The sequence below is a fragment of the Thermobia domestica genome, chromosome 2 (assembly GCF_964235325.1).
Source record: "Thermobia domestica chromosome 2, izTheDome1.hap1.1, whole genome shotgun sequence".
Classification (NCBI taxonomy): Eukaryota; Metazoa; Arthropoda; class Insecta; order Zygentoma; family Lepismatidae; genus Thermobia; species Thermobia domestica.
This window is the reverse complement of record NC_137455.1, coordinates 250,510,754-250,582,842: the sequence shown is the minus strand read 5'-3', so window position 1 is coordinate 250,582,842 and position 72,089 is coordinate 250,510,754. Positions and strand designations below refer to the sequence as shown.

General features: G+C 35.8%; 1 protein-coding gene across 1 annotated transcript; it reads right to left on the bottom strand.

Moving 5' to 3' along the window:
* Positions 1-25,120: 25,120 nt before the first annotated feature.
* LOC145678444 (uncharacterized) lies at positions 25,121-51,659 on the bottom strand. The gene is made up of 2 exons (XM_081748575.1): positions 51,423-51,659; positions 25,121-27,815 (listed from the first exon to the last, which is right to left on the bottom strand). Exons 1-2 carry the CDS (start codon positions 51,607-51,609, stop codon positions 25,267-25,269), a joined length of 2,736 nt encoding a protein of 911 aa, XP_081604701.1. The 5' UTR covers positions 51,610-51,659; the 3' UTR covers positions 25,121-25,266.
* Positions 51,660-72,089: the final 20,430 nt, after the last annotated feature.

Here is a 72,089-nt window from a genome sequence, read left to right as displayed (position 1 = left end):
TGTTTTGAGGTTGGCATTATATGTTTGTATACACTTTCTTTTTGGTGAAATCTTAATTGAGATCACTTCTTCACTCTCCACCCAGTATGACAAAGTTGGTTCTGAGTCCAACTCCCTTTAAGCCTCAGTATTGAAACATCTTTGGCCTACTGGTTCGAAGATGATGAGAAAGTGCACTATAAGTCTCAATAATGGGGGGAGACTCGTATTTCAGTGGTAAAGCTTGTACTGGAAATCGAAACCCAGGTAACATATGAAGACTGTGAGCTGAATCTAGATAGGGAGGGATAGCTTGACTAAATTAAAGAGACCAATCCATTTTACATTTTATTTATAAGAATAGAAAAAAATAAAAATGAGAATACAGATGAATTTTACAAATCGGTTACTTGGAATTACAACTTGAAATTCTTACTACATCACGTTTTATGGGCACAACCCTTTCGTAACCAAATGGATGCTAGAAGGTTTTTATGCTAAACCGCGATTTATTGAAAATAGTGAAATTGAAACTTCGTACATCGCAACTTGCATTGGCCCAAAGGGAAAAGTGTTAATTCTCGAAGAGGGAATTTGGTCTCGAGTTGAAAATAACTTCATATTTGTAACTAAACATTCTCAAGGTGCTCATCCCGAGTTGAGGGGGGGGAACTTAGAAAAAATAATCACATACCTGATTTGACGGCGAGCGGCCGTAACAAGGAGAGACACACTCTCGTAAACGGCAGGCTGGAGAATCACCCGAGTCGGCGAACAGACCTCGCTTATATAGGCGCTTCGTCCCACGCATTTCTGCCAGTTCTGACGTCGCTCAAAGCTACGTCACGAGCCTCGACGAACTTGGAGAAACTTCTTCACGCGCATGCTCAATAGTGGCTAAGACGTCTAGTTTTTTCTATGATTTTTCCCCATCACGCCGGGGTTGAAATATCTATTTTACATTTACTTTTACATTTTTATTTCACGCATAGCTCCAAATACATAATGTTTTTCATGTACTTATCGCTTGCGTGGTATTAACTAAATTGGCATCCGGGACCCGGCGCTGTGATCTGAGTAAATCAAAGCCAGAGTCATACCACTATTACATGCGTGTGGGTTGGTGTCAATGAGGCATCAGGTTGCTAATACAATCAGAGCCTCAACTGACTCCGTTCTCCCTTTCTCTCTTTTCCTTGCTGCACACACAATTTGAAAAGCGCGGGCGTCTCGCCCCATAATTTGAGTCCGGCTTAGGACTTCGAGGCATAACTGTGTAACAGTTATCCGCCGACATCGGTAAAAAAAAAATTTAAAAAATGTTGAAAGTTATCTTCCTGATATTTATATCCAAATACAGAAACGGTTGTCCAAGGCAAGTTGCTGGGATTTAAAGGGTTAATATAGAACGGGCTTTACGTAAGGCGCTAAGAAACTAAAAACAAAACTTTCTTGAGAATTCTGGAGAGTATGAACGAATAACCTACAAGAGAGCGGGATTGTAAGATTTCATGTGTTTTAACTATAGTACGTTTAACTATAGTACACAATTCCACTACAAAATAGGAGATTAAAGAACCATGTTTCGTACGAAGCTATATGACTTGAAACTTGTAGAATGAAACCTTACAATCATCGTATCCTTCTAGCTTATAATTATCAAGAGGTTTCGTGTGAACTCACAATAGTAGATTTTTTTTAACCAATTCCTAACCATAGTATTAAGCATGACTTTGAACCGATTATGAGTACAACTTCTGGTATCATAAAGAAAATTAGGAGGTTGTGAGTTTACTGATTTGCCAAGTACCATTATATTTACTGTACTGAGTACAATTATAGTCATACGTGTTAAATGTGATTGTCTTAGGCTACTAATATAATTCAGCTAAAAATTAAAAAGATCAACATTAAATACACTCAAAGAAAAAATAGCGTGAAACGCTTTTAAATTTGACTGAGATGAACGATAAAATTACAAGAGCAGTTTTCCTTGTTTATAGTATAAACCAAATGAGAAACATGCAATGATATAGAGAAGTACACTCGATTGTGTTTCCTTAATTCTTAAAATATTGCGGGGTTGTGCCTTACAATTTGTGAACAAAGTTCATTAGGTTGTTTCAATATACCATTTATAATTCATAAAGCATAGGCGATACTCTACTTTCCTAGAAATCCAGAATCAAGTAAATATTGAATAATTATGGCATATAAGGAAAAATATAACTTGGATAGTATTTGATTACCATGTTACATATCCTGTAATATAATTCTTGTAATACAGAAGCGATTGCATACCAAATGCTTAAATCGCGTGTATAATGCAACTTGAATAATGAGCGACTAACGATTAATACACAATGCTTAATAAGTATTTTCAAGTGCGTCTATAAACATTTGATATTAAGACTAATCCTAACTTTTGGCTAAGAATATAACAAACAGTATTAGTTATTACTATCAACATTGGTAGTAGTAAGGGTAATATATTACAATCTTAGTGATCAAAGTATATATTTGTTTTTATGCAATTCTACTCAGTTGGTTTGCTGTTGCGACTTTGATTTGGTTTTTTCTCATCCTGTGTGGTATGCATCATGCCACACACGTTGACATTTACGTATACTGGCAATATACAGACATTACAACTGATTAGCGCATTTTAGTGCACCTAGGGATTACCTACAACAACTCTAGATTTCTTTTCCATGAGTGGTTCCGTCAGTAAGAGGGAGACTGAATAGTCAAAGAGTTGACCCTATGGTTAGTGTGTTAGTTTATGCCCTAATGGCCTATGGTAGTAACGGATACAAATTATACTATTCAGGGATGCAGTTACATTTACCATACTATAGTACATGTTTTAGAGGGGACTGTATAAAGTTTCTCTATAATTAGGGGGGATGTTTGGGGGTCTATAGGTTAGTATTGTTAGTATTCCTATTCTTATTATTATTAAAAGGAGTTTTGGTCTTAGCATTCGTATTTTATGTCTCTTTTTTAAATACAAAACGAAATCGAGAGGGATTTCTTTGTGGTTACAAAGGAAATTTACGAAGTAAAGTTACATTATGTTCCATCATGTTGGTGGTTCTTGTTGTTTTATAGGATAGATTTGAAACAGAAAAGTTAACCACAACATAAGCTATGGTTGAGCTAGAGAAATTTTAAAAAAAATCACCGGAAGTATGTTCCGTTCTTTTTTTTAATTCAACTAACCTTGACTGATAACAACCATAGGTTTCCGTTGGTGGTGAACTTTCCTGTTTTTAAATCTTAAACACATAGTGTAAGTGATTTAGTTATTCAGAGAATAAGTCTACATAGAGACGACATACATGGTGACATGTATGTATCCTGTTATTGAGCAACAGTTGAATGCGGATATGATTAAATTCAATGTGCAATGGATAATTTAATAAAGTACTTCCTTGTTCTTTCTCGCTTCGGTGTTTGCCAAAAGATAGACATACAGAGGTTCCAAAAATTACGGTCTTTAACATAGTGGAATGAGAATGTGGGGAGTCGATTTCCATACTCACATATAGGCTTCTTCAATTGTCTGAAAACAAATTTGTGCTTTTACTTGACCAATCAATAGGAATTTAATTTCTATATTCCGACAATAACTTTCCATGGCTTTTGGTACATTAGATTGAGGTTATTACAATGAAATTGAGTTATTTCATATGTTGAGAAAGTTTTAAAGTCTCTTGACGTTGCTTACAATCTTCTTATGATTTGTCACAACGCTGATTTGAAAGAGTTTTTATTCCTTTTACTTTGAGTCTTATCACTTGTCCAAATTTTGTGTTTGTACTGGTACGAGAAGAGTTTTCCACCTGTAAGCAATGAACTGATGTAGGTAAATGGGAGTTTGTCCGCAAATAAAGAGATTTCCTTGTCACTGCCGAAGTTTATAAATTTGTGGCACAGAGAAAGTTCTGTATCCAGATGTAAGTTCAGATTTTAGACCACTGTTGTCCACCATCAAACAGTGATGGATCGAACAATAACAATAATCGATTACCATATCGTCCCTCTGGATCAGCCCAGGATGGGGCCGACAGGCTGTGATCTGGATCCTTGGGTACCTCCAGATACCAGGACTGTGGGGGGGCCTTACTCTAGACATCACACTGGGAAGGCAATGGATAGAGATCTGCAATCAAAGAGACTATTAGCTTACATTATCATTAATGCGCTACATAATAACCTTGGCTTATGCAGAGTACTTGTTTATATAGGAAGTCCACTGAATCCTTCTTGTATTTGTTCATTATATATATATATATATATATATTTAACGGGGCTGACCACACATCAATTTTAGGAAGGGTATAGTGATTGATGGAACCTGCGAAGGTTACCAATAATGAACTATCTGAAAGTGAGAATCGAATAAGACAAATGTTTCTCATTCAGCTATCCTGAGTGTGCTGACCACAGATCGTCAGAGTCTAGACAGATACCTGTTTAAATAATGTATGTGATTGTATTAATATCACTATGAGATTAAGAATCAATTTTGTACCATGAACAAATTAGATCAGAGGTCTGGAAATAAGTGTATGTGTGCTGACCACACATTACTATTAGGATGCCTCTTGTGTTTGAGCGGTGATGATGCGAAGATAAAGATAACATTATGGTAGAACAAGTTCTTCACAAGATGATTGATTTACCAAACTTGGTTTGTTTCTTCGTTAGGGTAATAATAATGATGGAGGAAAGTGGATTATTAAGATATACTTTTCATTTACTGCAATGATTAATGGGTGATGAATCATCTGGTGAGTAAATCCAAAGTACTTTACAAGATGGGCAATACCTTGTTTGTTATTAAAACGTTGGGACATACATGGCCCTATTGACATTCATTTGCCGTATATTTTGTTTTCAGATGTAGTCAGGTTGAGGAATAGAGTGTTAAGAGGAAGTTTGAATTGAGCCAGCGTGGCGGAAGTTAGCTAATTATACAGCTTGGTATAATGATATGTGGCTTGTAAATTATCAGCTCAGCTGACGAATGTTCGTAGAGAGAGGAGAAAAAGGGGGGTTTTTGCATCGTAACTGAGAGAACACATCTAGTATACTGTCGCAGATGCCGGCTTCAGACCAGGGACATCTTAGCATTGTCAGATAAATATATTTGTATTTATTTCTAATTTAAAGGATAAGAGTGGTCAGTCGTTCAAGTGGCTATGCATAAGTATAAAAAGTATGTTGTATACAGTCTTTTATACCTTGAAATGTTAACATTATCTACCTCTTTTTTTTAAATTGAATTTTAACATAGATAAAACTTAACAAGTTGATGCAATGCTTTTAAAAAACTCAGTTAAATAATCATAGGACTATTAAGCAGAATTCAGATTCAACAAGATTTAATTAGCTTTCTTTATACCTTTGCAAGTATGCTAGTTAGGAGAATTAGTTCCGAAGCATCTCAAAATTTATGTTAATTGATTGAACTAAAAATTTAAAATATCTCAAGCAAACTGATATAAATTTTAGACATGTAAAATTTCATAATTGAAATTCATCTCTAGTTGTACACATTTATTACACCTTGTGTACCCATAGTGTTCAAGATAAGACGTATCTCACAATAGGTCATAACAAGCATTGAGAAATTCTCAGTTAACGTGCATATCTTATTCACAATTGTATGCTGATTTTCTCTCTTTTTTTAAATACGATATCTCGATTACTATTAATTTCTTGGATTAATATCGTAGGGTTTTGAGCTTTGGTGCAGCCCTATAAGGTTAATTATTGACAAATGAGGCCCTCAGAGGAGGCAGTCTTATCTTGGGCACATTATGATTTGTTCATTATATTGCATCCTTTTGTAGGTAGCTTAGTAAGAAATACAAAGGAGAATGTCCAATTCCTTTTTTGAAGTAAATTGATATTCAAGTGATTAAAAAAATATTAACTTTAACCTATAACAAAACATAAGAAAGGAAAATGAATAGTCAGTTATCTCCAAGTAAATTGATAATCAAATGATTAAAAATTAATAACTTTTAACAAAAATATAAAAAGGAACATGAATACTCAGTTATTTCCAATGCGCAGGTCCTTTCACTTCTCTCACCTGGGCAGGTTCTGCTGTTAGGCTTCTGAAAGGAAAGGTCTGAAACGAAAAATTCTCACACACAAAAATAGTATTATATTATAGATTGAATCCGGGGACTTGAATATGTTCGTAGCGTCCCGTCTACTTATTAGTTGAAATTTAAAGAACTTGGTAGTTAAAACTTTACTGGATTTAAATAATAGTTACATTGTATCTGATTATTAGGTATAGTAACAAAGGAGTTTAAATAAGTTCTTAACTTTGTGGTTCATATTTTTCAGCTTGTTGGGGTATACGTATCATCCTTTGCTCGAAGAACGCACAGGAAAGAGAAGGGAAGACTTTATGTTTCCAGAGACAATGAAGGGAGGTCTTCTGTTACGGGGTAAGTACTATCTCCCTGAAGTGTTAGTGTTTTATTCTTAAGCATGCGTTTTCAATTTCTTCACGTCAAGTTACCAATTCGTTTTACAAGCGAGTGTTAATATAGTTTAGTGCTGAACTCGAGTGCAACGAAATCGCAGTTCGTATTCTGGGAGTATCCCATACCGATTTGCTATTATCACTGAATTTAGTGAAAGCCACAATGTAAGATAGTGACCGAAGTTGCAGTTGAACAGTGATTATAAGGATTGCGGTTTGCATTACCTGTAAAATTAGTAAGTGGTTCCCTAAGGAAAAACAAAAGATGTTACTATAGTTTGGAGTGTGTTACGCCTACAGAAAGCGCGTGAGTCGGGTTTCGATCTCAGACTTATCTGTTTCCGTTCAAAGTTGGATACAATTGCGTAAATGCCAATAATCACCGGTAATTGAGATCATTTTGGCAACGATATTACTTTACAATGGTATTCCGGGTCTCGAACTCGGGACCCCTAGTGTAGAGGGTGATGATATGTGGTAAACTAAGTGTCTATTGAAAGTATTTGATTCTAACCTACTTTCACATAACCAATTCGAATATAAACTTGCGCTCGTGTGGAGCGATAATTAAGATATCGAATAAAAGAAATCATCCATCGGGGGATCGAACCAGGGATCGTTAAGAACCAATTGCTCAACTGCTACTACGGTGTCTCCCAATCGTGATAATCTGTCTTGTAACATTCATATTATTTGTTTTGTTGCAATTTTGTTCCCCTGTTTTTAATTGTTTCTATATTTTCTCGTTGTAAATGTTGGTGTGTTCTTCGCTGTTGACGCTTCGCGCAACCATCATCCTGAGTCCTTGTTAACAGCTGGATTCATTTCCGTCACCTGATAAGAGGTGATTTCCTTTTCATTTTAACACTGAATGAGAGGCGGGTTTTGAGGAAGTATCCGCGAACATTGTAAGAATTTGCATCAACCAAATGATATTCGATTAACTTTTAAGTTTGAAAGAGTACTACTTTTGTTTGTTTATTTTGACAATTTATTTCACTTAAAATGATAATTACCGTCACGTTCTTATATTTATATCTTAAAGTTCGTGTGCGCCGTGCGCTGTTGTTATGCAGTGTTTTCCACCTATTAACCAGGGCCGCTTATGGAGGGGGCAACAAATTTTGAAAGTCTCATGACTTGTGGTTTTTTAAAACTTTTGTTGGATATAATCATAAGTTTTATTCTGACTCAAATTAAGTTACTTTATACCAGCTTCATTAAAAAAAATTGACAGAGCTCGAGTATTCTTAATATGTGTCCTGTAATTTATGAAAGATTCTATTATTCGATTATTGAACCTCATTACAACATGTTATACACGTAATGATTCTCTTCCAATGTTTTATTATTATTATTATTATTATTATTATTATTAGTAGTAGTAGTAGTAGTAGTAGTAGTAGTAGTAGTAGTAGTAGTAGTATTTCAATGTACAAGTGATAGCGCGATTTAATACCACTCTGCGTTGTATTATCAGCGTTATGTGCCTTTTAATCATACCAAGCTAAGAGTTTAACTTGTATCAAGGCAGGTACACCAGGGTGATTGAAAAACACGAGTATAGTGGTGTAGTGGTAGGACAACATCTGGGAAATTACTATAGCTCACAACGATGTTATTTTTGTAACCGTTACGTTACATAACATGTCGATAGTAATATAATCAAGTTAGTATTATAATAAGCGGGTTCTAGCCCATTACCCAATGATGGGAAGACAAAAAAATAGGGGGGCTCGATCAACACCCCATGTCTTTACCAAATACATATAGTAATCTTAACACTAACCTAAGTTTAGCTTGCCACTATGAACAAGAAATAGTGATATAATATGATACTATCAATTAATTCGATAAATATTATTAATGCCCTTAGAATTGAAAACATTATTCTAGAATGAGCATCAGCTTTAATAAGCTTAACTGTTAATACTTGATCATATTTCAACATGAACTGAACATAACTAAAGGTAATGTAATCTTACTGACTAAATGTAGCGAAGTATAGTACTCAGGTAGCTATTTACATTCTTTAAAAACCAATGAATGGCCGATACATATATAATTGTAAATGCATTATGTACAATATGCGCAGTATGCTAGTACATTGCCGTAGTTTGCCAATAGATTGGTCCTTGCTAAGAGATTGGCCATTTTTAAGCAGCATAAGGTCACTTGCGTTCACCCAGAAGGGGTCGCAGGAAAATTTCACGTATATATATGGATACAAAGTCCACAGCAGCAGCAGAGAGCACATGTCAGAGACTAAGGCGTACTTCTCCTTATTTTGTTTTTATTTTATTTTATTTTATTTTATTATTTTATTTTTTTTAAAATTAACCAATATGCTTCCCGCCCGAACTACGCGGAAAAAAATAAAATAAAAAAATACTAACAGCTCAAGGAAAAACAAACGGGGTAGGCATTGTGTAGAGTAGCCTATGTAAATATCTGGTGGGGGGAATTACGCTCCTTTTTTCACAGGTAGATAACCCGGGTCAAAAGAAAGCGACACGTAAACAACGCGTTTATCATAAGTAGGCATAAGTTTGTAACGGAGCAACCCAGAACAGGCAATATTGACTTTGCTTTATTTTCCAGGTTAATGCTTTCCTAGATACGAAGAGGAAGAGCGGCGAGTTTCTTGAGAGAAAGAAGTAAAATAATCCGGCGTCGGCAACGGATGGATTCCTATAATGTGAATGAGGAGTTTGCAGCTGCAACGTTGTATACTGAAAGTCGGAGTTGAGTATAATAGAAGGTACACTTGGACATATAAATGTGTGGAATTACTGATCCTAATTTCTCTTTTCAGCTATGTCAACACATGTCAACATACGTTTTCCTTATATATTTTTCCGTATTTGTCAGCATATTGGGAGTCTTATAGGAGAAGAAGAAGGGTAACTCATTCGTGGCCGGCCACATTCACACAAAGACCAAAAAAATATTCATCCCAATATATTGGCAAAACATTTATTTTGGTATCAACTCGACATAACTTTTTCTGTGACGCGTCTAACTTTTCCTTGGTATGGTAGTTATGGTAGGTTTGGTAGGGCCCCAATTCTAAAAATGACTTTTTTGCTTTTCAGATCAATTTTAGCGCCGCCGACTAAGATAAATGCCTATTACCTATAGTAGGCCATGGGTATCTAATTCCTTTTACAGCATCGAAGGGAGAGGGGGAATGGATCCCAGGAAGTAACTTTTTTTTGTTTCTAACTGTTGAAGAGTATACGAAATAGTTATTGTTGTTCACAATTTCACAACGTATACCTTTAGGCTTTATCTATAGCCCTGTATTCACGCGTTCCGGTATGCCAGAGGTCATGTTTGACTACGTGTACTCCACTTTTTTTAGGTCTATACGATATATGAAACATTCGACACACTCACTAATTAATATACTTCAAGTTTTTTTTAATTTGTCTAAATTGAGGCGACTAGATCTCATGAGCGACCTATATGTTACGCTTAACATTCCTCGTCCTCACTATCGCTAGAAACTTCCGGCTCGCGTGAGTTATCTCGGGGGAAATACTTCTTTAACCTTTCAATGGTTACAATCTGAGTGTGGTTAGGGTTTGCTACTAATTCAATTTTACAAGCATTTGTGGGAGAAATACTCCTTAAGTAATACGGTCCCATAAACTTGGGTGTCAACTTAGGAGAAATATCCTTCTTAGGTAGATAATCTCTACACAATACTAAGTCACCAACTTTTAGCTTAATAGGTTGTCTAGTGCGATCAACGCGTAATTTAGTCTGCTGCTGTGCATGTGTCATAGCCTGCTGGGCTAACTTACGGATTAACTTTAGTTGTTTCTGATGTTCCTGTATTTTCGTGAATTGATACTGGGTGTCCAACTGAGTGGGAAATCGTGCCTTTTGACCAAAGACAATCTCGTATGGGGAGTATTTTCTAATAGGTGAGGTTGATATATTGTAAGCATATGCACACAATCGGACATATTCCGCCCACTTAGTAGGCTGTTTAGCCGTGTACTTCGTTAGAAAATTTGCAATGACAGAGTTAAATTGCTCACACAGTCCGTTTGTTGACGGTTTGAATGCTGCAGTTCGAACATGTTTAATGTCAAATAAGTCATTGAGTTCGGCCATTATCGCTGAGAGAAAATTCGTTCCTCTATCCGTCAATATCTCTTTAGGGGGGCCAAAACGCGTGATTAACTCGTCTAACATGGCTCTAGCCACTGTCGGAGCTTTCATATTTCGTAGGGGTACTAATATTGCGAAATGGCTAAGATATTCTATCATAACCAGGATATAACTGTAGCCTGCGCTACTATGTAGCGGGCCAAAAATGTCTAAACTCCAACGGGAAAATAATTCCTCTTTTACAAGTAAAGGGTGAAGAAAACCTTGTTTCTTTTCTCTAGAGATGTTCACCCTCTGACATTCGTCACACGAGCGCACGTATTCCTTAACTATTTTCCCCATGTTAGGAAAGTAATAACGTTCGTTCACTTTAGAGTAAGTGCGAGAAAATCCCGTATGGCCTCCACACAGCAGAGACGAATGGGCCTCTTGTAAGATGTCAGGGATAGCCTTTTCCGGTATCACTAGTTTCTTATCTTTGTTCATGACTCGATATAAAACATCGTCAACTACAACATAGGGTTTTAGAGCACGATCAGTGGGGTTATCTTTTTTCTTTTGTATTAGTTCTCTAATTTTATCGTCCTCTTTCTGCATTGTTTTGATATCTATTTTGGGACAACACTAGGTTGCACACGTCTGCAAAATCTTCCTCTTGACCAAATTTTGAGGGTAACTCATCCTTTAACGGACACCTTGACAAAAAATCTGCGGTCACATTATTGCGGCCTTTGACGTGTTCAATCGTAAATTGGTAGGGTTGCAAACGGATGGCCCAACGCATGAAACGAGAATTTAGCATCTTATTATTTCTTAGGTAACATATGCCGTGAGCATCAGTCCGAACAATAAAGGGACGATCTGCCAATAGAAAATGGAAATGCAAAATTGTCTTAGTAACTCCTAGCGCTTCAAGCTCAACCGTGGAGTAGTTGAGCTCCGCTGGGGACAAAGATTTCGAAAAATAGGCTATTGGGTGTTCTTTGTTATCTTCTTTAATTTGTGCGACATATCCACCTATTCCGTCTCGACAGGCATCCGAATAGACTATGGCGTCCTGATTTGGGTCAAAGTGGGCAAGGACGGGAGCAGATATAAGACAAGATTTCAAGGTCTCCCATGCTTGTTTCTCGGTTTCTCCAAATTCGAATTTGGCGTTCTTTTTAGTCAATGAAATGAGTGGTTTTGCAATAGAAGAAAATCCTTGAACAAAAGCTCTGTAAAATGAACAAAGTCCAATAAAACTACGTATTTCTTTGACTGTAGTGGGGTATGGTACCTTTGATATAGCTTCCGTTTTTGCGGGATCTACACAAATTCCTCGTCTACCGACGATGTGACCAAGTACAGAGGCTTCTTCGTAACCAAAGTAACATTTCTTAGGGTTGAGTTTTAAGTTGGCCTCCCGGAGTCGAGATAAAATAATTCGCGTTCTTTCTATTAAATCTGGGAAGGAAGGACTAGGACAAACCAAATCGTCTAAATAACAGATTACATACTTCCACATAATGTCACCTAATATAACATTCATCATATTTTGAAAAAGGGCCGGGGCCGTGCTTAGGCCGAATGGTAGTCTCAAAAATTCGAATTTTCCCCGGCTGCAGATGAATGCAGTCTTCTCTATATCGCACGGACGGATAAGCATTTGATGGTATCCATTTTGCATGTCCAAAGTATTTATGAATTTGGTCCCGTTTAAGAACGCTAGTATCTCATCTATGCGCGGCACTGGCGTATAATTGGGCCTTAATATCGAATTTAGCCTTCTAAAGTCGATACATATACGCGGGGAGCCATCTTTTTTAGGTACTATCACAATTGGTGCCGAATATGGGCTCTGACTTTCCCGGATAATATTGCCTTCTAACATTTTCTGGATCTCTTCTGCGACTATCTCTCTTTGTTTTGGTGTTTCTCTATATGGAGGGTGAGAAACAGGAATATCGGTGATGACCTCTAAGGGGCACATAAATTTATCGGTAGCCGCAGTCAGACGAGACTTGTCCCAGGCTACAACATCCCTAAATTCCATCAATAAGTCCAGTAATTGGTTTCTTTCTTCTGGGTTTAAGTTTGGGCCGATATTTAGTACTTGAGCTAATTCTTCCTATGTTTGGGGGACTTTCTGGGGTTGTCCAGGGACTTCCACGTCGTCTGATTCATCTTTGTTAGTAAGGTGTATGATCTGATTAACGGCCTGTACGTCATTGTCCGTCTCGTCATGTAAGGACTCGACCTGGGGAACAAGTTTCCCTAAATAAAGGTTTTTAGACAAAGATCTGGTTCGATCTGAACTATTAAAAATAGTCAGAGTAATATTTCCATTGTCAGTAAAAACAGGACCTCTGGGGATCAAACAGGAGTGCCAATATCGAATTCCTTTGGACGGTAAGAATTCCCAAATATGCACGTTCCCGGTTGGTGCAGTAATTTCTATGTCATACGAAGCCTTGGACGGCACGCGGACATTTGCTGGAAGGTGTACTTTGTAGGTAGTGTCCGGATAGATATCAAAAAGTTCGTCGCCTAACCCCAAGGGGTTTGGCACGACCTCTTTCTTACCATGATCCTGAGCAGAACTCTCTAGGTCAGGGAGAGTTGCTGGATCATTTACACTTCCTTGCGTTATCAAGTGTTTTTCTAATGTTTCTAACTGTCCTCTATTTGACTGGTCCTCTACAGGCTCATATGGCGCCTGTGAGGCCAGGGGTGGCTTTACAGAGTGTTGGTTCTTTTTGCTATATTTTGTTGCATAGAACGCTTTCTTTTTCTTTCTGGGAATAATCTCTGTACCCGAACTTTCTGTAGAACTAGCTACCAAAGTTCCACTAGGGCCTGGTTGAGGGTCAAGACTGCATAGATTCTTTTCCTCTTTTTCTAAGTCAGGCGAATTGGTAAGTTCCAGCTCAGGAGCACTGGAAGACACCTTGCTTTTCTTAGTTCGTTTACGTCTTGCCTTTTTACGTCTATTGACTTTTCCATTCGTTTTATTCGTAGGCTCCGAGGGAAATTTTGTAGTTTCCCTGGAACACACAAATACTCGAGAGGTAATTTCTTCAGTATGGAGTTTTTGTCTCTTATCAGGTACACTAACAATGGGATTTATGTGATTTCCGGTGACCAACCTTAGAGACGGATCCTTACTCCTAAGTGGGAGGTTCCGTTTCCTATAAGTTGGTTTGTTTCTATGAGGGGGGATAGAGAAAGCCGTTTGTCTAGCATTATCGTTCTGTATTGATTGGGAATCGTTAAACGATCTTTTTCCTACTGATGGTGGGTATCGTTCAACATGTGTTAAGTCTAAGGTATGAATCACACCTTGACGATGCCCATATGTACTTTTTGGGATTGTAAACCATAGGTCTTCAACATGATTCCCGTCTTTATCTGCTAGCTCCAAGTATTTGGAATGAATTGTTGTGACATACTTGTGCAGGAAATCTATCCCTAAAATGACATCATAGGCGCAAAACTGTGGGTCAACTATAGCTACGTCTAGAAATCTTCGTTTGGTTGTTTTCAAGTGATCCTTGAAACAACACGCTATTCTCACCACAGGAATGTAATCTGTGGGCTGGGCACCTACGCCACGAAGCTTTACATAACCCTTCAGTCTTTCAGTTAGTGGAAATCTTGGGGGTAAGAGGGTTTTCGAAGCCAGCGAAATTTCCGAGCCTGTGTCTATAAGACCTTGCGCCCAGCGGTCTCCTATTTTTATCTTGACTGTACAAAGCTGCGCCTGCCCATGGCCAAGGCCATACGTATTTTGGTGATTGTTCCTATACATTTTGTAACCCGGTTCTGCTACTACTTCGTCTGAGTAACAAGAGCTAATCTATACAAATCCAGGTTGGTGATGTTCTTTAATGCTTGACCAGTCCAAGCGGTCATTTTCCCATATTACGTCATGGCTAATTCTCTGACTAACTAATCTTTGTGCTGTGTGAAATTTTCTAAGATATTGCAGGCACTGTTCGAGATTATCACAATCATCCACTTCAAGCATCAGCTTATTTAGGATGTCTGGTAACAAACTCATTCTAAGCTTACTCATCAATTCACTTTTATTAACCCATCCTCGTAAGAATTTCAAATCCTTTATTAACTTGTAAATGAACGCTAAAGTACTCTCATTGGGTTGTTGTTTTCTTGTATCAATGTCGTATTCTAATCTTGCAGTATACTCAATACTAGGAAAAGCCTTTTTTAAGTTTTTCCTTCATCTCGTTATAGTTTAAAGGTGACAGGTTTGCTAGGTCTACTAAATAGAAGGAGAAGGCTTCCCCTTTCAGACAGTAAGGGAGGTAATTTACTATTTCTGGGGTTGACCATTCGTATATGCTAGCCACTAGTTCATATTCTTGCAGGAAAAGTTCCACACACTCATGTCTATTGCCAGAGAAGGAGGGGATTTCAACATTTGGATAAATCTTAAAGGCTTGTGGTTTAGCACTAATAGTAGAATTTTGATTGTCTCCCTCGGGAGGAGGGTTGTTAACTTTGCCTGTTACTACTGTATCTGTAAATTTAGGTTTCTCAAAACTATATGGTATAGATGGTTCGGTAACCGGCCTAGTTTTAATTTCTTGCTCAGATTTTAAATTTATATGAGGCTTATCCTCAGGATCTAATTTTAAAAAGGGCGAAAAATTTGATTTTTGCTTGTCAGAGGTCTTATCTTCACTTGATGAATGTGAAACGGGCTCATCTTTCAGATCTAAGGACCTGTCTAAAGAAGCCGAGGTGTTGAAATTTTCAGAAACGGACCTATAGTCGGTATCAGTTACGCTTCTATTTTCTAACTCGGAGGTTTGTTCTGAACTATATTCTGATGTATAGGATCTATCTTGTTCGCTAAGTACTGATTTTTCTGTCTTTTCCCCTTCGCTAAACTCTAATTTCTCCACTGGGGTCGTGGGGGTAACTACGCTACTAGGTGGCGAAACAAACACTATCTGTAAGGGATCTAACTTTTCCTCTTGTTGGTACTTTTTCATTTCCTTGGTCGCAGGTGATTCACCAGTTTCGTTATAGGAACTAAATTTAGAACTAGCACTAGCTGAAGGTTGTAAACCAATATCTTTAACACTATCAGTTTGTTTGTTAGATTCACTTTGGGTTGGCGAGGTTGAGGGATCGTCTCTATTTTCTACCTCATCTAAACAAATTACTGACGCACCAAATTTCGCGTAATCAAAGATTTTACCAACGTTTTCGTTTATTCTACTCTCAGACCAGGAATCGTTGTCTTCTTCTTCTTTTTTAATTTGCTTCTGGTGGTCGGAGCAAACTGAGGGAAAAGCATCATCACTTTTCTTCTCTTCGTCTAACCTCCTCTCAACTGGAGCAGGGGCGACGAGGTCATTTCTCTGGTCAGCGTCCTCTGTGGGAGGGTCTTGGTTCGCTGCTCGGGGAGTAGAAACCGTGGGAGGATCCCAATGGTCATATCGGAGTTCTTCTTCGGAGTTCCATGAAGGTTTTGACTTATCCTCCAGGGATGACGCAGGAGAAGACTCCGGGTTGTCTTCTTGAAATTGAGCTATTTCTTCGTTTTGTAATTTCTGTAGTTCGTATCCTAACCAATCGTCTTTCAACGATTCACCCCCATCTGAATCGGCACTACTAATATCTCCGTTTGACCACCTAACTTTACTAACTACACTGAGTATGTTATCTATACTGTCCAAATATTGCAGTTTCTCTTGGAGGGTAAGGCTATCTTCAAACATGACAGGGTTGGTTTGAGTAGCGGTTGTCCTAATAACCTTAAGTTCACGATCTGTGTCAATCCGGATCATTTTAGGAAACTTATATTCGGTCTGAACGCTCACATCTTTCTTTTGGAAAACGTCGGTCTGTATTTCCATATCAAAATTTCCAACTACATTTTCCTCAGGTAATAAATCTTCAAAGGGGGCTGAGGGGTCAGCTTGAAATAAAATACCTAATTTCTCTTCGTCGTCATCTTGGCGACGAACAACTGTGACCTGTATTTTCTTGTTCCGTAGTTGCTTAGTTAAAGGTCGAATTAAGTTTCCTACTGCCGGGGACAGTTCTGTTTGTAATGAATGCCTAATCTGGTCTATTAACGCTTCATGGTTAGGTTGTGTCAGAGAGCGCAATTTATTTTCATTATTCTCGTCAGGGCTCTCAATTTTCGTTTCCCTTGGTTCGGTTCCTATATTTGCATAAATTGGCTCTTTATTCGTGAAAGCCTTGGGTTCGAGACCAATATTTTCGTAAATTGGCTCTTTACTCATTGATATTCGTGATTCAGTATTTAAGTTAGCATACATAGTTCTAGGACCGATCTCAGCATAAACTGTTTCATCACTATTACCAGCATAAAAGGATTGAAAGGTCGGTCTTTGCATTTCTAACGGCGTAGGATCTGACAATTCGTATTTAATAGGAAAATATAGCGCCACTGGGTAGTGATGTGAGGTGGAAAATTTTCCGCGGAAAATTTTCCGGAAAATTTTCCGCTATATTTTTCCGAAAAATTTTCCGTTCTAAAAAATATCAGTAATCAAGTAACAATTCCTCAGCAATCATAAAATTGATTGAATTCGTGTACAGAAATGTAAAAATGTGAAAGATCGTTTAAAGAATCTGAAAATTTTCATCGCTCTCACAATTTTCAGTACTATGTAGGAACAAGTTAAACGATTTTTCATGAAATATTTTCTGTCTTATATGGAAAAATTGAAGAACTTTTTATGAGTCGGAAAATTTTCATCATTTTGAAGCAAAAAGTAAAACAACTTTTTGTGCATCGGAAAGTTTTATTGCTCTGTAGAAACAAATGAAAGAAATTTTCATAGATCGGAAAATTTTCATCACGATGTAAAAACAAGTGCGAAAATTTTGAATATTATGTATAGTTATGTTAGGTGGAAAATTTTCCACTACATTTAACTGCACATTCAGCTACAAAATTGAATTTCTGTAGAGGAAAGTTAGTCAACAACAAATTATAATTTTCCAATTAGCTTTCGAGAACGGAAAATTTTCTAATATTTCAAGTTGGGAAGTAAATTTTACACAATGTTTCTCTCTCTCTTCATCTGCGAGCTCCTTCGTTCCTAAGCAGTTAGCATACGTGCCTTTGGCATGGAAGACCTGGCTTTGATTCCCAGCGGGAGCTCATGTAGTTCGGATTTCACCCGTCTTATATCCGGGTCATATGATTCCGTCTTATATAGTCTCACTGCTGAAAGGGACGTTAAACTCAAAATCAACTCAATTCAACTCCTCTCTCTCTCTCTCTCTCTCTCTCTCTCTCTCTCTCTCTCTCTGTGTGTGTGTGTGTGTGTGTGTGTATGCAAAGTGCAGAGAACATGAGTTCGTAAAGTACAAATATCCAATTCTATTATTTAAAATTTCAATTTATTAAAAGTAATGAATGTTTTCCGATTCACAAAAACATACTCCACTTATTCCTACATCGTTGTGTAGCCCTAAAATTTATTAGTAATAAATATTACCTTAAAAAGTTTCATGAAGTGAAAATCTAACAATTCTTCATTTCAAGAGTGTTTCAAAAACTTCAATGCGTTCTTCCCTCAGAATCTACCTTTGATCTTACAATATTAGATTTAGTCAGTTTAATACGCATAAGACGGTTTTTTCATAGCTTTACTACTTTTATAGATTTACATTCTGCAACATTTATAAATAAGTAGATATAATAGAGAGAGAAAAAAAAACACTATGTAAATTTTTTCTTCCCAACTTGAAATATTAGAAAATTTTCTGGTTCCCAAAATCTAATTGGAAATTTATAATTTGTTGGTGTATAATTTTCCACTATAGGAATTGTATATCTCAATGTGCAGTTAAATATAGTGGGAAATTTTCCACCTAACATCACTATACATAATATCCAAAACTGTCCGGATTATGAAAAGCGTTTTCACTTGTTTCTACATCGTGATGAAAATTTTCCGATTCATGAAAATTCCTTACATTTGTTTCTACAGAGAAATAAAACTTTCCGATTCACAAAAAGTTGTTTTACTTTTTGCTTCAAAATGATGAAAATTTTCCGACTCATAAAAAGTTCTTCAATTTTTCCATACAAGACACAAAATATTTCGATTTATGAAACATTGTTTCACTTGTTCCTACATAGTACTGAAAATTGTGAGCCATGAAAATTTTCAGATTCTTTAAATGATCTTTCACTTTTTAACATTTATATATATATGATTTCAATCAATTTAATGAATACTGAGGAACTGGTACTTGATCACTGATATTTGTTAAGAAAGGAAAATTTTCCGGAAAAATATAGAAGAAAATTTTCCACCTCACATCACGGCTAAACAACGATATAGGAATACGTGTAGTATGTTTTTATGAATCGGAAAATTTTCCGTTTCAAAATTTTCCGGAAAATTTTCTTTGCTGTACAGGACAGACAATTCTTCGATTCATGAAAAATTGTTTCACTTGTTCCTACATAGTACTGAAAATTGTCTGACCCATGAAAGTTTTCAGATTCTTTAAACAATCTTACAATTTTTAACATTTCTATACATGAACTTAATCAATTTATGAATACTGAGGAATTGTTACTTGATCACTGATACAGTATTTGTTAATAACGGAAAATTTTCCGGAAAATATAGAAGAAAATTTTCCACCTCACATCACGGCTATACAACGATGTAGGAATAAGTGGAGTATGTTTTTATCAATCGGAAAATTTTCCGGAAAATTTTCTGGAAAATTTTCCAGAAAATTTTCCGTTTCAAAATTTTCCGGAAAATTTTCATCACTGCTACTGGGTTATCTGGTTCTTTTGATACACCAATATCTTTATTCCCTGAACTTAACACTAAGTTACTTAATCTATTTTTCTTATCAGCTAACTTATTATCTAAGGGTCTTTGGTTCGAGGGGACATCAGGTATTACACCTGCTGTTGTTTCTATCTCAATTGTTGCTTGAGGGCATTCCTGACCTGCAGTTATTAGCTCTGCTATTTCTAGTTCATCTTTTAAATTTACTTCATTCACTAGAGTTTTTGGATCTACCCTCGGTGGGGTCTCGTCAGTATCTGAATTTACATATATCGTCCTCGGAGCTGGCGTTGGTTTTTCACTTGAACCAGCACTTTGTATTTCTATATCATTTCTAGTCGGGATAGGGCTAGACGCGGCAAGCGGCGTTAGATCGTAGCCACTCGCCGGAGCGTCAGGAGTTTGCGGGCTAGCGGTCGTTGGTTCAAGATATCTGGGCTGGCTCCACGTATCCAAGTATCTCGGTAATGGATTCTTTTTCCAACGGCCAAATTGAGGAGGAGAATGCCCATGAACTTTTATTTTATTGCATTCAATACAATAATAATTATTCCACCGATCCAAAATAAAACGGTGCTTGCCCGTGGGCGTCTTAGGACAATGGGATTGCCCTAAATCTAATAGCTTTTCTTTTATTTTCTGTGCGAAACTCATTTTTGATGAATAAATCTGTTTTTCAAGTCAGTGGCCTCTTAAACCAGGGCAGTGGGTAATCAACCTATTTCCTCTGATATAGTAAGAATTTAACCACTGATAGCTACTTCCCTCGGAAATGCTACGTCAAATTTTTACGTATTAAGATACTTATTATTATTTCAATATCTTCATTTAACTTCCTTTGGACTTGAAATACTCAACTTTCCTTTCTTTATAGATTTTGCTTTACTCTTTAGAACGGGAAACGGAAAGTGACTAAACAGCTGTTTATAACAGAAAATGTTTATTTGTTCACTTATGATGAGTTTACTTTTTACTTCTATTCTTTAACTTGTTTTTTTTAAACTTCATTTTTTTAACTATTTTTTTTTAAATTCACACAGGGGGGATTACGAACATCCAACCATTGGATCATGTACCTGCATTTTGATTTTTGGTGTTGCATTTGCATAAAGGAGAGTTTTAGGCAGTTATTCCCAGGCAACCGTCGGGCGTGCACCCCTAGTGCAAGGGGGCCCTGTTGAACCAAGAGAATAAGATACCTGCGACCCCCAAGCTTTGCATGGGAAAGGATTTTAGACACTTATCGCCAGACAGACCGTCGAACTTTCATCCCGTGAAACGGGCGGTTCTGCTGTCTAGAGATAAACTGCCTGTGATCCTCCCCAAATAAGTGGTAAGGATATTAGCCACTCATCGCCGGACAAACGAGTCGAACTTTCATCCCGTAAAACGGGAGGTTCTGTTGCCCAGAGATAAAACTGACTGTGACCCCTACCATAGCTAGCATAAGCATAAGCAGATTTAGGGTTTTGCAAGTACATGAGACAAAAGCTGAATTCTGTCTTAACACTCGCGTCCCGATTTTACATTTCCATCACTACACAAGAAAACGTCGTGAGGTAAACTGAGTCTTGCTCTGCGGAACCTAGCAACTCTTCCGCTGACTTATAACAACTTAAAGCGAGAGAAGTTGAGAATAGAAAAGTTTCGTCGCTACTTCACTCCTTGTAAAACGCATTATTTAGAGCAGAAAAATTATACTTGTATATCAGAGTCATAAGCTGAACACCGCCTAGTCCAAGTACGCCACTGAACTGTACCGACTTTACATATTACAGATACACCACTTGACTAGTCAAAAGAAAAACTTCGCGTACACTTTACACTTTTATATATTGAAAACTCTTCGATAATAAAAAAATCACTCGCGATTTGCCCTGAAGCGCAACTGAGATTTTTGGTTCCCCGGTAAAGTGAACGAGCACCAGAGTTTTGTTTAGAGATTCAAGAACACACAGTTCGTTACCCCGCGAACACCGAACACCATAAAACTGTTATGTTGTTTTCTGTTTTGAGGTTGGCATTATATGTTTGTATACACTTTCTTTTTGGTGAAATCGTAATTGAGATCACTCCTTCACTCTCCACCCAGTATGACAAAGTTGGTTCTGAGTCCAACTTCCTTTAAGCCTCAGTATTGAAACATCTTTGGCCTACTGGTTCGAAGATGATGAGAAAGTGCACTATAAGTCTCAATAATGGGGGGAGACTCGTATTTCAGTGGTAGAGCTTGTACTGGAAATCGAAACCCAGGTAACATATGAAGACTGTGAGCTGAATCTAGATAGGGAGGGATAGCTTGACTAAATTAAAGAGACCAATCCATTTTACATTTTATTTATAAGAATAGAAAAAAATAAAAATGAGAATACAGATGAATTTTACAAATCGGTTACTTGGAATTACAACTTGAAATTCTTACTACATCACGTTTTATGGGCACAACCCTTTCGTAACCAAATGGATGCTAGAAGGTTTTTATGCTAAACCGCGATTTATTGAAAATAGTGAAATTGAAACTTCGTACATCGCAACTTGCATTGGCCCAAAGGGAAAAGTGTTAATTCTCGAAGAGGGAATTTGGTCTCGAGTTGAAAATAACTTCATATTTGTAACTAAACATTCTCAAGGTGCTCATCCCGAGTTGAGGGGGGGGGGAACTTAGAAAAAATAATCACATACCTGATTTGACGACGAGCGGCCGTAACAAGGAGAGACACACTCTCGTAGACGGCAGGCTGGAGAATCACCCGAGCCGGCGAACAGACCTCGCTTATATAGGCGCTTCGTCCCACGCATTTCTGCCAGTTCTGACGTCGCTCAAAGCTACGTCACGAGCCTCGACGAACTTGGAGAAACTTCTTCACGCGCATGCTCAATAGTGGCTAAGACGTCTAGTTTTTTCTATGATTTTTCCCCATCACGCCGGGGTTGAAATATCTATTTTACATTTACTTTTACATTTTTATTTCACGCATAGCTCCAAATACATAATGTTTTTCATATACTTATCGCTTGCGTGATATTAACTAAATTGGCATCCGGGACCCGGCGCTGTGATCTGAGTAAATCAAAGCCAGGGTCATATCACTATTACATGCGTGTGGGTTGGTGTCAATGAGGCATCAGGTTGCTAATACAATCAGAGCCTCAACTGACTCCGTTCTCCCCTTCTCTCTTTTCCTTGCTGCACACACAATTTGAAAAGCGCGGGCGTCTCGCCCCATAATTTGAGTCCGGCTTAGGACTTCGAGGCATAACTGTGTAACAAAATATATATATATATATATATATATATATATATATATATATATATATATATATATATATATATATAGATAGATAGATAGATAGATAGACTGAATCTCCGCTCTTATCTTTTTGAAGATCCCGAAGCACAAGTTTTGGTTTCAATTTTTATCTTCTTACGCCAGAAAGGATAATAAGTAAGGATATATATATTTACCTATTTCTGCCCCAAGGAGATATGAATTGAAACCGAAAGTTGTGTTTCGGGATTTTCAGAACGATAGAAGTTATACCTGCGATACTGAATTCATATAGAAAATCCGCCTCTCATTACGCATTACCGTTTTTAATTTATGATGATAAATATTAAACTAGAAATAGTAGATTTCTATCACTTTCATTTTGAATAGACGAATAGGTGTGAAGATGAAACTTATCTTTGGAATGCTGAATCCATATAAAAAATTCACTATCCGTTGCCATTTCTATTCTATGGAAATCAATATTAAATTAATCACAGATTTGTATACAACTTCGATTTTGAACTGATTTGCAGTTTAGCGTCTCCTTTCAGCAGCGAGTTTATATGAGACACAGAGTTACGGCTTAACATAGACTTTAAAACACATGAGTTTTCACGAAAGTTTCACCGAGAAGCGAATTCGGATCTTCTATGCGTAAGTCTTTGGTTTTAATAGAGAAATAGGGAGTGAAAATGGAAACTATTCTTGGGCCACTGAATCTTATTTTAAAAATGCTGCATCTTGCTATCTATTACTGTTTTTGTTCTTCATGATCAACATTGAAGCTCAAAATGATTTATTTCTGGCCCTTCTCATTTGAATAGAATATTTAAAAAAATATGTGACTATTCTTGGACACTGAGCCCGTATCAGAAAGCCATTTCTACCTATCTTTTACAATTTTTTGTTTTGATACATGTCGACAACTGACAGACATGGCCGTTCTATGACACTTCTAATACTTACGCATAGCGCAGTTTGCAAATCTAAATATATAAATCTACAAAAATATATAAGCTTTACTTGTTATTTCATATGGTATTGATTTGAGGAGAAGACAAGTCAGTAGGGGAGCTTTTTGGGGTTGGACCATGAGCGAATGGGCACCCATAGTGACTACTTGTTCTATGGGTGTTAGAAAGTAATTGAGGTTAGCATCGATGATTTGCAACCTTGATTTTATGGATTGAAATGTGACAGTTACTTCTTCAAACTTTTAATCCATTATTATATCAATTGTCTTTTGTAGGGATCAAGATTTTTCCAGCGGGAGAACGAGAAGCTCGTAGGGAAGTTTTTAAAACAGATAAACTGTATCTAAACCAGTGTTTGGGAATATTTTGTTTATGTAAATTCAAGAGAAATTTTTATTCCCTTTTTTGTTTGTGTCGTGTTTGAAGCTTTCGAAAATCCATTTCCTGTTTTTTGTTGATTATTCTTCTACTTTCTTCGTTTTTTTTCTATAACGCTCTCTGTTTCCTTCTACTGTATTTCCTTTAATCTGTGCCAAATATGTATTCTTGCTAGTCTGTAAATTTGTAGCTAACGTACAATGTATCATGAATTTTCCCTCCATTTTCTCTCAGTCTCTTACACTCTGTGTTTGTCTGTTTTTTTCTCTCTAAGTATATTTGTTTGTTAATATGTAATATATACGATGGCCATGTTTTTGTCTGAATAGTACTATAAATAGAGATGCTAGGTAGTTGTTTCCGAAGTTAATATTTTCAATATATATATCATGGGCACCCGAAGAAAATTTTCTAGGGAAGCCCATTGCTATATTACGTATATGATGATAAGGTGAAATTTCGTCACTTCTGTTTCTTGTTTCTCCTTCGTTCAATCTTTACAGTCGGTTTCTCTAACATATACTTAAGCAAATAATATGTTAGTGTTATTGAACAGAAAGAGAAATACATTTCACTTTTATTGTAAAAGTTACAGGAATCGAAAGACTTCTAGATAATTCTTTAGTCACGTTACAGATTGTTCTTTTCATTTCTTCACTCTCAAATTCCTGTTTCCTTAATTCAGTACGATATGCATATACAGAAGAGCTTTGTTTTAGGTTTGAATGTCGAGACCTTTACAGAATGTATTACAGCTGAAGCGTAAAAGAAATACTGCAAATATATAAAACTTACTGCAAAATTTACGATAATAAATACTTTTGTAACTATATGACTAGTTTTTACCTGCTTTCGTTTTCTGCTGCAGTAATTTATGATACAACAGGTACAGATATGGCATTATTTTCCATATCCTGCCTGGCGAAAGCCGAAAAATGCAGGCATTATGCATAATGAACAACAAGTATATTCTTATTTGTTGTAACGTCAAAAAATGGAGATGTTTTAAGGAAGACATTAAACTTATGTTTTAAAACTACTTTTAAGCCAAGCCTTATATTGCATAGACATATGAATATTTATAAATTTTTATTTCGTATGCATACAATACATTGTACAGCAAATGTGCAAGTAATTTAAATTACCAAAAAAAGACACAACACACGAAACTATTTCCTTTTACTTATGTACTGTAAATGAGTTTCCATGCACTTAACTATTCATTGTTTCCCTTTTAATGGACGATTAGACTTATGTCTTAACAAGTTACTTAATTGTCTATCTAAAGGAGATTGAGATGTTTGTTTCCAATTTTTATTGATGATCTGTGTTCTATCTTGGCTACCTTCCACTAACCTTTTATCCACTGTAGTACGAGGTTTATTTCTCTTTGATATCATTGACTTAGATTTCTTGGTTGTTTCTAGTACTTCAACACAAAGTTTGTGCAACGAATCTGATTCTTCTAATGGTGATTCTGTTAATTTTGTATTAGCAGGATAGTTAACTTGTAAATTGTTTGTTCTTCGCTTACGTGGGACATCTTGTGATTTATCGTCATTTTTAGATATTGCTTCAGTTTCATTATCATTTCCTTCCGAAACAGTTTGGAATATTTCAAATCCACATAAATGCATTGATTCTTCTTTGAAAATATCATTTTGAATTTCATTTCCACATAACATAGTTTCACTGGCTTGTATCATTCTCTGCTTTTGTTCTGGGATGTCGCTAATAAATAATTCAATAGGAGTATTTTCAATAGTAATTGCATTTACTGGATGAAGATTCTTACTAGCATTTACACTTGAAAGAGTTGAAGATACAATGTCGGTACCGCACAAATAAGTTTCATTTAAATATTTCAAATTGCACTGCTCGTTGGGATTAATCGAATTTGAGTTGCTAGTTTTTTTAATTCCTTTAGATAATGGAACTTTTGATGCTATTCCGTCATTCAACTCGACATTGAAATCACATTCACTAGTAAGACCAACTTTTGTGTTTAGTTCCTCAAATAGATCTTCTGGAGATGAAAATTGTTTCATAGAAAAACGTGTCTTATTCTGAATGCCAAACTCTGGGGTTTCTGTAGGAAGCAATTTGAGGCATTTCCTTTTCCTTTCTTCTTCTATATTTTTAATATCATTCTGAAACTTTTGAACTACACCACAAGCTTCTGTTTTATGCATATTAGAGGTTTCGTTTTCATGATCTCTTAAAAATTTGTGATCATTGCTTAAGTCGTTTGCAATTTCTTTTATTGGTGAGTGAATAAAATTTGATATCAAAATTTCATCAACATTACTTAAAGTATGCTGTTTATTAGATTCATTTTGTTGAAAAGAATTTTTCAATTCACCATTAAACTGTACAATTTGCTTCATTAATGTTTGGTTTTCGGAAACACAATCATCAAGATTTACTTGAATGTCTTTGAAAGTTTTAATAAGATTTTCGTCTTCTTTATCTTCACTGTGTGTTTCATGAAGCAGGGTCTCTAAGTGTCTCATAACCATTTGCCTTTCATTCCAGAATGCATTAAAATACCTTTCTAGCTGGTTAAAATTTTCTTGAACATCCACAACTTCATCTTTTGATCTTGTATTTTCTACTGATAGCGATTTCATTTCATCATACATTAAACGTAAAGTCTCTTCTATTGATTGCAATTGGAAGTTCACTTTATCACATTCGGTTTGTAGTTCACAGTTTCTACTTTTTATCTTAACAATATCTGTGAGGCTTTCTTCCATCTGCATTTCAAAGTTTAAAGTATATTGTTTGTTTTCTTTATATTGTCTTTCAAGATCTTCCTTCTCCTTATTAAGTAACTTTATTTCCTCTAGAAGAACATTCTTTTCCACGAGACTTTCTTGAAACTTCATGTTTAGATCTTCAAATATTTTCTGTTGCTCAGCGATTTTCGTTTCTGAAAGCTCACTTCTAGTTTGCAAGGCAGCTTGAAGTCTCTTCTCAGTTTCATCTAGTTTCTTCTCTAGCTCACGAACTTTCTCCTGAAAATTTAAGGCTTCTTTCTGAAGTTGGTCAGCATGTTCCAGTAATACGTCTTTCGAAAACAATTCCTTCTGCAGTCTACTTTCCAAAGCACGATTAAGATCTTCTTCTGACTTTAATTTAGACAGAGTGCTTTCAAGAGAATCAGACAACTTGCGTTCTTTATCATTTTTCTCATTAAGAGACTTTCTAAGATCAATAACCATATCCTCCAATTTCTTTCTCTCGTCTTCTTTAACTTGTAATGCACTTTTACTATCATTTAAGGAAACTTTTAATTGGTCTCTGACTGCTTCTTGAGCTTTCAAACAATGCTGAGCATTTTCAAGTTCTTTTCTTAATTTGTCGGCTTGCCTAACAGTTTCCTTCATTTGCTCTTCAGCTGTACTAAGACTAGCTTCTTGAGCTGATAATTTTTTTTCCATGTCACGTATTTGTTCCCCTATAATATATTCAGCTGCCTTGTGATCCTCAAATTTGCTGCGGAGAACTTTAAATTTCTCATATATTTCTCTCTCTTTAAATCTTTTATGGTAATACACGCTAGCAAGAAGGCTCAGGAAGACACAAATAACAAAAGTCATGGTGAAGTTGCTGAGTTGAGAAATAGAAGATCCATTTTTAGATTGCTTTGCTCGACATGAAGACAAATTAAGAGCATTTAATGTTACTTGCTTTTGTTCTTGAAACAATCCGGGTTTCGTAGGTAGGTTTGCATAAGACAACATTCTTTCTCCATCTGACATGTTCTCTGCAAATAGTAAATCACTAATTTGAGACAGACTTTTGAATAGTAAAGTTGGCAGGCAACTGCACCAAATCAATGAAAAATATTAAAGAAGTTTCAAATCATGTTAGCCAATTATTCAGAAGTCAATTTCACTTATAGACATATGGTTCTTTGAAAAACTGTTTAAGACACAAAGACGCAGTGGCGGCTTTAGGGGGCAGCCACGGGCCTACCCAAATTTTTTGAAAAATATATAGACGGTAAAAGATACATTAAAGAGTAAATATATTTTCCATTATTTATATTAATGGTAGATAATTATTTAACAAATAGCATCAACCACTACAGTGAAAGTAATTTCCTCCTGTCATTAATCAATCAGATGTGTATCAGATGTGTACCCATAAGCGAGGGAGCAGGCCTACCCAAAATCAAAATCATAAAGCCACCTCTGCAATAACGTCCACAGTACAATGTTTCAGTGAGTGGATTACCCAATCATGTGTTCGCAACCGTCACGACGCGTCGTCCCCACAGACGATTGACTAATGAAAGGGACAAATGGTAATCCAGCGGAGTCGTTTGAGAAATGGGAAGGTTGAATAATGCTGTCACATGTAGTGATGTCATTTAAATCATTTAACAACCAATTATGTGATTAATATTTAACAATTGATTCTTTGATTAATATAATACGTTGACTTAGTCTTAATATTAAATTATCACTTGATTGTATTATTATATACCTGCATATTACTATTATTATTTATTCCAGTGATATTAGTAACAGTGATTAGAATTAAGTCATACTGCATGACTAACACTTTATATGCTTATTCTCAATAATAGTAATAGAAAACACATTTTTCCTTGTAAACATTTGATCCAAAGGTATAGAAACAACTTTAACAACTAGTTCGGGGTACCTGAAAAATTTTAACAAGCGGTTGGGCGAACCGGCTGAATGACACCACTAGTCACAAGCAACTTCAGGCAAATTAATTTTTGCGTTCAGGGCCGGATCCAGGATTCTCTGAGGGGGGTGCACCAATAACTGCCAGTACATTTGAATTAAATTTGAGTTTTTTAAATGCCTTTAGGCATCTATGATGTGAATGAGGAATTCCTTTGGAAATGCTAAGTGTCTGCTCTCAATGAATTCTTTTCCTCCAACCTTCAGAAAATTGACTTAAACTATAAATTTTGCAAAACTCACTGCTAGCTTCTCACTTTAGGTAGTGTATATTTACAACGCAAGGGGGGTGCATGTGCACCTTTACATCCCCCCTAAATCCGTCCCTGTTTGCGTTGTTCTAAAGCAGAATAACACATCTGCAATTCACAAATAGTTGCTTCTATTTTTTTCCTGCACACCACACAAAAGTTGTGAATGTACAGCTGCATTGATCGTCTGCTCATGTATTAGAAGTTTGCCAGGCACTATACTGTGATCAGTCCACCAAGCACTGATCATGAATGTTTGTGCAGTGGTGGTTTTGGCTATTTGGGAATTTCATGTAGTACTAACCAATGATTTTGACGCTGTGAAGTAGCATTTAGAAAACAACTTTCATCGCATGTGAACACTCCACAGCGCACTATTTCCTTCATGAGACAAGAACGTAATAAAGGCACTTGTTCGTATCGCTTTCTGAGCCGCAGTCAACTCATATGGAACCCACCATCCCACTCCATACTTCTCCCAGGCTAGTGGAAGTGTAATGCTGTTTGTGAACGGTCAAACAAAGCTTGAACAAGAACATTCAATACTTTAAATTTACACATCCAAAGGAATATCATTCAAGAGACTTGAACAAAAGTCACGAATGAAATTGAAACAATTTTTCCAAGATCATAGAAGTATCCCAGACAACACGTACGTGTACGACACATGTGCATTATCCATGCATAAGCCGTACATGTGCGCATGTGCATTTGTGTGGATGATGAACACATACATAACCCGTGCATAAGCCGTACACGTGAATTTACGTGGATGAAGCACACATACATAACCGGTGTATGTGCACATGTGCATTTGCGTGGGTTATGCACACTTACATAACCAGTGACTAAGTCGTGCATGTGCACATGTGCATTTGCATGGATAAAGCAAATTTATATAACCCGTGCTTAAGCCGTTACGTGCACATGTGCATTTGCGTGGATAAATCACACGTACGTAACCCGTGATTAAGCCATTATGTGCACATGTGCATTTGCATGGATGAAGCACACATTTATATAACCCGTGCTTAAGCCGTTATATACACATGTGCATTTGAGTGGATGCAGCGCACGTACGTAACCCGTGCTTAAGCCGTTATGTACAAATGTGCATTTGCGTGATGCAGCGCACGTACAGAACCCGTACTTAAGCCGTTATGTGCACATGTGAATTTGCATGGATGAAGCACACATTTATATAACCCGTGCTTAGGCCGTTATGTACATATGTCCATTTGCATGGATGCAGCGCACGTACATAATCCGTGCTTAAGCCGTTATGTGCACATGTGCATTTGCATGGATGAAGCACACATTTATATAACCCGTGCTTAAGCCATTATGTACATATGTGCATTTGCATGGATGCAGCGCAGGTACGTAACCGATGCTTGAGCCGGATATGTGCACATATGCATTTGCGTGGGTGAAACACATTTAAATTACCGGTGCTTAAGCTGTTGTGTGCACATGTGCATTTGCACGGGTACTGCACGTGTGTATGAAACGTCTATAATACCGTGCAAGTGTATACTTTTACTTTCATTCTTTTACTCTCATTCTCGTCAACAATATAAAGTAATCTCCATTTTTGGTAGGTGTCGTTTTTCCTCCAGGCGGTGTTATAGAGACTTTTCGACGAATAACAGCTGAATGATTGTAAAAACTCTATAACGTCAGCTGAGCTAGGGGACAAGATCAACAGGTGGCAGCACTGTACTGTCAGACAGTTCATAGGTTTACAAAATTATTTTCGTGACCGATTACAGCAGAATATGTTGCGTTATTTGTTACTTGGCAAACATGTCAGAGATACTACCTGAAGCTTTGCTCGTTGCAAATAATAAACTCCAAAAGTAAAAATCTCACTGAGAATTGAGTTATATGTGATATACTTTAAAGTTGATATCTTTGGTGTTATAGATGGTGTTGCTGCGTAAGGCACCAAATATATAAACTCTTTTCTTTCGTTGCATCTCGAATATGCTCTGTACCTCTCACCTCTGCACTATGAGGAAATCACATGTGTCCTACATGTGAGTCATCTCATTACTGCGTGTAAATAATCTCTTTCCTGCATGTAAATCACCTGGGCACTGCATGTATATTACCTATGTGCTACGTGTAAATCACCTCTGTCGTACATGTAAATCACCTATGTGCTACGTGTAAATAACCTCTTTCCTACATATAAATCGTCTGGGTACTGCGTGTAAATCACCTGTGTGTTACGTGTAAATCATATCTGTCCTACATGTAAATCACCTGTGTGCTCAGGGTTGAATTCAGGGGGTAGCCCGGGGGGAATCTCCCCCCCGAAGAAAATTCATTCCCCCCCGGAGAAACTCAAAAAATTTCGGTCACAAAATGTAGAAATTACTTCAACCAATTATTTGCTTTCTTTCCGTGTACGTGCAGACGAAATCCGATCTCTCAATATACATATAAATGACGCAGAACCATTCTATATAAATATTAAACATGCAACATCTAAGATAGAACACCAAATAGTCAGTAAAACTTGTATTTCTTAACTCTATAACCGAGTTTGGCAGAACATGAAATTGTTAACTGTTGAAGAAAGGTTTGTATTTTAGTAGGTACTATACTCTCGCCCTATATTATATATTAGTAGGTAGCACTAGCACAGATTGAGATAGGAAAGGAAAGTTAGGGAAGATCTTTCGATCATTCCATATGATCTGTGATGTCAGCAGACTTCAGTTCTTGAAAATGTACAGTTCTTGCATTATTTGAAATAGAGCGCCTAAATCCCATTTCTCCCATCGGAAGTAACAGACGTAAATGATTTTACGATTGTTAAAGTAAACACACTTTTCTTTTATTAAAAATAATTCAGTTAAAGGGTGAGATTCAGAGTGCGTCATTTAGAGGGATCAGGAAGGAACAGTTATCCCTCCTTGGTTAGAGATTTATAGAGAATTTATCAATATGATAGTAGTATATGAGTAAAAGATTGCTATTGAAGGTGATGAAGATACTGCTCAGTGCCGTGCCATGGGGAGGGGCAAGCGGGGCGACGGCCCCGGGCGCCGAAGTAATGAAGTAATGGGGCTGTAAAATTCGGGAGGGAAACAGAAAAGAAAAGGAGAAAAGAAAAACAGGAATGAAACACGTGCACATATATAAAATGAAAGGAAAAAAGTAATGAAAAGTGCTCAAAATCAAGGAAAAGCAGGGTTTACTTTTTAAAATTTTCTCATGTTTCACGGCTGGTCTGTCGACCTCACTCATATATACGGGTGCCATCGTATACTCTCGCGCCAAGCGCTGATTTTCCACGACACGGCACTAATCCTACTGAAGATTTCGTAAACTAAACTATTGATGCAGTGAAGAAACCAAGGCTAATATGCTTGATTTAGAATCAGAAGTATGAGAAAGGATGATAACTTTTTGTTAAGATATTCCTATGTATGTTTGTTTTAGGACAAAAAATATTTCAGTTAATTTAAATCTTTTTAAAAACTTCTATATTGGTAACAAACAGTAACTACTGAATATAGGAAATAATAATAAAAATAGTTACTGTAAATAGCAGTTAAAGTTTAGTGTAAAATATTTTTGCCAGTCTTTATTTAATGTTTTAGATAAAATTAAACGATTGTTTTTTTTTAATTATAATCTCTCATTGAATATTTAGCAGCAATTAGTCCAGTGTGCGAATTGAAAAATTTTCCCAGGGGGGGATAAATTTCACCCATATGCGCACCCAGTCCTCCCCCCATATATATATACACTAACAAGTACAAAACAGTTGAGATGTGAGATCTTTCATAAATTTTCACTCAAGTAATATTTAGGTTAGCTACGCAAAGTAGACCTACTTATCTTTATGTCCACTTAAAAATACTCCAGAGGGGGAAAAAGTTATCCCTGCCAGGGATAAAATTTTCCTTCTCCAGGGTGGGAAAGATTTTTGTCAGGGGGGAAATCCCTGGCATCCCCCCCGCCAATTCGCACCCTGAATTAGTCTTAATATTAGGTAAGATGTGGATATGAATGGAATTGTTAAATATGCTGCTTTCTTGCAAAAATACAGAAAAACAACCCTCCCCCCGAGGAGTTGACATTCCCCCCCGGGTGAAAATGTCTGAATTCAACACTGTGTGTGCTACGTGTAAACCACCTCTGTCGTACATGTAAATCATCTGGGAACTGCGTGCAAATCACCTATGTGCTACGTATAAATCACCGCTGTCCTACATGTAAATCACCTTGCACTACATTAAATCGAATACGTGCTACTTGTAAATCACCTGCGCGGTAGGTGTATATCACTTGTGCAGGACGTGTAGGTGTGCATTGCACATGTCCTGTGCAAGTGAAGATGTTGAATAGGACTTGTGACGTATATGTGCATCACATGTACAGGCTTGCATTTATATAGATGATGCACATGTTGCATCCGTGCAATTGTACATGTACTATACGGATACTGTATGTGCATTGTGCTGTCTGGGATTGAATCGTGTTTTATATACTTGTTGATAGGTAGCAGTACAAAACAAGTTATCGAAAATATGTAAATAGGTGTAAAGAAAACTGCGTATTAATTTAGTTCAGACTTGCTCATGAATAACTACAATATAAGCGTTTGTTCCCTAATTGTCTGCTGGCATTTGGAATTTATTAGACTATATTACACCTTTTAAAAAGCATGTCAGTTGATTTTATAGCTTCGTCATACATTTTTCATTAAGTATGTTGGCCCTTTACATCAAATACAGTTTAACTAAGTTTACGTTAAAATAGTACAGTGTTGAATATGTATAAAATCGGGTGCAGATTAAGAATACTTCGTCAAATTATCAAAGCAGTTTTCTTTCACTTTTCTTGATATAAATAATTTCCTACGACTCTCTGGATTGTTAGTACCCTGACATATGCAAAATAATTGCGCACATATTAATAATATGCATCCGAACTTATGTGATTAGGTGCCATCTTATTACATCCAGTTACTCGTATTTCATCAGGACATCCGCTCATAGTAACTTAGAAATTATTTCTTAGAGTAAGAGTTGAATTCTTCGATGCATATTCATTTTATGAGAACTTCCTCTTACTGATATAAATACGCACTCGGATTTACCTCATATAAACGACTGTGCAAAAAACAAATCAACTTTTGTTAGTTGACCACTAAAAAGGAAAAGTTATTTAACCGAACCAGGGCAGGAGAGTAGTAGGGGGACCCTCAAGATAGTGATGGGATGCGTCCTCAGAGAGCAGTCTTGTGAGCGACGGAGAGTATGGGTATAAAAGAAGATAGTGCAAAAATACTTGATACCGCATAAAATTGCATAGAATGGAGCACACATAATGGTTACGCACTTTTAACTCTATACTTCATGAGATACTTGTTTCTTATATCATAAACAATTCCTCCAACAGTAGAATTTAATATGCTATATGTTCCTCTTTAATATGCACACACTGATTTTAACAGCAAGTATTTTTTGCACTATTCTCGTTTATATTTACGCATACACTTCGTCGATGAACGCCTGCTCCCTACGGACGTACCCCCGTGCGGGATCCCTCCAGTACTTCTGCTCTGGCTCGGTTAAATATCACTCTCGCTTTCAGTGGCCAGTCGTTTTTCTTTCTTTCTCTTTTTTACACAGTCCTTTTTATGGCATACGTCTGAACGCGTCTTTATACTCGTACGATAAAGCCCTCGTGATGTTAACCTGCGGCTATGAACGCAATTTCTACTATAATAAACAACTTCTACAATACTATGAGTGGATTTTATGATGAAATCATTGCGTATATTGTAATAGGATAAAATGTAATCATTCCCAGGATACTGCAGTTTACACATCACACTTTGAACATCATATATAAACCTGGAAAAGATTCATAAAATGTATTAATTCAACAACTGCCGTTATGTCCCACGACGCTAACATAGTTGTTTTGTATTTTTCTGTAATCACCTCGGGGGCTGACTGGTTATTGAATGCTCTTGAAATGGATTGTCAGAATAGACTGAAACGTAATGTCTTGAACTGAACTATTCAATTCAAGACAAAAATGACATCTGTGGTGACATGTTTTTCATCAAATACTTTTGAATGATGTTGAACAAGTCTTGTTCAAGGTTTCTTTGATCGTGTATAGTCTAGGGATGGTCCAAAATTTTCGGATCCGGATATCCCGGATCCAGTGAGATCCGGATCTCGGATCTGGGTCCGGATCTCGGATCTGGATCCGAAATTCGAATCTCAGATCTTGATTCGTATCCAAACCTACATCTGAAATTGTGATGATAAAATTGAATATCTAAAATTCGTCAAAAGTTTTTTTCGGATTCACTAATATAGTAGGTTGCTGTACTTTTAAATGTTTCCATAACACATTTGTGCTACCTTTGTTCTTTATTTTATTTTAACCTTGCAATATTTGCATGTTGCACTTTCTGTCGAAGTCTCTTTCGTAAAATGTTTCCAAGTTTGACTTCTTCCCATTTCAGAGTATAGTGAATTGTCTGAAAACTGATGTAAATGGTAACAAATTATCCTGTTTAGCTCCTCTTCGAAACTTAATGTTAGCTTCACATTGAAAATATTTATTTTATTCTTAGAAAATAAACTTCCTTATTTTCTCATATACAAATGAAATATCTTTTAGATGAGGCCCTTCTAATCGCAGGAATACTGGACAAAACAAACTCTTTATTAATAGTAATTTCTGACTCACTAGACTCCATCAACAAATATAATAATGAATATCTTTCACTTAGAAGGTATATACAACAAAAAAATATAGACTGGTTGGCGTGGAACAACAGTAGACTTTTAAAAATACACACGAGAATTTCAGGAGAGCGATATTGTTGTATTCGTTGTATGACTTTATTACCTAACTTATGGCTTGCCCTTCTGAGATCGGGAGTTTGTTGAAGGAGTAAATATAAAAGAGATTTCTGTTATTTTTCTTCACCCTCCAGGTTTATTTAATCATACATTGCAGGACGTAACCAAAACATATCCATGCATCGTATCATTGAAGTGTTTTGTGTTTTGTATTTTAAAGTGTTCAAAAATATTAAACATATTGCATTTGTTCATGTGATCTCAGGTTCAATTCTCGATGGGAACATACATGAGAAAATTGAGAGCTGAAACAATATGAAAATAGTATTTAAAAGTCAGGAAATTGATATTAAAACTTTAGCTATCTATTGGGACTGTAAGACTATAGTTAAATTAACCCACACGTTTCGTGAAGATATATTACGTCGTTATTGTTTTTTTACTATGAGCTACCAGATACATCCTCAGAGGCCACTTTACACTGTAGTAATCAACAGATGAAAACATTGGAAAAGGAATGGAAGGAAGGTCTCCAGAGCCTTAGATCAAGGTACTAACCTAGCATTTGCCCAGTATAACCAAGGAGCAACTCTGGAAAATCCTCAGTCAAGATGGCTGGTCTCCGAATTCGAACCCGGTATTATCCATTTGCGAAGCAAGAATCATAACAAGTAGCCTGAGCGCGCTCCGTATTATTATTATTATTATTATTATTATTATTATTATTATTATTATTATTATTATTATTATTAACGCAATGTTTTAAAATTAGTGCAAATTAAACCCTACTTTCTTTATTGCTGATGTTATAGTTAAAAGCCTACATGAGACATCAGTCTCCCATCAAGAAAGAATACTAGAACTGGAATTCAGGAAGCGGGGGTGAAGAGATTAATGAGGATGAGGAAACTATGTACGATGCAAAAACTGAGTAATTATGACTTCATCACAGATATATTCAGTTACATACGTCAATTAATATTTCTCTGATACAGGGCACTCTTACTTTCTATAGTGGCAGGAAAATGGCCCGCTTTTGTAAACGAACACACTAAGCACGTGCGTATAGGCGCAATGTCCGTGCAAAGAAATATAGCTAAAACTAGAAAAAAATTAGGGAAAGCGAGGGGGAAATGATAAACCGCCCTTCAACTTAAAAACAAAGCTAAAAATAACTAAACTTAGAGCTACGGAAGACGCGAGGCGAATTTTATTGAAAAGGTTGTTTTTGCTTAGTGATTAGTTGTGCTAACTATGAACACGAATTAAAAAGAAACAAAGTAGCTAGGTCTGAGTTTCGCAAGCTGGTTGAAAAGAAAATATTGGATAAAATTTAATAATAAAGAAGGCATTTATGATAAAACAAACTAAATTCTTGGCACGACAGTCCTTTGGTTCCTACCAGCGGGCTTACGTTTAAAGTGGGGATGTGTAGTCAACGTATCGACACCCGAAGTCCCTAATGCCGGCTTTCTAGACTGGAGTCCCTAACCTCTTACTTAAGATAACTCCCCAATTGTCCTCACGATGCTGGGTCAACATTGAAATTGTTGAGTGTTTCTCCGGAAACTGAACCCATGACCACGGGCACCGAAGGCACGCGCTAACCACTGTTTTATATATATAAAAAGGTAACAGCTTTTTATAAGATTATTTAACCTGTTGAACGCTTTGCACGGATTACACTGTAACCATTATGACACCACACAGACATAAAATAAACGAGGACAGTTAAAAACACCTATGCCCGAAGCGCGATTTAAATCCAAGACATTCACAGCAAACGATCCACAGTCTAATGCCGCAGACCACACGACTATGGCTGTCGGGTTTTCTCAGCTAATCCGTAGCACATTTAAAGTAACTGATTATTTTAAAAGTTGCTCCTAAATACTGACAATCTAAGTCTTATGTATCAAATATTTCTTGCGATAATACCATACACTCTCCGTCTTCTATAGACGAAAAGCTATAGTTACCCACATTTTCTAATCAGAAACAAGTTCTGATTCTCTAATAGCTGGTGATGGCGATAGTCAAGGTTCACCGAAGCATGATCCCAAACCCAAACTGAGATATTGATGTCACTGGAACGCCTGAAAAGTCATTGTGGGTAAGTGAATTGCCCACTTGTCAGGATGAAGGGCGATGGTGACGTGAAATGCGGGGCTGTCAGAGGTACTACTTATGATAATTGGATTTATAATATGCTATGTTGCTGTAAACCTCTTCAAAAAGGTAACTGTTAATCTTAGCTTTGAAAACGTTACATAAGGAGTTTTATTGCTATCATTAGGTTGCATTAGGAATTATCGGATTTATTTTAACGCTTGACTTTCGCATCTCATCTGATTTACGAATATTTAAATCGCGATTATCCCCTTAAGGTCAATTAGTGATATTTTAAATCATTCCGAACCAACTTTATATATGGTTAGTCTTGTTATATGGAAATAATTGAAACCAGAAGCAGTTTACAGGCTAAGTCCAAAAGAATCTTGGCCGACCTCCTGATAAACCACGTCTGTCAGCAAGGTGAATTGTGGCAATCCGATACCCACATGAGGAAATCTGCGGTTCAGTGTGAAAGCTTCCATTAGAGCCAGCACTCTAATCAGTGGAATCTGCTTTGCTAATTTTTCCTCAATGTGAAGGTACCTAACTTTATTACTAAAAAAGAAAAGGCCTTTATTTCAAACAAGTCGCCATTACAGTTTTCGTATTTGAACACAACACTCATGAAAAGTCATGTTAAAGCGGGACTTTGCCCCTGAAAAAGAATATTTATCCGTTTTTAGTTTCTCGTGTTTCCCAAAGTACATGCGGAATTAGTGCAAGTGCCTTACGCTCGCATTACCTAGGTATAAACCTAGGTTTTTATTACAAACGGCTACGATCTTGGTACTAGCACATGTTTCGGTTTCCAGATCTCAAATATTTATCTTTCAGCCTGATTCTATGTATGAATCCGAAATTTCAAATCTAGATAAGGGCACCAAAATTAATAGTTTATTTTCGGTGCTCATATTGTGATTTACTAAATAATTATTAAATCTAATTGTAAGGTATACATTTGATATTTAGAGCAGACTGAGCAAGATAAATATACGTAAAAACTAGTCAATACTTGTCTTAACTGTTTATGTTTTCTTAACTGTCAATGAAATAGGTGTATTGAGGAATTTTAAACATTCGAGTTTTGTATTCCGGTTTCAAATATAAATATGTGTGTATTTCATCTCGGTCCTGCAACCGGGTGGACCTAGATTCGACATTCGAACTCTCATCCGGATCAAGTCAATTTTTTTTTTAGTAGGGCAAGCATTTGATCTTTAGTGTAAAATGAAGGAGACAAATAGACGTGTCAATATTCGTCTTAATTTTCTGTTTTCTTCTTCACTGTCAGGACTTCGTGAAATTACTTTTGGCAAATTTTAGATATTCAAATTTATTACAATTTGGGTGGGATGTGGGTTTGGATAAGAATCAAGATCTGAGATCGGGATTTCGGATCCAGATCCGAATTTCAAACCCAGATCCGAGATCCGAATCCAGATCCGAAATCCGGACCCAGATCCGAGATCCGATCGGGAAAAATATTTTGATTACATTATACATTTTGTAAATGGATTGTAGTTTTCCACGTTCCAAAAGTCAAGTTAAGAAAATGAGTGAAGATAGTCGTATTTTTATGCAACTTCAAGAGTAAAGTGGAGTATTTGTATTTCACAACAACTCAGGATTTTGTTTCTTCTATCCTTATAACTTCTGCTATATAAATAAAATAGAACGGGACAAGCATTAAATTGTTCAGTTGCAGTATTTCTTCCAGGCACACAACCTGAAAGTTCCCGGGAATTGACGGATATCTCCTCCCCTGGGCAGAGCTAAGGAAAATTAAATCGTCATTACGTTACACTCTTTTACAGGATAATCTTTCAGTAAGTAGTATCTCAGTAAAGTTTCTTCACGGTTTGATTTTGCACCCAGTCAACATTTTCGTTCAGCTGCTTGCAGGGAGTGATTTTAGCTACTTGCAGGGAGGGATTCCACGTTAATCAGTAGGTCCTGTCTCATATAGCCTAGCTGTTGAAAGGATAATTAAAATCAAAATCAATTCTTTCTACAAGTACCCGTGATATATTGACATAAAATACATTAATCGTCTCATCTCGTTGAAATAACAAAATAGAAGTTATATTTTCCCTTGAGGGAGGCGCGCAACTCTTTTTAGATCCGCCACTGGCCTACTTAAGTTTTATGTCTTAATTTTTGCGCAAGAGGATGGAAAGGTCGAAAAGGGGAGAGCAAAATGTTAACCACTGTAGCACTTGGAAATAATAACTAAAGCCTGTGACAAACATCTTGGCATTTCAGCTAAACGAATAAAACGCAAGCTGTGACGCGACGTTGCCGAGTGCTAAGGGGTGTAGCTATGACTAAGCGGACGAACTACAGCGCGATCAGGTGGCAGAGGATAGACGTGGATGTGTACAAAATAAACGTGGCAATACCGCTGGCCTTTCATTTGCTAGCAGCATTTAAAGGGAACTTGGAGCGCCGCCTTCAAATGCCAAGATGTTTGTCACGCCGTTTAATTTGTACAAACAATAAACTGAGAGCAGATTATTATTTGAACATATTGATCAAAACATACCTTTGTTGTCTATGAGAATTATACAGAAAAAAATCCTGATTCTCATACCTTCTTTCGGATCCACTTACTGCTTGATAAAGAATTTCAGAAAATAAGAAATGGAAAGCAGTTCAAAAGAAAAGTCTTTTTTAAAAGATATTCTTAGAGAAAAAGAAGCAACATATCAAATGCGAATGAGGATCTAAATTGAGGCTAATTGATGCCCCGTGGCAAATCACAAATTTAACATCTTCTGTAAAAGTAGTATGGTTGTCTTCATATTTTTATTTATTTATTTATTTTTGCGAGAAGAAAGTAATGGAATCACCACAGCTTTTATATTTATATTCTTTACGAAGAAACAAACTGTTAATAGCTTATCGGTACGTTACATGCACGGAAGTTGTACCATGAACAAAAATCAAACCAAATAAAACATAAAAATAAATTGAAACAATATCAATTTAAGTTTTTTTTTTTTTTTTTTTTTTTTTTTTGTCACCGGGTCGGCTCCTCTAGAGCCTGGTGCTTCTAAGCCGACACGTATGAACGCCTTGTGGTAAAAGCGCTATTGTTCATAGTACTAGACTTGTAGTACGCGTCTGTTTAAGTGCTTTCTGTCAAAGAAGTAAATGTACATCTGTTTGTGAGGCTGGCATCCCTGCACCAACTATTGTGGAGAATATAAAATTAAAATAGCCGAGTCTGCAGTTTGCTGGGGAGTATTCTGCCAAGTATTGTCTAGTTTCATCTAAAATTCTTGCTTTGTCTCTTTATCACACCCAACTTTGTATGCGCTGATTATATTCAGGGTTTCTCCTTTTCCTAATACTAGCTTAACTCTAATAATTATGTAGTTTACTCCTTCACGTCCACCAATTTCTCCTTCATATTTTTATTCAGGACAATTCCAACGCCATTCTTTCTGTTGTTGTTCCCATATATATATACTTGTATCCATTTCCTATTTCCTTTTATCTTGAATCCTTCCATTGGCTGCACGCTATGCTCACTAACTCCCAGCACCTCCAATGACTCATAGGTCCTACTTCTGAAGATTCAAACGTTCCACGCTCCTACTATGATCTTCTGCTTTTTTTGGACTTGCTTCTTTAAGTTATTTAAAGCCCGGCATAGAGAATTTTCCCTTCTCTTTGTTCTTTTAAATTTTGACATAATACTCCATATTTCTCCTCACAAACAATATATATGTTTGAAGGGTAGGATTCTTTCTATACTTAAAGCGAAGCAGGTCGTTCTCAAGTGACCATATTTAAACTATTACACTAATAATTTAAATGTAACTCTTGAAAGCAAATAAATTTTAAAGTTTTTTTAAATTTTGACACTTTATTTTGTATAGTTTGTAAGTTTTGTATTCCAATCATGTGTGTTTATATGTTCTCATATTTTAAATATTTTGTGTTCATCAATATTCCAAAGATATTGAAACAAGTTAGTAAAACTTTCAGAAAATTTTATTATTGCCTTAGTAAAATATGTTTGTTTGGAGTATCTATGTTTCTATTTAAAAGAGTTTAATTTTATAGTATTATAATATTAGCATGTAAGGTGCCAATAAATAAACATTAAATGAGTAATGTATAAATGAAAGGATTCTGTACGTATACAGTAATATGTAGTGTGAAAGAAAATTAGTAATTTCATGAATCTTTGTATAATATCATATTGAAAGCAAAAGGTGCTATGAATTTTTATATAATTGTGATGCTATTTTAAATATATTTAAAATTGTATTTGAAATTAAAAATGAAAATAATAAAATGAACTCTATAAGAGATTTTTGTCGAAAGACCCTCGTAATTCGAAAAATGGCCCTTCACGTATTTTCGATTTCGTGACTATACTGACTAAACACAGTGTGAATATTTTGGAACTTACGTGTTGGTAAATTAGTGTAGCAGTGGAATGGAACTGAACTTAATGGTGAACTGAATTCAGTGAAATTATTCTTGAGGAAAATCCAACGCCATGTGTAACTGAATAAAACGGATACAGAAGAATATTATTTAGTTGCCTTTGATTTGGTAAGAAGCTTATTCTACTTCGCTTCATTTCTATGCATTGGCCTCTAGTTCTCAGAATTTTGTCCGCTCAAACGCCAGCCCTTGTTTGGGAGGAAATCTCCGATGTTGTCACTGCTCATCGTCCACATACTGGTTGGATCACCTTCTTGTAATGTAAAGTGTTGGCGTTATTTATTTATTTATTTATTTGTCAGCTATAACAGAACTACTGTCCCAATTACAATAGGCTTACAAAAATTAAATTACATAGAAATACTTATACACATGTACAATAATATCAATAAAAATAAAATGAAACTAAAAGAAAGAAGAACAATAAAAAGAAAGAAGAGTAAATAAAATAAAATAAAATAAAAAAGGATACACATTAGATTTGCATTAGTGTAAAGAAAAACAAAAGCAATATTACATCTATAACCTAATAGAAGAAAAGAACAACATATACAGTGTTACAATAATCATCTGATGCATATCTTGTCTAATGTTTGTTTCAACACTTTTCAAACGTAAAGGATATGATAGAGAAAAATCATACAATATATGCAATATTCCAATAATCATCTGACACACCTCTTATGTAATGTGTTTTAACAATTTCAAATAAAAAGTGTATGATAGAGAAATATAAATCTCTGGACATTTCTTAGATACATTATTGAATTCCGACAAATTCTAATTAGGGGAGGATTCATATGCATGGAAGTTCTAGATTTCACATTATAGAATAGTGTCTAGTTCTTAAGTTCGTTTCGGCAGTGTTCAAATTTAACATACTTACGCATTCATGATCTATTTATAATGCCATTCACCAACTTTAATAGGAATATTAATTGAGATATTACCCGCCGTGTAGTTAATGACGAATATTTAAAAATGTCCAATAATGTACTAGAAGAAACTTTCATGTCATAGGAATTCACCCTATACATTTTAAAATAAAAATATCTTAAAAACTTGTTTTGTATTCTTTCAATGTTTCTTTCATGTTGTTTATGGTCCATACTACTGACACATACTTTAACTTGCTCCGTGCTAAGCTTTTAAACAAAACCGTACAGGCTCTTATGTTAGTAAATTCATTTGTATTTCTAATTAAAAATACTAAGGATTTGTATGCCTCATTAATCATTTTATGTACAGTATATGCTGAATAAAGCATAGTTTAGAATCTACAAGGACGAATAAATCATTTACATGTCTTACTCTTTGTATTATTATATTGTTCATCAAGTAATTGGAAAAAAGTTGGGTTATCTTTCTCGGAAACGTAATTATCGAACATTTATTTATATCAAATGCAATTTATTGTCAATATTCTATCTGAAGCAGCTATCTAAATCCATTTGTAACTTGATTACATCACCTTTGTTCTTCATTTTTTATACAGTCCCATATCGTTTGTATACAACAAAATTTGGAGTATTTTATAACTCGAGGCAAATCATTGATAAACAACAGAAAAAATTAATGGTCCAAGATTTGAACCTTGTGGTACGCCCGATAAGATTCTATAGTGTGACGAACTTAGTTGATTATATGATACATACTGTACGCGATGTTTAAGATACGATACAACTAATGTCAATAATTTGTATGATAATCCAAAGGAGATAATTTCTGTGGTAATAAATCATGCTTGAGTCTGTCAAAAGCCTTTGCGAAGTCCGTATATATGGTATCAACCGTGAAATGAATTTGTGGAATCTGAGAGGTTTTGAATAAATGTAATTAAGTTGGTCACAGTTGAACGTCCTGGATAAAATCCATGTTGATATATGGATATGTATGATTTAACATGATTAAAAATTCTATTAAAAATATGCTCAAATATTTTAGCCGGAGTTGATACAAGTGATATTGATCTATAATTTTATTAAGTTCGTATTACTTCTTTCCATAACTTTACTGACTTCCCACAATTTAGGAAATGTTGACGGTTTCAATAATAAATGAAAAATATAATACAAAGGTCCAATTAAAATATCACCATAACCTTTGAATACATAACTAGGAATAGAGTATCGACCACTTGCCTTAGACGGCTTTAATTTTTTAAACAGATTCTTTAATTTCAAGTTCAGTTATGAAATCAATTGTTAAATTCTCAGAGACTTCTATAGTACTTATATCAGGAATAACGTAATAAGAAGATTCTGAACTATATATGCTTCGAAAATACCGCGCAAAACTGTCTACTACGCGTATATCCTTGTCAGAATTAAATTTTTAATTATTGTAAAACAAACATTTATTTATAAAATTATTATTTTTCTTGGATTTAATAAAATTCCAAAAACATTTAGAATTGTTATTTATAGTATCTTCAGTTTGTTGTATATAACTCTTATACGAAATGTTCACCATACTTTTTTAGGTGTTTACGAAGTTAAATAAATTTATTGTAATTTCATGTACAAATTTTTGCAAATAATAAATTTTATAGAAAAATAGAACATTTTCCAGAAACATATTTGAGATAGTGATATAAACAGTGATTTTTTGTGTAATGTGGAACACTACTAGTGCGTCTAGCAACCCCATTTCAGTGGGATTATTTGTAGCAACCATTTGTGATTTATTATTTTTCTTTTTATCAAAAAAGAAGTGAAGAAATAAATTCAATGTAATTTAAAATATTTTTTTCTAATATTCCACGACACTATGTCTGTGTTATTTACATAAGTCTTGTCTAGTGAATGTGTACTTCTAGAGTTTTAGTTTTTAAGTTTTTCCTTTACATGTTCCTTTTTATTGCAATGTAGTAATTGTTTTGACTTCTGCAAAACATTAGTGCATCTCATATTTTTTCTTTTCCTAGTCGGTAAGAACATGTAATGTAATTTTTCCAAGCCCCGAGGTTATTTCGAGAACAATTTTAAGAATCGAACCCGGGACTTATCAAAGATGTTTTGGTTCTTTCTTCCTTCCTTTGTGATCTGTTAACAGTTTTGTGGACAAACCGATTTCGTAAATGGCAATACGTGATTTCACAGACTAATTTGGTGTACCGAATTAGGGGTAACAAAATTATTTACCTTCAGTGATTGAGTTTGAATGCAAAGACGTATCGTAGATAATGTTATTCTTGTTACAAAAATGGCCTCCTATCGAACAGAGACAACATAGAATCGAAACCCGAACTATTATAAGGAACTCCTGGCTAGTATTTAATATTCATACTCCCAATAACGTGTAGAAGAAATTAGTATCAACACTTCTCCAGAAATTCAGGTAGTGAACGTGTTGGTGGGATGGGATATATCACAGAGTAATACCGGTAAAACTTCCGGAAAATAATGATGTGATCTCTAACCTACGATGTCTTGAAATGATTTTCTACAAAATAGTATAGATGGATAGTAGGGGAGACCAGAAACAATTGTAACGCGGGCAAATTGTAATATTGACCATTACATTTAGGAGTGAGTTTCGAAATATCGTTTGTATATACCTTCTGTTCTTAAAGGTTATATTTCTTCGGATTCGAGCAGTGTCGGACTGGCCAAGTTTAGGGTCCTTGGCGCGGGTCCTCAAAAAGCCCCTACTGATATATATACATAGATAGATAGATAGATAGATAGATAGATAGATAGATAGATAGATAGATAGATAGATAGATAGATAGATAGATAGATAGATAGATAGATAGGTACATACATACATACATAAACTTAACACGTCAGTTGCAAGCATAATAAGTGACAAAATCATATTTTCTGTACTGAATAAATATGTAGTACAAATCAGATCGCAAAAAAAGACAATAATACTGAGACAATGTAATGTATCGTGAATTTACTTCAGTTAATTTGACAGTATTTTACGCAGTTCTTCACTTGATGAGGCAATCAAATCAACTACTTTGTCTACATTCTAGAGTAAATCTTTTTCTGTAAACATAACAAGTAAAAGAGAAAAACGGTTTTGAGAGAAGAGCTTCTCTTTTCAGAGAAGAGTCAAGAGAGGGGAGTTGGGTTGTAGGGTGGAGCGAAAAAATCAAAGTTGTGCAATCAAATAGCACTATATGCCAAAAGTTGTGTATTGACTAGTATAACATTCGTGATTTTTTTCATAATTTTTGAACTTCATCTTCATTCCCCGCAAGAGCCTTAAATGTTTTCAATTTTGATGAAAATTTTAATTTTCTTGAAAATACTGATTTTTTTTTAAAGCTTCGCAATAAAATCGAACTAGCTGACAAAAGTTGCATTATGAGTAGATTGACTAAACCATTCATGATTTTTAAAATAATTTGTATCTTCATCCCCCGCAAGGGCCTGAAATTTTGCAATTTTTATGGTATGTTCTAAGGCATATTCAAGAGTATTTTGATGGCGCAACAGTGAGTCCTCAAAAATTCAAGAGAACTATAGGAAAACGTTTAATCAATTGTAGGGGACTGTCTCCTCTAATAATACGATTTGAGATGTGTTTTTTGGGAAGAAATGTGATAAGTTGTGTCTGATTGCCACAAAGGAAAGTAACACGAAATTGATGTCCCCTAGAATAAGCGTCAAATATGCCCGCTTCCCAATGTTGAAGGCAACTCTGCTCCCCTGATCCTCCAGAGCATCGTTTTTCAACTTCATAAATATTTTGAACATCGCTAAAAAAAAAAAAAAAAAAAAAAGGAGAGTATTACTCGCCCTCCCTCCAATGTTGAAGACAGATATGCGCCGGTGATTATGAGGATTTACCAATCGTTAATTTTCAAGCGATTGAAGGAAAAAGACGTCAGAAACCTTAGCACAGACCAAACCTTAGCACTATGTGGGATATTTGCAAAGCAATCTCTGCTGGTGAGTTTTCACCGAACTTTCTATCAAGAAGTTCGGGAAAATTATTCTATGCCAGATGGACAACTACTGCCAACCAGGGCCGTAACTTGTGGGGGGCAGGGGGCAACTACGCCCAGGAAAGCTCATAGCCGTTCGAGGAGGACTTATTTTAAGACAAAATTTTCTTACTCCATATACGATACGAACGTGAAATTATAAATGAAGCATCAAACAGGTTCACTACATTAGACCTACATAAACAAAACATCAAACAAAAGATACATAAAACAAAAATGTGTCGTGGGCTCATATCAGTAAATAATATCTACTATTAGGGGCCCTAGAAATAATATTTATTCGTATGGCTTTGAAATTTGTCAATATTGTCCTCTTAATTAATTTGTTATATATGGAACGGGTCCAGAGGCGTAACAAACGACCCCACAGACTTTGCCATGCGGGAGGGCCTGCAGGCTCCAGGGGGCCCATAAAGAGTAAGAGAAAGATGGAAAGAGGGGGCTCAAGAATTAGAAAAATAACTTTTCTAGGGGCCCAAATACTCGTATTAATGCTTCCCCCGTCCCCAGAAAAAATCTAAGTTACGGCGCTGATGCAAACAGAGTGCTTAGAGTATACAAAAGCACTACTAACCCATCTTCGAACTTGAAGGAGCTGGTTACACTCATCATGAAAATGTATGCTCCGATGTGCTTTTACATTAAATGTAATCCTGCTATCAAGGATGCTCCTGTGAACTTATATCGTACTATAGCCTATTTCCAGTACTTAAACAATGAACTGAAGCTCATTAGAGCTAGAAAATTCATCTTAATAGTTTCTTCCCGCATCCGGAGAATTTACTGGTATCTATGCTCGGTGATCGAAAGCATATTCGAAAACTAGCTATGCGTAGAATCCTTGATACAGGTCGAGAATCTCAAACCAAACACCTCCTATACGTAAGTTCAGTATTCCAGCAATACACTTTAGTGCTCAGGATTACACTGACCTAATCAACTGGAAAGAACGCAAAGTAACCGAGCCACCCCTAACGTGCCATTTGTTTGAGGAGGATCTACGGAAATGTGTAACGGAAGGTTCATCTGTCCTCCTGACTATTTTCCATTTGCCATGTCATACCCAAGCAATCGAGAAGTGCGTTAAAACTGTTACCGAAGCTTCGTCTGTGTGTAACCTTCGTGTGAAGGGTGTTTTAGCTCGAGATGGATTTATCAGAATAATACTTTTGGATACGTCAATTATGCCCACATTCGAAAAAAAAACTTGAATATAAACCAAAGAGTTAAAGAGATAATTTCCAAAGGTAGGGTGGATGGGCGGAACTCTACATGAAGCCACCTCCTCGTAGTGAGTTCTGGGAACCAGCAAAAAGCTGCATATCAAAAATAAATTCAATGCAAAATTGTTAAATTTATATAAGTATCTTAATATTATGCTCAATGTATTTTTAGATATTAGTATGAAACCTCATTTTAAAACTTGTTGGAGTTAACAAAGACAAAGAAAAATATTTTTAAAATCATCGAAATTATACTAGTCACGCACAAGGCTTGACGTCTAGCAGATATTCTCTGACAGTTCTTGAAAATTGTCAGTGTTTTCAATGAATTTTGAGATTTACCGTATACATTCCAAAATTTTAAGGTTCCTGCAGGCAATAAGATAAAGCACGAAAATTATTTTAATACCATATGGGTGTTATGCTAGTGAACACAACTCTTCCTTAAACTAATATGGAGTGATTTGGCGGATTTTTAAACTTTATAATATTTTAAGTGAAATTTCGAAATTTACCATAAAAACTGCAAAATTTCAGGCCCTTGCGGCGAATGAAGATGCAAATTATTTTAAAAATCATGAACAGTGTAGTTAATCTAGTCATTATGAAACTTTTGTCACCTAGTTGATTTCATTGGGCAGCTTTAAAAATTTTTAATATTTTCAAAAAATATCAAATTTTGATAAAAATTGCAAAATTTTAAGGCCTTTGCGGGGAATGAAGATAAAGTTAAAAAATTATGAAAAAAAAATCACGAATGTTATACTAGTCAATACACAACTTTTGACGCCTAGTGCTATTTTGTTGGACAACTTTTGATAATCGACTCCCCATTTCGCTCTACCCTATTGGGTAGTATATATGAACGGCGTACGGCATGAGACAACAGATGAAAGCGAATAAGCGCAAGGGGCCGTTACGCATTAGATGCCGTACTGATATGAGCAAGGGGGTCTGAGAAGACTTATTTCGGAAATACGAACTTAGGCTTCCGTGATGCAATCAGTAAGTACTATAACACACAGTTACACAATGCAACCAATTGTTTCTGCAAGTGATAAGATATTTTTGGATGAATTTAGTAGGGACTTTGGCAAACGGGTGAAAGAAACATTGTTCCGTTCCTGTAAACTTTTATTTGATAGCATTACGTTCAGAGAAGCTTTACCAAGGAACAATTCCGCATTTGAAACGCCTGTCAATTTTTGTTTCAACGGAATCGAAAAAGTAACATGCGACATATGAGATGAAGTTGCAGTCATACGGTGCGGTTGATGCAAGCAATCGTGTCGTATTTACAATTTTTCCTCGAGTTCCAGTATTATGACCACTACACTAAATATATCTTGGATGATGTTCACGAACTGTGGAATTGTTTTATCTTGAAGTTGGAGGGATATTTTGCCCCTTAGACTCCATGGCTGCCGATTAAACAAAATACGGTTCTCTTTATTTTGTCTCTAGTATCCACTGTAAAAGTTTCATTAAAATCGGAGATGTATTTGTAGTTTTCGCTGTCATAAAAGAGTGCAATATTGAACTTGGAGCTTAAAATCCACGGTTTACCGGTAAAATACACGCCTTTTTATTTTGTCTTTTGTGTTCATTATATGTTTCACTAAACATGGTGCGAATCACCTGTATACCTTCCATTATGAGAGAAATTCGTTCGGAAGTTATTCACAATAAACCAATGTATAGAAAATGTATATAAATGATATTTATGCGCCATGGTATGATTAAAATGTTTCAAAAGCCAAAATTGTCCATCTCTGCTAACCTTCCCACCTCCATCGTCAAGAACGTAGCTGTTCTTAATTCTCACGACAATTCCTATACAAAGGCAAAATCTACTTTTAACTTCTTCAGTGTTATCACCATCAGAGTCGTCCTGTTTTAAAACATGATTATATATTTTGCACACAAATTTTTAAAATTCCTATTACTTCCTATCGTCAGTATCCCTTTGAGGGCACCCGTATAAAAACATCTTTTTAAAACTTTCGATATATATATATATATATATATATATATATATATATATATATATATTTTTTTTGGTCAACTTAAAGACAATGTGGAAGGTCGTTTACAACAAATAGGACAATAACAACTTTGAGGGTTGTATTCAGAGTCGTTCTTACGTGTGATAGCGTCATACTAAGGACTTGGCTAATCAATCCCCTAGTTTGACGCAAATAACCAAAAAGAACAATTTTGCATACCGTCCTGAAAGAATAATTACAACGTAAGTGATTAATAACTTTACTACCTAGGTCTTTACATTTTATATAGTTACAAAACCGGTCACTAGCATTGTTTCGATGGTCACATTTCGTCGATCCAATGCCAAAACCGCGAATGTGCTAAATTTGACTTTGAGTTATAAGCATTTCAATATTTAACTTACTCCGAAAAATCAGTATATAGACTTAGGTACATGTTTTAGGAATTGACTATAACTTCTAATATACTCATATTTCACAAATGAGACTTTGGTATTGGAATCTATGTGCCCCAAATAACATGAAACTGCACTTAGGTGATAATAGCAAAATTTTCACATTCGCGGTTTTGGCATTGGGCCGACGATTTGTTGTCAACTTACACTTACTATAGCAAATGGATTTGTCACTGCGGTAATAATGAGACAAACTGAGACATTAGTTCGATTAAGCAAGTATTACTTTCATCTTTGAAGTATTTGTAAATAACACAGAATACCCTTTAACTTTTACAAATATCTATTTCTCTCTCTCTCTCTCTCTCAAACCTTATTACTACTACTACTTACCATAAATATCGGAGGAGATAGCTGATTGACGTCCCAATCGGACAAGTCGGTGATTCACTTCGGTAGTTATCATTTTAGTTTTCTCATCTGCACAGTTTTGTTCACCTGCCAACACTGATTTGGAAAAATAATTTCCTGATAGAAGAATGAACGAAATAGTTACTAAAACTGAAAATAATTTTAACATACTATGATTTTACATACTTTTCGAAAATTTCTATGCCAAAATTATAATATTAATAACGTTTCTGAGTAATTTTATATTTAACACATTGTCGAAGTTTTCATTATTGACTGAAAGCCTACCACACTATATTCATTATTGCAATAGTTTGATTATAAACACTGGCGATCACAGGGGGGAAGGTCGAACGACCATTGGTGATACACATGCATTTGATGGTCCAGCTTCAGAGGAGAAATGGTCCCCATTGTCATGATTATCCTGTACAGTAGGCCACATAAATTCTTGAGGTACACTCTGCATCAAAAAAATTGCGACAGCTAACGCCGTGCAGTTAGACCACCAATATACACCTTCTTATCCCGTAATCGTGTCAGGTAGAGAGACCCACTCTTTCTCCTCCTTCTCTCCCATACTAAAATTACCTAACAACATGAACGCAATTCTAATTTCAAACTACACATGTATTAGTTTCGATAAAATGAAATTACAAAACCGAGACGAAACAAGATTCATAAGTTGATGTAGGGAGAAACTGAAACACACACACAAAGCAAAATTGAAACTAATGTATGTCTATTACACAGAGATTCAGAAATGAGGCAGAGAGAGAGAGAGAGAGAGAGAAGAGGAGAAAAGAACGAAACGAAAAGGAAGAACAGATAAAAATATGGAATTCATACGTACTGAGAAAAAAACTTATCATTATGTTCCGTTTCCAAGAATCCAACAGTAATATAGAAATAACGTTTGTTTTTACATATTTTTTCAGAACTATTCGAATATATAGAGAATACTTTAAACATTCATTAAGTCACTTTCATAAAGGATAGCATACTCAATTTACACTAGAACTGTAGATTTCCGAGACACATCTAGAATAATGTCAAAAGTTTAACATACATGCTTGGTTTCCGCGTGGTTCGATTGCGAATTCGGTAGTGTTCATTGGACGTATTGATCCAAAATACATTCTAATAAACTCAGTAGGTAGCGTTAGTCATATTCTCTATTTCAGACTACTAATGCAAAATGAAAAAAAAAAAACGAAAAGAAAAGAAAAAGAAAGAAAGAAAGAGAAAATTGAATGAATGCTATTTTACTGCTAAATTTCTATCAGATATACCGTATATTAAAAGTCCAAACTGTATAGTAATGAAAAGATACAAATATTTGAAAGGAAAAGTTTATGTTCCTCATGTTGAATTATGTTCCTAATTTCAATGTGAATAACACACATTGAACTATAGTATGGAAAGAAATTTTGTGTTAAACTTGTATAAATAAAATTTTGTTTTCAAATAACCAAAGACGTTACCACTTTCTAGTCTTTTCCGAATATTTATCTGTTCCGAACATCCAGCATCGATTTCCTCTCTTGCGGATATAACGTAATTTGCACAATAGAATGAACAGGCTAGAGCTCAAACGGATCATCGTGTCAGTCGGACAACGTTGGTTAGGTTATAGACTGGGTCGAGGATTCAAACCCGTAGTAACCCGTAATTCGACTGAGACTCGGTAACCAAGAGGATGAGAAAGAGATTTTACTTATTCCCTTCCGTTTTAACAGTGCATCTTTCAGAGATGACCATTGCTGGAGATGTTATCCCCAGAGCACGAAAAACACGACGCCGAAGTTCCCAGTTAATTAGATTTTCCAGACCAAGTATATCGGGCTTTTGCTTCGTATTAACTTTGAAACATGCACACGCACATGAAGTGAGACAGAGGGGGGAGGGGAAAAGTGAAAGATGCAAAGACAAGATAGGGAAACGTCAAGAAAGAGAGAGAGGGGAACGAATATAAATATGAAACATACTTATCATTTTAGTGTATGATGTAGAACACACACACACACTGTTTATTTTAATTATTGCCAGTGAAGCCATGTAAGTTTTCCAATAGAAGATGAAACTCTGCTTGTTGCCATTATTTTATGCGGAAAAGATCATCCTACCTGATGGGGAATGCAACCAAGATTTTCCATTTGGAAGTTTAGCACTTTACCACTACAACACCGATTGTCTTACCCGATCTGTGTTTTACAAATTGTGTAGTATTTTTTCTGAGAATGATAACACGAAATGTGTATACTGCAGATCAATGATGTGTTTGGAATGTCCTGGTAATTCACTTGCCCTTTCCCAACCAACATTCGTAAATCGTGTCTATCATGATACAGGTGTTTGCTTCCACATTCTTACGTATTGGTAGTCCAGTATGATAAGTCGATTCTTCACAATCACTTAGTAAATAATCAACTTTGGCGTGAACAGAATTTGAACCTAAGCCAGCCCTGATCTTTGGAACGAATCGACTTCTTTTTGTAAGGTTATTCATACCAAGGTGAATAACGAAATTAATTTATTCGACGACCTAGAGAGAAATTGGTGCCCACTTATAAAGGAAATAGCATACAATCGAGGAAAACCACAGAAATAAAGAAACGTATTTTGCAGTCATTTCAGCATGCAAGTTCAAAAGTACGTGAATAATAATAATAATAACCTATATTATAAAATTGAAAGTAACTATGTTTGTAGCTCCTAATCTCTTGAACCACCCAATCGATCTCGATCACATTTTCAACATTGATTAAATTCGGGCCTGGGAAGCTTTTTTATCATTTTATTTTAAAGACAGAACTTAGGGTTGGAGGAAGAAGTAGGAGAGATATATGAAAATAAATAAAACGTAATAACTCTTGAAGCACCCAACCGATCTCGATCAAATTTTCAGCATAGATTAGGTTCGGGCGTAAGATGATATTTATTTATTTACTTTGACAATATAATTTAGCCCTTAAGAGATCCGGGGTTTTGGGGCTATTTTTTAGACTTTCAGTCAAGCAGCTAATGCATCGTCACTATTTATCCTAAGACCTACGATCATACCTCATTCTCTTTAGAATGGAGCTGGCTTTCAAATGATACCACTTACATGCTCATACCATATACCAGGAGCGGGGAAAATGATATCAAAGGGAAAATTTCGAAGGGAAAATTTTTTCTCGCAATTTGGGCCCCTCTGGATCAACCCTGTGTGAACGTAGCCATCTAACAAAAATCTGATAAATAGTACTTGGTATGCTGAATGTGTGTGCCAAATTTCAAGTTTCTATCTTGAACACCAAGGGCGGAAGAAATTTTATCAGGAATTCTCACCATGCCCCAAATTACCGTAAAACACCATGATCTCAGGTAAAAAATTTCCTGAGACATCCCAAATTACTCTAGGGCCATGTTTCGCCCATCATTCTCTTCAGAATAGAACTGCCTTTCAGACGGTATGACTCACGTGTCTCCATCATGTATCTAAGGCGGGAAAATGAGGAAAAACGGGATTTTTTGGGTCTAAATATCCTTTTTCCAACTTTTAGCCCCCCTGGACCCCCCTGTTTTAACGCAGAGATCTGAAAAAAATCTGGTAAATAATACTCGGTGGGCTGAATGTTTATGCACAATTCCAATTTTCCAGGTGCGAAAGTAAGCCCGTAAAAAAAATATACTGACAATGTCCCATATTCCCGTATACAGAGAGAAATTTTTAAACATTCCCTGAGACATTCCTAATTACCCTAGGGTCTTGTTTCGCCCATCATTCTCTTCAGAAGAGAACTGCCTTTCAGGCGGTACCATTCACTTGCCCCTATCATGTATCTAAGGCGGAAAAATCTCGTGAAAGGGATTTTTTGTAAAAATTTCCCTTTTTCAACGTTTAGCCCCTCTGTACCCCCCTGTTTTAACGCAGAAGTCTGATCAAAAAATCTGGAAAATACTACTCGGTGGATTGAATGTTTGTGCACAATTTCAATCTTCTAGGTGCAAAAATAAGCCAGCACAAAAATAATACCGAAAATGTCCAAAATTCCCCTATACAGAAGTATATTTTGATAAAAATTCCCTGACACTTCCCTAATTACCCTAGGGCCATGTGTCGCACATCATTCTCTTCAGAATAGAACTGCCTTTCAGACGGTACCATTCACTTGTCTCCATCATGTATCTAAGGCGGGAAAATGAGGAAAAACGGGATTTTTTGGTAAAAATATCCCTTTTTTCAACTTTTTGACCTTGTGGACCCCCCCCCTGTTTTAACGCAGAAATCTGAAAAAAACTCTGGTAAATACTACTCGGTGGACTGCATGTTTGTGCAAAATGTCAATCTTCTACGTGCAAAAATAAGCTCGCCAAAAATACTTTACATAAACCCCTCCCCCCAAAAGGTATTACACGAAAATATAAATTTTAGACTTATGACGTCATCACCTCCTATGTCTCGACGCAGGAAGGTGTAATACCATACGTAATGTCTTCTACAATGCCTCTGGACTTGAAAAACAAAATTAAAAAAAAAAACGGACGAAAAAGCTCAAATAGGAGAGCTATAACACAATGTACCATGAAACACCCGTATGGTACAAATTGTACCATGGGACCCCAAAGGGTTAGTTGTGAGGGGAGAGAGGAGTTAAGAATAATAAATAAAACTTGATAACTCTTGAATCAAACAATCAATCTCGATCAAATTTTTAACATTGGTGAGATTCGGGCCTGAGATGATTTTATCATTTCACTTTCACGAGAGAACTTGGGGAGGAGAATGGAAGAGAGAGGGATATATATATATATATATATATATATATATATATATATATATATATATAAAATAATGACTCTTGAACTAATAAACCAAATGGTGTACTTAAGGGAGGGGGAATGACATTTAAAAAAGAACGAAAAATGACCACTATTAGTGTCGAGTCTATAGTTTTTGGAGTCGCTTAGATTAACAATAACACATTTGATGCTGTTTAAATTCAAATTCAGACCCGAAACTTGGAGGAGAGGGAGACATAAAAATGATCGAAATAACCAATATCAGTGTCGAATTCATAGTTTTTCGGCTCGCTGAGATGAACAATGACACTGCAGATGCCGTGCCCCACAAAATAGAGTGGGGAGGTGATATATAAAACTAATCGAAAATGACCGATATCAAAGAATGCTTTAGTAATACTAAAAAGTTACTGAGTGATGAAACATATTACTGTTTTTTCTCAATTTAACCCAGCGAAGCGTGTAATTGATAATAATAATAATAATAATAATAATAATAATAATAATAATAATAATAATAATAATAATAATAATAATAATAATAATAATAATAATAATAATAATTGACAACTATACTGTGAATGTGAACATTTATTTTCTTCTTCTTCTTCTTCTTCTTATTATTATTATTATTATTATTATTAATAATATTATTCACGTACTTTTCAACATGCACGGCGAAATTAGTGCAAAATATGTTATATTTCTGTAATTTTTCCTGATTTCCCTTTATTAGTGGACACTAATTTCTCTCTTGTCCCCGAATAAATGAATTTCGTTGGGAACTTTGGTGCAAATAACCTTACAAGAAGAAGCTGGTTCGTTCCAAAGATCAGGGCTAAAATAAGTAATATTTGGCCTGTAACTTGAAGTGTCATAGGGTTGGGGTAACGTAATGGCCTCTTGAATAATACAGCTATCTAACATAGGTTCAAATTCTGTTCGCGCCAAAGTTGATTATTTACTAAGTGATTGTGAAGAATCGACTTATCATACTGGACTACCAATACGTAAGAATGTGGAAGCAAACACCTGTATCATGATAGACACGATTTACGAATGTTGGTTGGGAAAGGGCAAGTGAATTACCAGGACATTCCAAACACATCATTGATCTGCAGTATACACATTTCGTGTTATCATTCTCAGAAAAAAATACTACACAATTTGTAAAACACAGATCGGGTAAGACAATCGGTGTTGTAGTGGTAAAGTGCTAAACTTCCAAATGGAAAATCTTGGTTGCATTCCCCATCAGGTAGGATGATCTTTTCCGCATAAAATAATGGCAACAAGCAGAGTTTCATCTTCTATTGGAAAACTTACATGGCTTCACTGGCAATAATTAAAATAAACAGTGTGTGTGTGTGTTCTACATCATACACTAAAATGATAAGTATGTTTCATATTTATATTCGTTCCCCTCTCTCTCTTTCTTGACGTTTCCCTATCTTGTCTTTGCATCTTTCACTTTTCCCCTCCCCCCTCTGTCTCACTTCATGTGCGTGTGCATGTTTCAAAGTTAATACGAAGCAAAAGCCCGATATACTTGGTCTGGAAAATCTAATTAACTGGGAACTTCGGCGTCGTGTTTTTCGTGCTCTGGGGATAACATCTCCAGCAATGGTCATCTCTGAAAGATGCACTGTTAAAACGGAAGGGAATAAGTAAAATCTCTTTCTCATCCTCTTGGTTACCGAGTCTCAGTCGAATTACGGGTCACTACGGGTTTGAATCCTCGACCCAGTCTATAACCTAACCAACGTTGTCCGACTGACACGATGATCCGTTTGAGCTCTAGCCTGTTCATTCTATTGTGCAAATTACGTTATATCCGCAAGAGAGGAAATCGATGCTGGATGTTCGGAACAGATAAATATTCGGAAAAGACTAGAAAGTGGTAACGTCTTTGGTTATTTGAAAACAAAATTTTATTTATACTAGTTTAACACAAAATTTCTTTCCATACTATAGTTCAATGTGTGTTATTCACATTGAAATTAGGAACATAATTCAACATGAGGAACATAAACTTTTCCTTTCAAATATTTGTATCTTTTCATTACTATACAGTTTGGACTTTTAATATACGGTATATCTGATAGAAATTTAGCAGTAAAATAGCATTCATTCAATTTTCTCTTTCTTTCTTTCTTTTTCTTTTCTTTTCGTTTTTTTTTCATTTTGCATTAGTAGTCTGAAATAGAGAATATGACTAACGCTACCTACTGAGTTTATTAGAATGTATTTTGGATCAATACGTCCAATGAACACTACCGAATTCGCAATCGAACCACGCGGAAACCAAGCATGTATGTTAAACTTTTGACATTATTCTAGATGTGTCTCGGAAATCTACAGTTCTAGTGTAAATTGAGTATGCTATCCTTTATAAAAGTGACTTAATGAATGTTTAAAGTATTCTCTATATATTCGAATAGTTCTGAAAAAATATGTAAAAACAAACGTTATTTCTATATTACTGTTGGATTCTTGGAAACGGAACATAATGATAAGTTTTTTTCTCAGTACGTTTGAATTCCATATTTTTATCTGTTCTTCCTTTTCGTTTCGTTCTTTTCTCCTCTTCTCTCTCTCTCTCTCTCTCTCTCTGCCTCATTTCTGAATCTCTGTGTAATAGACATACATTGGTTTCAATTTTGCTTTGTGTGTGTGTTTCAGTTTCTCCCTACATCAACTTATGAATCTTGTTTTGTAATTTCATTTTATCGAAGCTAATATATGTGTAGTTTGAAATTAGGATTGCGCTTATGTTGTTAGGTAATTTTAGTATGGGAGAGAAGAAAGGAGGAGAAAGAGTGGGTCTTTCTACCTGACACGATTACGGGATAAGAAGGTGTATATTGGTGGCCTAACTGAACGGCGTTAGCTGTCGCAATTCTTTTGATGCCGAGTGTACAACGTCAGTGAGTTAGGCAACCCAACTAATGCCCGCTCCAAAATTAATTACGCCTGGTAGAGTAGCTAGAACAGCAGTATGAAGTTGCCCCCACCTGTTAAAAGAATAAATCGTAAAGTGTGTTTTCGTGCAGGAGCGAGGCAAAACGATGGCTGACGAAATTACAGAACGGAGTCTTTGGATACTTGTACTTACAGTAAACAGCGCAATACCAGAAAAAATATGCGGACAGCAGAGGTGCCGATGAGATGGTATCAGTTAGGGGACCTAAATAATCTTATAATTATCTGAAATGAGGGATTATAAACAAGTTAACTTACTTAAAATGACTATACGTACATGTGTATCAAACAATATACAGTACTGGACATAAGTATTCATACAGCACCTGTGCCAGAATTAACAATGCATTGACAGGCAAATGGTGAATGAGAGAGTTATGTCTCCAACACAGACATGTCCCTGCAGTTGGAAGAGTAGACGCAACACGAATTCGTAGAAATATCCTTACTATGGAATGTACAAATAAAGGAAATGCGTGGGCAGAGCGATATTTGCCTGGACATATGTATTCGTACACCGCAGAATAATACTAGATAAGTACCATGAAATCACTAGTGCCAGCAGGCAGAGACTAGATAGTCATTACTGAGACGCTCGAAGTGTCAGGTGAAGTGTGAGGTGGTGTTCGCTGTAACCTAGAAAGAGATAATGGAGCGGAAAAGGAAAGAAACCACACCCGAGGAAAGGAAACTGATTCTATCACTATTTCAGAAGAACAAATCGTATCCACAAATCGCAGAAATAGTGGACAGAAGTCGTTCGACTGTACAGTGTATAGTAGAACGATATAAAAGGAAAACAATATACATAAACAGTGAAAGGGTGGGTCGTCCACAAAAGCTTACTACGAGGGAAACACGGGTAGTGATGAGAATTATGAAGAAAACGCCGAAAGTGCCATCGTCAGCGATAGCGGCATATGTACATGAACACTTCGGAAAACAAGTGTCCTCACGAACTATTCGGCGACTTTTCAATCGAGCTGGGTACAGAGCGCGGGTACCGAGACGAAAACCATTCATCAATAAGAAAAACAGGAAATGGCGCTTAACGTTTGCACAGGAACATGTAAGTAAAAGTATAGGCTTTTGGGATAAGGTATTGTTTACAGATGAAAGTAAATTTAATATTTTCCACAATGATGGCAGAATTTTAGTGTGGAGAAGACCCAATACTAAGCTTGAGGTTCAGAATATACAAGCGACAGTTAAGCATGGTGGTGGAGGGGTGATGGTCTGGGACTGTATGTCTACCGCGGGCATTGGAGAGCTTGTATTTATTGACGGAACGATGGATAAATATGCATATTTAGACATTCTAAAACGAAATTTGCAGAAGAGTGTGGATAAATTGGGTCTTGGACAAGATTATTACTTCCAACAGGACAACGACCCAAAACATACCGCCGAGCTTGCGTGTGTGGTTACTATACTACACGCCTCATACCCTGAAAACCCCAGCGCAGTTCCCAGACCTGAACCCCACTGAACATTTGTGGAGTGAATTGGAAACGCGCATAGGAAAACATTAAAAAATAATAAAACTAGACTGAAAGAGATACTTTTCAAAGAGTGGCAGAATATTACACGTGAAATCACTACGTCTCTTGTTCATTCAATGCCCAACAGATTGAGGGAGGTTATTCGAAAGCGAGGCATGCATACGAAGTATTAAGGCAAGATATTTATGGTTTGTCATTTATAACCAGAGAACTTTTCGTTTGCTGTACGAATACTTATGTCCAGTACACAGTGCATATTGTTTGTTTCTTTTCATTGTTGTAGCAAATCAATCTATGTTTTGTTTTCCGTTTATTTTGTGCATATTCTTTGCTGAATGAAGCATATGTCTCGCACAACACATGCGTCTAATTATTTAACTAATGGCAGAAATATGTGTCTTTTCTTCAATGTTTGCACTGTACGAATACTTATGACCATGACTGTATGGATAGAATATGCGGTATATGTAGGTTATTCTTTTGAGTAAACACAAAGCCTTGCACTGAGTTTCAAAACTATTAACAATAGTCCTACCTGCAAATAAATTAAAGTATGGATCGATCATTCGGAGGTCTGACGGCGTGAGCTCCTAGGTTCTGACGCCAGTGATTGATACGTAATACTACTTCGAAAGAAGAACTTGTCCGATTTCATTATTCGTTAAATGACTGTTGAAAATGCTACGCAGTAATTTATTTGTAAATATTAAAAATGCAAAATTCGATAACACTCAAACGAGCTGGAGAACTTATCCGTACTAAGTGTATTTCCCTTCAGATTGCAAATATAACTGAGGGTTCCTGATTGGCATAATATTTGTAAGCATTTACACATTGAGACACAAGGAGAAAAGGGGAGAATATAGTGTCAATTTACAACAATTTAAAAATAAACGAACTTAACGAATAATGTCAAATATAGTACCATTATCAGAATTAACTCTATAATTCGTTTTCTCAATTCATTTTTCTTCCTTTATTTTAAGGATTACATTATTACTCAGTTTCTCCACTGGAGATTTTCTTCGTTTAGCAGCATCCAACTGGAGCTGAGCATTGTAAATGAAACTTTTTAAAATGTGTAACGGAAGAGGGTCGGAATCGAACCCGGAATGGGAATTTAGAAAACCACAACGCTAACTATTCACCTAAAGCATTACTTACTCTAAATCGACTGAACAAAGATACCTTTCTGTTCGCTCAAAACAGTAGCTTGTTTAAGTCAAATTGGTTGGCAAAACACAGGAATATGTAATTGAGGATTCTCAGGTTATTATATCATTGTATTCAGTAAGTTATGTACATTACAGATTTTTTAAAAACAAAATACAAAACTCCTTTATTTTGAATCAAATACGGCGCGTATGTTATCCCTTTAATTGGTAAAACGTGGACGAGTTGTGTTAAAAATTTCATATTTTTGGGTGATTTGCATATTTTAGGTACTAAATCCAAAATTTAGAATGAAAATGAATTTATTGTTTACGATAAATGAAATGATACGTTGCCACAAGCAACAATGCCAATTTGAGGAATGTTTTTTGCCGTGTTACTTTGTATATATACATATATATATATATATATATATATATATATATATATATATATATTGCTGGGTATGATAAAATATCAAGCAATTACATTTTGATTACGTTCCTCTACTAAGATATATTTGAAATACAAATATTATGTCAAAAGTATCCGGACATTTGACTGAAAATGACTTACAAGTTCGTGGCGTACTCCATCGGTACTGCTGGAATTCAATATGATGTTGGCCCACCCTTAGCCTTGATGACAGCTTACACTTTCGAAGGCATACTTTCAATCGGGTGCTGGAAGGTTTCTTGGGGAATGGCAGCCCATTCTTCACCGAGTGCTGAACTGAAAAGAGGTATCGATGTAGGTCGGTGAGGCCTGGCTCGAAGTCGGCGTTCCAAAACATCCCAAAGGTGTTCTATAGGATTCAAATCAGGACTCTGTGCAGGCCAGTCCATTACAGAGATGTTATGGTCGTGTAACGACTCCGCCACAGGCCGTGCAGTATGAACAGATGCTTGATCGTGTTGAAAGATGCAATCGCCATTCCCGAATTGCTCTTCAACAGTGTTCGACGTAGTATTGAAGCATTGAAGCACAAGGATCACGTGACCAGCTCCAAATTGAAATGATTGAAGGCTTGCATTCTATTTATCGTTCTCTTCTTAACAAGCATTAGAAAAAAGAATCATAACCAGCTGTGGCGGAGATTCGAACCCAAGACACCTAACGACTATCTCAATGGTAAGTACTGTAGTCACTCACCCAACAACACACAACCGAATTTTTGTGACAAATGTAATATCTGAGACTAGTATCTAATACTTTTATGTAATATCTAATACTTTTGTTATATTAACGTTAAGTGCTAAGCTATGAAGATTTGTTCTGATTTCTTTTTTTATCTTTTTACAGCTTGTTGTGAGAACTGAAACAGTAAAATAAATGTAAATATCTCTTTTATTCTTTACCTAGCAGTAAATATCTATTTGCTACTTCAATAGCTTTCTTAAACACGATTAAATTACAAAGTGGATGCGTAGTGTATGGATTGATTGTTCATAACAACGATTCTAAGAAGGGATAAACAATGTAGATCCGCGACTAGTGATGTGAGGTGGAAAATTTTCCGCTATATTTTTCCGAAAAATTTTCCGTTCTAAAAAAGAAAAATATTAGTAATCAAGTAACAATTTCTCAGTAATCATAAAATTGATTGAATTCATGTATAGAAATGTTAAATGAAAGATCGCTTAGAGAATCTGAAAATTTTCATGGCTGAGACAATTTTCAGTACTATGTAGGAACAAGATAAACAATTTTTCATGAATCGAAATATTTTCTGTCTTGTACGGAAAAATTGAAGAACTATTTATGAGTCGGAAAATGTTCATCCTTTTGAAGCAAAAAGCAAAACAACTTTTTGTGAATCGGAAAGTTTTATTGCTCTGTAGAAACTAGTGATTGGGATATTCATAGATCGGAAAATTTTCATTACGATGTAGAAACTAGTGGAAAAAACTTTTAATAAGCCGGACAATTTTGGATATTATATATAGTGATATCAGGTGGAAAATTTTCCACTATATTTAACTGCACATTGAGCTACAAAATTGAATTTCTGTAGAGGAAAGTTAGTCAGCAACAAGTTATAATTTTTCCAATTAGCTTTTGGGAACCGGAAAATTTTATATTTCTTTCAAGTTGGGAAGTAAAAATTTACATAATGTCTCTCTCTCTCCCTCTGCGAACTCCTTCGTTGCTAAGCGGTTAGCATATGCGCCTTTGGCGTGAGAGATCTGCTTCAATTCCCAACGGGAGCTCATGTAGTTCGGATTCCACGTTAACAGTTGGTCTCGTCTCATATAGCCTCGATATATATATATATATATATATATATATATATATGTGTGTGTGTGTGTGTGTGTGTGTCTGTATGTATGTAAAGTCTCGAGAAAATACATCGAGTTCGTAGAGTATAAATATCCCATTCTATTATTTAAAATTTAAATTTATTAAAAATGATGAATATTTTCCGATTCATAAAAACATACTTCACTTATTCGTATATCGTTGGCTAGCCGTAAAATTTATTGGTAATAAATATTGTCTTAAAAAGTTTCATGAAGTGAAAATCTAACCATTCTTCATTTCTTCAAAAATGTTTCAAAAACCAATGCGTTCTTCCTCAGAATCCACCTTTGATCTCACAAAATTATATTTCGTCAGTAAGACGAAGTTTTCTCATAGCTTTAGTACTTTACTAGATTTACATACTGCAATATTTATAAATAAGTAGAGATAATATAAAGTGCCTACTGTAAATTTTTCACTATCCCAAATTCGAGTTTAAGTAACTCATGAAAACAAATACTAACCATTTTTTGGAAATAAACATTTATTCATATATTCATTCAGAAGAGAAATTGAAATATAACTAATAAGGAAGCTGATTTGTGTAGTTGTTCTTCCGATAAAAAAATAAAAGGAACGTAAAAAGCTGCACTATTAGCGCTGCGTTCTAAAAGCAACAAGTAATTTCATTTCAATTTACAAAATTTTAAAAAAAATTATTTTTTATATATGTATGTAGGCCTACTAGTTCTATCGAATCGTCATTATTTCCAATACATTTTTATACATAATAATGGTAGTTTTACAATACAAATATCTGCTCTAAGATGTTGATTATACAAAATTCTAATATTGAAATTACGATTTACGAGTGTTAAACACAATAAAATCCAAGCATTTCTTCTTACTTTTTGTTACAAAAATAATCTTCATAACGAACTCTTATGTAGTTATTTCATTACATAGGCAGGTCTATTGTGAAGTAATAATGGAATTTTCTGTTTTTCAAATAATTGATAAATTCACAAAGGTTTGTTTTCGATTTCTTGTTAAATTTTAAATATTGGATTCTTTAAACGATCTTTCACTTTTTAACAATTTGTTTAGAACGGAAAATGTTCCGAAAAAAATATAGAAGAAAATTTTCCACCTCACATCACCGCTAAACAACGATGTAGGAATAAGTGGAGTATGTGTTTATGAATCAGAAAATTTTTCGGGAAATTTTCATCACTGCCCGCGACAAAAATTTTTTTGATAGATACTAATGTATTATTTTAGCACACAAGACAGTAGAATGTTCGCATTTTATTGTCGAAGCGAAGCCGATATAACTATAAATTATGTATTTCTAATGGCTGTGAGATGTCTTACTGCCCTTTCACATTATCCGGCGATTTGCCGGGTCCGTTTCCGGCGAATTGCCGAACAAGGTAGAAAGACATTGCAAGCAATGCAGCTCTTCACATATGTGCGGCGATCGCCGGACATTTATCCGGCAAGCAAAAACAGCCGGATCTCCCTGCTAGAATCCGGCGCGGCAGATCGCCGTGTATAGCCAAGCCGGATATTACAAGCAATGAAGCTCTTCACATATACGCGGCAAACTGCCGGATGGGTGTTGGGGAAGGAAGCAAGTGTTGCCAGGAAAGAATAGAGAGTGGCTGCGATAATATGGATGTTTTACGTATATACAATATATCTATCTATCTATCTATGTATATATATATATATATATATATATATATATATATATATATATATATATATATATATATATATATATATATATATGTGTGTGTGTGTGTGTGTGTGTGTGGAGTGTGTTTGTGTATGTGGTTATGTTCTAGCCAAGGAAACCTGGAGTAATTTAACCATACTTGTTACATACAATATATGGGAAAAGATGGCATGTGAAAATAATCGAAAACGACCGATACTACCGGAGTGTCGAATCCATAGGTCGTTGATTAAAGAGTCCAAATCAATATAAATTATTTTTTTCTATGTAATAGAAGATTGGGAGAAATAAATGTTCGGGTAGCACTGGACAAATGAGTTTGAAAATCTATAAATTTGTGGTGCCCCAAAATTGAAATATACAGTATCAAATATTTCAGCAATATATATTTAGTAATAATACCTTTATGTACTCTCGCAAAGGAACAGAGAATTCATGATGTGATATTTGAAAAATATAACGTACCTTATATATTTTATAATTATCTTTAACACTTCTATGGTTGTAATTTCTTGACTAGTCCTTTGAATACAGGGACTGGAGCAGTGCTTTAAAGAGACTTGAGTCAATAGTCGGAACGCTTAAAATAAAAGAATAAACCCGAAATACTATAATAATAATAATAATAATAATTATTATTATTATTATTATTATTATTATTATTATAAATGATGCCTACAGATTAGCCTTGGGCTCAGTGGTTGAGTGTTGACTTGGGATTCTGGCAGTGGCGCATCTATCCCGGGGCCGGGGAGCCTAGGCCCCACCAGTTTCCAGGGTGACGAAAATAATTTAAGCTATTATTTATATAATTTTGAAACTTTATAGTAAACTCATGATATACTTCTCATAGTATGGGGTATGGCACCCTCCCAGTTTTTATCTTCTAGATCCGCAACTGGATTCTGGGATAGATCTCAACCACTGACTATCCTGAAAGGACTTTATCCTGGTTTTCACAGTCAAGAGAAGTGAATACCGGGATCGTATTTTAAATATCCAGAACCTGGCCGCAATTTTGCTGAAGTTTATCAATTGTGGAAACAGTATATAAAAATCTCCTTCAAGATACCACTTCTTTAAAAAAGGGTGAACTAATGGGTGAAAAAATGTGTCTCTGACTTTTTTCTGTCTATCTTAACAAGGCGAGTAGAAGACACTTTCTGCGTCTGTCCATTGCAACCACCACAATACGACAAGAGTCACAAGATTTTGTTTCTTCAGTTGCACAGCAACCCTGCTCGCATATTTTTCATCCACGACAAAATGCCGGATAATATGAAAGGGTACACTTCTCATCTGGCAAACTGCCGGAAACGGACCCGAAAAATCGCCGGATAATGTGAAAGATGCTTTACAAGCTATAGAACTCATGTCGCGTTAATTGATTGACAGCTACAATTGTTTGACTATTTCCTGGAAAGGGTGAATGACATTAGGATGAGGTTGATGACATGTCTAAGATCTTTCCGCTGTCACCATTACTGTCTGGTTCCCGTCGCAGCTTTCCTTTATACACTAGCAATTGGTTTGTATGTTTGCTCCTAGCCACACCCGCTGCGGTTAGTTTTATGGACTTGGAATCACTGCACGTGGTGCATATATGCATGACTGTTATTTGGAACTATGTATTGCTTTACATTGACATAGTATTTGAATTGGATGATTATTTGAAATTTATTATTATTGTTATTATTATTATTTCTATTATGATTGCTGGTGACGATCCTAACATTAAATAGTAAATTCTGAACAGTCAGTTATAAAAGAAAACTTCTTCTAATAAGTTACCAGGAGGTAATGTACCTAAAATTATATTGGCTTGGATGAGTTTTGAACTTGCTACCTTTGTAATGCTAGTACGCCATCTTACCGATTTTATTATTATTTTTATTTTTATTATTATTATTATTATTCACTTATTATTTACATTATTGTCGAATTACAATAATAAAGTTACATAATTGACAGTTATAATTACATTCTCAGTACAGAATATTAATATAAAAATTATAAAGATTGACCATAGAAGAGATAATTCAGATAAATAGCAAATAATATTTTCTTTCTTGGCGGAGGGAATTTACCATATCGTAAACATAGGAAGTCCTTGTACGTGTGACGTGCTTCAGGAGATCAAGAAGACAGAATAAATTCAATTGTGTTCGCACTCAGCCAAACGGCAGAATGATGTTTCTGTTTTGGAAAATACTTGAAATCAGGTAACAGGAGCATCTGGACAGTAACACAGTCGAAGCTGATTTTACACGTGGATTGAATCATTTCACAATAGATTTTCCAAATCGATGTTGATCTGTTGCAGAGCGTGAGACGATGTTCCAACGTATCTACTTTTTCACAGAGATCACATCGATCGTCGTCAGTAATCTGGAGATTATGTCGTTTTGCCTTAGTGTCTATGATGTTATTAACAACCCTGTACCATAACGAACGAGCTGACGTTGATATAAAAGTGAAGGAAATGTTCCTCCAGATGTTTCCAATTCCCATTTGGTAATGTGAAGATTATGTGATGACAGCAGCTATTTTGTTGTTGTAAAAGCAGTGTATAAAGAAGTTTCACGCGTTGAGGAAGATTTTGGGCGCCACTGGCAGACAAATAAAAGTAAGTACATAGAACGTCTGTAAAATACCAAAATTCGGAAGGAATGAGAGGAAAAGACACTGGTAGTGTTTTATCATTGCTAGCGACAGAGATGAAAGTAATGTAGTGCTGAGTTGATCTTCAATGCCTTGAATGTTTTGGAATCCTCTGTGGTAAAATACAGCTTTCATTTTACTTTCAACATGTATCAAGTTCAATCCTCCTTCATGATATGGCAAACATGTAGCTGGATAGCGTACTCGAAAAATCATACCTGCCCACAAAAACCAGTTACCTATACGTGTAAATTTGTGAATATAAGGTTTAGGCATTGGCAAAATTTGACAGATATACCACAACTTGGAAAAGGCATATGTATTTACAAAATATGCATGAGATATCAACGAAAGTTTACGATATTGGTGTTGATGTAAAACAGATCTCACCCTCAGAAAAACATCTTCAAAATTTTTTGATATGCTGTCATGCAAGCTGCGGGAAAAATAAATGCCCAATATTTTCATAACCGGCACTACTTTCTGAAAATGATTATCTGAATTTGTAGAACCACTTCCTAAGGGCGTGAGTTTGGTCTTTACTCGATTAAGAAGTGCACCTGAATATTCAGAATATTTTTGAACACAGTCTTCGACAAGTTCTAAATCCTGTGGGTTTCTCAAAACCCATTGACGTCTCATTGACGTCATCAGCAAAACTACACACTTTGATAGGAACAGTACAGATACGAAGACCTTGTATAAGTTGATTGATGTTGTATAGTAAAGGGCATATAGAAATTATAAATAGAGTCATACTTAATGGACAGCCTTCCTGACACTACGTTTTATAGCAATAGGAGTAGTCAGAAACCGATTGACTTTTAGTTTCGATTGTGCTGTATCATACAAAACTCGAATCCAACGACTAAATAAATCTTCGACTCCCATGTGTTGCAACAAAGACCACAAATAATTGTGATTTACACGATCAAATGCCTGGTTGAAATCTAAGGCTAGTAAAGCATGACTAGTATTTTGAGACTGGTAATTTGCAATAACATCACGTACAGTTTGCAGCACATAGTAAATTTTCTTTTCACCTCCTCGTGCATACTGAAATGGTCCAGCAAGAATATCAATATATGGTAGGAGTCTATTGTTCAAACAACGAGCAAGCAACTTGTAATCGCAATTGAGAAGAGTTATCGGTCGATAGTGATTAACATTTATACGCTGTGCTTGTTTAAGTATAAACACTGTAACACCAGGAGTGCGATACAGAATCTGTGGATTATCACTGAAATATTCGTTAACAAGAGCAGTTAGTGTTTCACCAATGAGAGGAAAAAAATTAACATACCATTCTCCAGGTATTCCATTTAGTCCTGGAGATTTTCTTTTAGGTGCTGTCATTACTGCCTGTCGTACATCATCAATAGCGAATGGGCGTACAAGAAATTGTTTTGCTGTATTTTCAAGAACACAAGAGGGTGGTGCAAAAGATTCCTCAGGTATGTTATGAACTTCAGAAAAACTATATAGGTTGTGGTAATACGACAGAAATACATTTTTAATGGATGCAATATCTTCATGAAGTTGTCCTTCCTCATCACGGATGTGATGGATCCACTTGCCTTGGCCTCGTTTCATCTCACGAAGTACATGATATAATGATGGTTCTTCATCAGCCTCTACAAAGGGGACCTTGCTTCTAATCTTGATTCCAGCTATACGTCGACGATTCAAATTTAGATGCAATGCTTGATAACGTTTAACCTGAGGTAACATGGACAAGTCAGAAACAGCAGCACATCGAGCTTCTCTTAAGCATCTGTTATAAAAGTAAAGCAAATTGCGAAGATCTCTGGATTTTTCAGAGGAGTACCAGCGGCAGATGCTAGTAAACCGTTGTTTGAAGTAACTATGCCACCACTCACTAAGAGTAGGAAAATGTTTCCTTTGCCTAATCCAGTATTGCCACTTCGATTGAAACTCAGCACAAAAATGATTATCTTCCAATAACGAAGTATTTAATTGCCAGTAACCCCTACCTCGTTCAACATTTAGATGAGTTAAAGCAAAAGTTACAATATAAGCACAGTGATCAGAAAAGGGAGTAGGAGCAATTTCAACTTGTTTAATACATGGCACCAATGGTGGGGAGACATATATATATATATGATCAGGGCGTGATGCACTTTGATATGATAAGTAAGTATAATCACGTGCCTGCGGCCTCAGACATATCCATGTATCTTGTAAAGCTATTTTAAGCAACATCACATTGGCAAGGAAATACAATGACCACTGAGGAAGAATACAGTTCTTCACAGAAAATATCAGAAACAGCATAGTAGTTAACATAAAAATGAATTTGAGAAAACTTAAAACATAAAGTAAACCTAACCTAACAAAATCAGCACGGTAGTTAACGTAAAAATGAATACGATAAAGCTTAGAACATATCATAAAGTAAACCTGACCTAAAAAAAACAGCACAGTAGTTAACGTAAAAATGAATTTGATAAAGCTTACAAGTAAGGGACCATATGGTTGTCATGCAAATCAGATGCAGACATACACCATCTGATTGAGCATGAAAAGATATGGAGAACACAGAAATTTAAGCTGCTAAGAGCCATAGGGAGCGGAGCGAGGAAAGAGGAAACATTGAATGTTGGCAAAATTGAAGAAAGTCAGGAATGACGGGAAAAGTTAATTTCGTGCAAACAGGGATAGAAAGTCAACCAAAAGAACGAAACTAAATATAACAAGGGCATCAAGGACGAAGAAAAATCATAATCAGGGTTGCCATCCGGACCGCAGTGTTGCCAGCGCTGCATAACATTGATATGAAAGGTATAGCACAGTATAGCCATTCATGCACAAGGAAAAATATTAGTAACACAAAAGATAATTGAAAAGACTCTGTACACGTGCGTAAAAAGGTTTAACGATAGTCATGAGTGAATAATGTACATGAGGGAGGACAAATATGGACATAAAGTTAGTACACGAGTCGCCGTTGATACTGCTGCAGTTCAAGCATCCGCCACAAACTTTGTTAACGAGATCAAGTCTTTCATTGTAGAGCACAAGTTGACACCAGAGCAGGTCCTTAATACAGATCAGTCGAGATTTGCTAAAGGGTTGCATTCAGGCAGAAACCTTGCCATTAAAGGAAGCAACCCAATCTTTGGTGCCGTAGGTTCAGTTACCGCAACGACGCATTCCTATATGATTATGACGGTGATTGGAATGGACGGTACATTGTTTCGGAACCCAGTGGTAACTTTCCAGCGCGCATGGTCGCTGAATTCCCCAATGTGAAAGCATATACAAGCAGATCAGCGAATATGACCAAACGGGATTTTCAAATCTTTCTGGAAGAAGTTTTGTGGCCCGATCTTCAGGGTAAGGATCGTGTTTTGCTTTTGGTTGACTCCTGGACTCCAAACAAGGATGACACTCTTTACACCATGACAGTTCCTGACGGTGTTCAGTTCTACAAAAAGCTGATTCCTCCGAAATGTACAGGCCTTATACAACCTGCTGATGTGTTCTTCTTTCGTCCATTCAAAAATATGGTGAAGTTCATCACAGATACGTTAGTGTTCTCCAGTATTAATGTGTGGCAAC

Bases quoted from the DNA above. Each gene is read 5' to 3' on its own strand.
- LOC145678444 (XM_081748575.1), bottom strand. From the start codon at position 51,609: ATGTTAAAATTATTTTCAGTTTTAGTAACTATTTCGTTCATTCTTCTA. The intron at 27,816-51,422 runs GTAAGTAGTAGT...TACTATTTGCAG, and splicing joins TATCTCCTCCGATATTTATG to AGAACATGTCAGATGGAGAA.